The sequence below is a fragment of a genome, unplaced genomic scaffold (assembly GCF_019419815.1).
Source record: "Pyrus x bretschneideri cultivar Hongxiangsu unplaced genomic scaffold, Pyrus_bretschneideri_v1 Contig76, whole genome shotgun sequence".
In the NCBI taxonomy this organism is placed as follows: domain Eukaryota; kingdom Viridiplantae; phylum Streptophyta; class Magnoliopsida; order Rosales; family Rosaceae; genus Pyrus; species Pyrus x bretschneideri.
The window spans coordinates 1078660-1148987 of NW_025999816.1; the positions used below are offsets into that span (position 1 = coordinate 1078660).

General features: G+C 37.2%; 7 protein-coding genes across 15 annotated transcripts in view; 4 read left to right on the plus strand and 3 right to left on the minus strand.

Moving 5' to 3' along the window:
* LOC103955543 (alkylated DNA repair protein ALKBH8 homolog) overlaps positions 1-1989 on the minus strand; it is a 4762-nt gene extending 2773 nt beyond the window's left edge. The window contains exons 1-3 of one of the 2 annotated variants that reach the window (XM_009367439.3): positions 1526-1989; positions 846-947; positions 655-741 (exon numbers count right to left, since the gene is read on the minus strand). In XM_009367439.3, the coding sequence (XP_009365714.1) occupies positions 655-741; positions 846-947; positions 1526-1828 (492 nt within the window). In that variant the 5' untranslated portion in view covers positions 1829-1989. The remainder of the gene's footprint in view (positions 1-654; positions 742-845; positions 948-1525) is intronic. The other variant, XM_009367441.3, reaches the window with a different exon arrangement.
* A 5295-nt stretch (positions 1990-7284) lies between these two features.
* On the plus strand, positions 7285-9299 carry LOC103955545 (glutathione S-transferase F13). Its single transcript, XM_009367443.3, has 3 exons — positions 7285-7475; positions 7621-7669; positions 8602-9299. The coding sequence occupies exons 1-3, from the start codon at positions 7329-7331 to the stop codon at positions 9057-9059; spliced, it is 654 nt and encodes a 217-aa protein (XP_009365718.1). The 5' UTR covers positions 7285-7328; the 3' UTR covers positions 9060-9299.
* A 119-nt stretch (positions 9300-9418) lies between these two features.
* LOC103955546 (rop guanine nucleotide exchange factor 14) lies at positions 9419-16127 on the minus strand. Of its 2 annotated transcripts, none has more exons than XM_009367445.3 (8): positions 15871-16127; positions 14512-14642; positions 11497-11886; positions 11136-11290; positions 10976-11050; positions 10596-10865; positions 10089-10436; positions 9419-9856 (listed from the first exon to the last, which is right to left on the minus strand). In XM_009367445.3, exons 2-8 carry the CDS (start codon positions 14576-14578, stop codon positions 9500-9502), a joined length of 1662 nt encoding a protein of 553 aa, XP_009365720.1. In that variant the 5' UTR covers positions 14579-14642; positions 15871-16127; the 3' UTR covers positions 9419-9499. The 2 variants fall into 2 exon arrangements, with proteins under 2 accessions (XP_009365720.1, XP_048430875.1); XM_048574918.1 differs by having other exon boundaries at positions 9790-9910.
* A 3804-nt stretch (positions 16128-19931) lies between these two features.
* Positions 19932-29020, minus strand: LOC103955549 (lysine-specific demethylase JMJ25). The gene is made up of 13 exons (XM_009367447.3): positions 27763-29020; positions 27562-27677; positions 26989-27091; positions 26745-26883; positions 26205-26268; positions 25383-26106; positions 24064-24393; positions 23487-23921; positions 23105-23177; positions 22748-22833; positions 21933-22052; positions 21251-21303; positions 19932-20401 (listed from the first exon to the last, which is right to left on the minus strand). Exons 1-13 carry the CDS (start codon positions 28534-28536, stop codon positions 20287-20289), a joined length of 3132 nt encoding a protein of 1043 aa, XP_009365722.2. The 5' UTR covers positions 28537-29020; the 3' UTR covers positions 19932-20286.
* An 11873-nt stretch (positions 29021-40893) lies between these two features.
* LOC103955548 (beta-amylase 8) lies at positions 40894-48640 on the plus strand. Its single transcript, XM_018649498.2, has 9 exons — positions 40894-41468; positions 41561-41884; positions 42035-42238; positions 42793-42987; positions 43364-43528; positions 43843-44103; positions 46223-46432; positions 46763-46982; positions 48188-48640. Exons 1-9 carry the CDS (start codon positions 41022-41024, stop codon positions 48217-48219), a joined length of 2058 nt encoding a protein of 685 aa, XP_018505014.2. The 5' UTR covers positions 40894-41021; the 3' UTR covers positions 48220-48640.
* An 11185-nt stretch (positions 48641-59825) lies between these two features.
* On the plus strand, positions 59826-65454 carry LOC103955547 (pectin acetylesterase 8). Of its 6 annotated transcripts, none has more exons than XM_048574921.1 (14): positions 59826-60294; positions 61367-61487; positions 61597-61679; positions 61836-61965; positions 62146-62225; positions 62339-62425; positions 62503-62627; positions 62707-62767; positions 62890-62943; positions 63034-63111; positions 63228-63333; positions 63470-63615; positions 63712-63861; positions 65164-65454. In XM_048574921.1, exons 2-14 carry the CDS (start codon positions 61367-61369, stop codon positions 65257-65259), a joined length of 1317 nt encoding a protein of 438 aa, XP_048430878.1. In that variant the 5' UTR covers positions 59826-60294; the 3' UTR covers positions 65260-65454. The 6 variants fall into 6 exon arrangements, with proteins under 6 accessions (XP_048430878.1, XP_018505029.1, XP_018505028.1 ...); XM_018649513.2 differs by having other exon boundaries at positions 59827-60294; positions 61363-61487; XM_018649512.2 differs by lacking the exon at positions 65164-65454 and having other exon boundaries at positions 59830-60294; positions 61363-61487; positions 63712-64173.
* A 3307-nt stretch (positions 65455-68761) lies between these two features.
* LOC103955550 (probable E3 ubiquitin-protein ligase RHG1A) overlaps positions 68762-70328 on the plus strand; it is an 8089-nt gene continuing 6522 nt past the window's right edge. Inside the window, exons 1-2 of one of the 2 annotated variants that reach the window (XM_018649515.2) lie at positions 68762-68921; positions 69025-69342. In XM_018649515.2, the coding sequence (XP_018505031.1) occupies positions 69151-69342 (192 nt within the window). In that variant the 5' untranslated portion in view covers positions 68762-68921; positions 69025-69150. The other variant, XM_009367448.3, reaches the window with a different exon arrangement.

Consider the following 70328-nt stretch of genomic DNA (forward strand, 5'->3'; position numbering starts at 1 on the left):
AGAAACACTTGGAAAGTCCCTCACATTCCTAACTTAATTAGCAATCCAGTATTGCTTTAACCCTCTCATTAAAAATAAAAAGAAACAAAAAGTAGGAAAAACAACATAATATCTAGAAACTATTCCAACACAACTACAAATCATTTTATATTAGAATGGATGATAGAACCCAAACATCTTAAACTAAATTGTAAACAGGACAAGAAACCACTATCAATATAACTGGTTTCAAAAAAAAAAGGAGATTCAGTTGTTAACATTCCAATAGAATATCTTTATCATTGCTCTGTTTTAAACCAACTTCCAAATTCTTCCTCTGGTTTAACCAATTTCCCATTTCTAGCTCTGTTTCAACCAATTTCCAAGTTGTTACTCTGTTTCAAACTGATATGGAAAAACATATAATGGAATTTACAGAATTTTGACAAATTCACGAGAAGAAACATTCCCACTCCCATGTTTTAACATGTTGGCCAAACACCGGACCAAAATGTCAATATTTTCATCCATGGACTGATACGTCAAATGTAATGATTAAATTTCAAACGAGATATTGCTGTCCAACAAAATAATTGGATACTTTCACAATGGTGTAGTTTACGAACAAATAATCAAGTTTAGGAGGAGGCAAGCTGTGAAATATCTGAGGCTTACTTCATAACAAAATTCATAGCCATAATGCTGAACCCTTCTTTTCGAAAGATTATTCCAATGCCTTTCATCAACTGCTGCAAGTAACTCCTAAAGAAACAAAAATAACATACATATATAAGGTGTAATGCAGAAAACTATGTTGACACCTCACAAGTTTAAAAAGAAAGTGTATGTGGACAAAGAATGAACACCTCCTCTTCTTTAGCAGTGACAAAGTCATGAAACAAGTAAAGGCCAGGAATGTTTAAATCCGAAGCCAACAAAGATACGGGAACTGAATCATTTGCTCGGCCCTAAAAGGACATCAAATACATTAATGTGAGAAGAAATTGATGAATGATATACATATTCTGGGAAATCAATTTATGCATCAAAACTCAAAACAACAATTTGAGCAACCACGCAATGTAACGTTTTGTTCCTAAGTGGGAACCATGATATACAACATCACGGAAAAAACATTGAGGCTATGCTTGGGTAAGAGATTTCTAAGTCCCAAGAGATTGATGCCAAGGTAGTAAGGAAATGACTACAAATTGCTAGATAGAGGGAGCATTGCAATAGCCGATAGGCATGTAAGAGCGATTTGTCAACGACTCATTCCAAATAGTGATTTGCAAATCCCTCTCGCATGCCCTTGTAATGTTCATGAACGTCATTTCTAATCTCCGCTATCTAGCACTTCCTAGTTCATTCCTTACAAACTCGGCGGCCTCATTCCTTCCTAAAAGTAGCTAATTTATTCAATACAACCAATAAAAATACACACTATTCCTGCTACCCTAAAGATTCACCAGAACAATGACGAGCATCCAGTTTTACCAAATCAATTAAAACAACCCAACAAACAAAAACGAGTTGAATTCCAAACCTGCGAAGTGGGTTGAATCACAGAGTACCGAATGTGCAAGGAGCGCCCTCCAAGCTCAGGGCAAGGCCGACCGCCCAATGCATTCAAGGCGTTTTGGGCACAACCCTCTTCTGCAAAAGACACAACAACCCGAGCGCCGCTGTCGTCAGCCCCGTAGACTCCTTTGATTTCACCGAAGGCCGCAAACACCGCCGCTATGGTGTCGTAGGAGAGTCCCACTGCTGGCCCACAGTTGGCCACGTATAGGTTGGGGCTCGACTGCCCTTTTCCTCCCTTTGGACGCCCAAATCGTGTTAAACCCATGAATGGTGTTCGCGCCACGGCAACTGCAAAGTTACCTCCGGATGTTTATATGTCGTAGCCTTTTCCTTTTGAAAATTCTCTCTACCCCATTATTCTAATTAAAACTTAGGGCTAATTACCTTTTAAGTTTGAGATGATTTTCAAAATGTATCATTGAATTTTCTCATCCAAACTACGTATTAATAAATAAATAAAATTATCAATTAAAAAAGGATGAAAATATATTTTTATCCTTTATCACAATTAAAAAGTTAAGAACAGTAATGTAATATATACAACAAAATTTTACTTTTTTTTGTTTAAGGCTCACTCACAGGTGATTTTATTATCTTCAATTTAAGAAAAAATAAAAAACAAACATCTCTCCCACTCTCCTCATCCCCACATTCTCTTTCACTTCCTTTCTCTCTCCTTAAAAACAAAAGTCAAAAATTTTGCACATTTTATGTGTAGGCATATACTAATTTTAAATTATAAGGTTTTAAAATTAAAGTTACTGCATCTTCAATCGAAGATGTAATATGCTTGAAATTGCTACCTTACATATTTAGAGGGCTGAAAAACAATTCAATGACAGGGTGTAAAATATTTATTCACCGGAAGAGATATACAAAAATGAATATTTACATACTTTCGAAAGGAAAATAAAAATGAATATTTACATACTTTCGAAAGGAAAATAAAAAAACAAGACTGTAAATATAAAATCAAAAAAGAAAAGTAAAGTTTGGTACCTCATTTTACGATTCCAAAACGACCATTTGACTCATACATGTACTTTGGTTAAAGTATCTGGAGAAAAGTACGAAGTTGGGAGAAAAAGATGAAACAGTTGAAAGTTTTTGTTCAAAAAAAAAGGATTCGGGTTGTGTGGAGTATAAGTAGAAATATACTTTTAAGTTTTAAGCAATACTAGCATTTATGCTTGTGCTTACGCAAATGTAAAAGATATTTTTTAAATCATGATGTGTTATATGCAATTTACATATTTTTAATGTATTTATATGTGTGAATTGCTTTAATATTTTCTTTTTAAATGAAATCATTATATTGATTTTTTATTCTTTCAATTTTTTTTTATGCTAGTGGGTTAACAGGGGATGAAAGGGATCCTTGCCGGATTCTTTTTCTGAGGATACGAAAGATCTCGTAATCATGTCCGTTCATCGTACATCGTACGATCAATTTTCGTTAGGTACTATTTATATTTAATTTTAAATTTTAAATTTCAAATGATTTCCCCCCAAATGATATATATGATTGAATCTTTTCCCCCCAAATGATATTACCTGCTCTAAAAGGCTTTATAGCTAAAATGGTTCATGAGATTTTCATCACATGACTTTGGTTCTTGAGATTTAAAAACAATTGAAGTGGTTTCTAAGATTGTTCATCATCCATTATTTTGATCATTTCATTAAAAAATTCCGTTAAGTGGTCCCTAAGCTTTTTAATGGAAGAACCAAAATGATCGATAGTGGACAATCTCAGGAACCAAAGTTATATGTTATACCCTTAACTTAATGGAGTTTTTTAAAGGAATGACCAAATTAATGGATAGTGGATAATCTCAGGGACCACTTCTATTGATTTTAAATCTCAGAACCAAAGTTATGTGTTATGCAAATTTCATGGATCATTTTGACTAAAAAACCAATATAAAATAAGGGTTTGATTTGAGTGGGGTTGGCTTTTTGGCCTTTGTGTGGATGATGGCAGTGAGCTTCCACTGCAGTAGCAAAATGGAAGACTAAGTTCATCTCCAACCGAATGAGGATTAAAGGGCTCCCTTTAGCCTTATAGCCCTCTAAGAAATTAATATTTTAATGAACAATGTTAGGCCATATTTTTTACCATCTCCAACCAAGGGGTCAAATGGTCATAGGCCAAACATAGTTATGTGATAAAAAAAAACATCTCCAACCAAGAAGGCGAAAGGATCATGGGCCAAACATAATTTATTATTTTAATTGAATTAATATGGTTACTTAAATTAAACTACCTTATTAAAATAATGTTTTCGGACATATTAAAAATTACAACAAATTCAATTTAAATATTCAACTACTTCATTTTAAAAACTACAACATCTTAAATTTAAAAATTACAACTTAAATATTAAAGACAACAACAACTTCAATTTAAAGACTATAATCATCATCTTCATCCGCCATTATAGGAGTATAGTCGGATGTAAACAACTCTTGGGTCATAATTTCCCTCTTTTTCCTATCAAAATATGTCTTACTCATTAGAGTGTAATCTAAAGTGTTCCATTGCATGTTCCTATCATCCATCTCTTCTTGTATTTGTTTTACTCGTTCTTCGTGCATATGGTTCCTTTCTTCCACAAAAAAGACATTTTGCTCTACCATTAATCGCAATGAGGATGCAATTTCATGTTGAAAGGCGTAATCATCCTTTGCATTGCCCTCTTCCTTCAATTTTCTAGCCTTTTTTCGTCCCGTAGCCCTAGGTATGGAACCTTCACCCCGAGACGGATTTTCTACCCTTGTTTCTTGAATAGTAGGAGATCCATGTTCATCCCCATCTACATTTGAGGAAACATTTCCAAACACCGGTGTAGGTTCAACTCTTTTTTGAGGTGGATCTTCAAATAACACCCGTCCTTTACAAATTTCCCAACAACCGTGATAACTAAAGGGTTTCGAGTTGTCCTCCATATACAATTCCTCCACTTGGTGTACCTAGAAAATATGGTTACAAAAATTAAAGGAAATTAATTTATGAAATTGAATGTGATATAATTAAATATTTAAAATAATTTGTGAAAACACTTACTTCGTCGTAGTAATTGGCTCCACTTTCCTGTCTATTTCCTGCCTTTAACATTGCTTGATGTCATTTATTCAAACTTGGATGAAGATGTTTTTTTTTTCCATAAGAACAACTCTCTTGGTTTCGGGAATTCGATGGAGCGGTGCCTTACTGGAACTCATAGTACTTTTTGGGCGTACGAGTCCAAACACCTTCATTTGTTTGAGAACTCCCCCTCACACTATCTTCTGAGGCCCATCTATAAGCCCTGCAAAAAGCTTCATCTTCTTTTCGGGTCCAAGCCCTACCTTTTATTGCAGATATGGTCATTTGAAAATTATTGAAAAAAATTGAAGGAAATATTATTAGAAGAGATAAGAGAATAGAATGTCAAGAATTGAAATAAATGAAGTAAGATAGTATGGAATGATGAAAATTATGTGAGAAATGGTGTATGAATGGCTTAGGTATTTATAGGGGAAAAATTAGAATTTTTTATTAATTTTTTTTAAAAAAATTGTCCTGAAAAAAAATAAAAACAAATCAAATCCAACGGTAACGTGGCGTCATGCTGACGCCAGGTAGTCGTTGCTAAATAGGACAAAATTTAGGCAAACCCTGAGTTTGTTGGTTGGCTCCTTTGGGCCAGCCAATTAGCTTGATTTGGTGGTTTTAGCTTGGTAGGGCCCACGAGCCCATTGGCCTAGCCCTCGGTTGGAGACGATTTTTGTGTCATTTCGAGCTATTTTTAGCCCTATAGCCATTTGGCTGGGTCAGTTGGAGATGGCCTAACATATGAAAAACTAGTCATTCAGTATTACGGTTTGGTGGTATTTCTCTTCACTTGTAAGTGAGAGGTCTTAGGTTCAAATCTCATGGATGGCAAATTCGATCTCAAATTAGGTTGCTCATTGTATGGTTTAGTCGAACTTTTCCTCCTCTAGTGTAAAGTTTATTATTGTACTAAAAACAAAAATAAAACATACGAAAAACTAACAATGAAAGAATTAAAAATTGTCAAGGGTAAAACTGAATAAAGTTATTGCATGATTTTTTGTTAAAACTCAAAATTTTGAAGAGTTTATCATTAGTGCAGAAGCTTCCTCACTCGGCACAAATTGGATCAAGCAGTATGGATCTTTTCCAGGGGAAAAAGCGTTTTTCCGTTCAATTTAACAATCGAATTATTATTGGCACGCCAAAAACTCATCCAACATTAACGATTACATTGTGTGGTGGTTAAGATTTGAATCTGATATGAAACACATGCCTAAAGCATACATGCAAAAATTAGAAGGAAATCATTGAACTTTTTTAATTGAAAAGTCTTGCAGACAAAGACAAATGGCTTTATTGCGCTCCACCACCCACTCACTTCATTGTCTCATTTAAGGAGTGTTTCCAATTAAAATGACGCTTCCATGTGGTGCGGGTCCACTAATCTATATTCTAAATCAAATAATGAGATGTTGGACGCAAGGGTAAATATTTTTAAATTTTTAATCAACTGAGTTACAAATCACTTATTTTTTTTACAAGTACATTGAAATTCTTAATAAAAATGCAAATGTTATCTAGAATAGCACTTAAGATGCTTTTTGAAAGAAGCGCACCACAACAGGAGCTTCTTCGAGTGCACTTCAAGTGCTATTTTGAACTCATAAACACTTCTAACATTTTATACCAAACATGACCGGAAACATTTTGAACAAGTTAAAAGCAATTTTAATTATTTTATAAGCACTTTCAAACAGAATGTTTGATAAATCAGTCACTCTATTTGGTATATCTCCCTTTTTGCAAAGTCAAGAAATAAAATTTTTTAAAACAAAAAAACAAAGAAGGAAGATTCTTACTTTCCACGCTAAAACAAAGCCGAACGGTTCAAATTATGAGATTCTTACTTTCCACATGTTCCAAGCAGTCACAAGGCCATTTCTGAAGGGAAATCTGAGGCCGCGACGGAGATTCTCGCCTGGATGACGACGACTCGACTTTAGAAACCTTTTTTTTTTTTTTTTTTTCCCAAAAACTTATAAACCGTTTCGATTTCGACTGAGGAGAAATTCATCTTTACCGTAGACCGACCGAATTTTCCCTTTTTCGAGGGGTTTTCCGATCTCGAAGTCCCGCTGGTTTTCTTGCGTTTTCTGGGGTTTTGATTCCACTTCCCTCTGGTTTTCAAGGAATGGATTTTTTTGGGAAAAAACCATACAGAGAGAGAAGACATTAGATGGCCTGGAGTTAACAGTTTCTGGAACGGAGGAACAAGAGATGGGTTGCCACAAAATCCATATTTGAGATGGAGATGAGGCTTCTCGGTGCTCGGGAGGAAGAACCGAAGAAGAACAATTTTTTCCTTTTTTAATTAATAAAATATTTTTTTAATTAATTTTAATTGTTAAATAAAAATTTCCTAATTTATTAATAATTAATTTTTTTTTATTCCAGTTGACGAAATAGTGGGCTAAGCTTCTGCCACGTCATCATTTAGTAGCTAAATTTACAAAAAAAACTAATAGAGGTTTAACATTGCAATAAATTTATAAATTGAGGTATAAAATTGTGATATTTAAAATATGAAGTATGAGATTGTAGTTCGACATACAGTTGAATTAATTTTATATAATTTACCCTATATATAGTTAGAGCCTCCTTCTTAACTCTCATCTTCATATCTCCATTTTCTATTACACACAAGAAAGAGACAAACACAGAGAAAATGGGCGTGAAAGTGCATGGTCTTGCTCTCTCGACATGCACATCTCGTGTCTTAACCATTCTCCATGAAAAAGGCCTTGATTTTGAGCTGCTCCCTGTTAACCTTCTTGCAGGAGAACACAAGCAGCCCCATTTCCTCGCCAAAAATGTAACTAATTAATTACATGTTTAATTATCATATTCCTTATATTCTTCGTCAATTGATCGATCCGTGGATCGATCGAATCGATCTTTTAATCGTAACATATGTACAGATTTATATTTCTGATCACGTTTTCGTTACAATTCTGCAGCCCTTTGGACAGATTCCAGTGCTCGAAGATGGTGATCTCACTCTTTTTGGTAAATATTCTTCGTTGTTTTCTCTAACGTATATATCAATGGTTACCCCATAATTTTCTCTCCCTTAATTTCTCCTTCAGATCCGGTTTTCCATAATTTTCTCTCCCTTAATTTCTCCTTCAGATCCGGTTTTGCAAATATATATATATATATATATATATATATATGTATGCACATATATATATATATGCACCTCTCTTTTACAATTTTTTAATATAATTATTTTCAAACCTCACATTTCTCTGGCAATTGCATCGTATTTATGAATTTGATTAGCATCACGATTCCTCCTTCTCCAATATCGAATGTTTGATTTCCTATATTTATTTATTTTTTGGTTTTTCAATATACATCACTCATCGGGCAACGTCCATGGTGATTTTCTACCAGTTTTGAAATATTTTAATAAACAAAACGTTTCACAAATTAAGATCATCAAGTCTCCTGAAACCCATCCCTTGCTGATGTTTAATTATATTTATAATTATCAAATTTTAATTTTTTGAAGAAAATTTGAACTTACCTCTATATCATAATTTTTTAAATCTCACTATATATAAAAAAAATAAAATAAGGCATCTTAAATTATGTATGTGCATGTGTGAATTGAAAACAAGGCATCTTAAATTATGTAACAATGTTTGTTAAGCCCAAAATTAAAAGTTTCGTCAATTCTCCGTTAATTCTTAGCACATAAGCCTCAATTATGAGGCTAAACATATAAAGTTAGCCTCATCACATGTGCATTTGTTTTCAAATTTTGATATTTTTCATTGTTTTTAATTCACATAAATATTTACTAAAATGCTACTCCGTAAGTAATAATATTTAATGTTTTGGATTTAATCCGGAATTATTTGGTGCGTGTTTCGAACCATTTGTTACCTTTTTATGATACTCATTTGGAACATTTGTTTATAATTATATGGCAGAGTCAAGAGCTATCACTGCATATGTGGCTGAGAAATTCAAGGAAAATGGTGTTGATCTGATCAGGCACAACAACCTCAATGAGGCAGCTCTGGTCAAGGTCTGGACAGAAGTGGAGTCCCAGAGTTTCCATCCTGCAATCTCTCCCATTGTCTTCCAACATATCATCGTCCCCATGCGTGGACAGACACCGGATCAGGCCGTCATCGACGCCAACTTGGAGAAGCTCGCGAAAGTTCTGGACGTGTACGAGGCCAGGCTGAGTAGCACCAAGTACCTGGCTGGTGATTTCTACAGCCTTGCTGATCTCCACCACCTTCCCTACACTTACTACTTCATGAAGACTCCGTGGGCGTCGTTGGTGAATGAACGTCCTCACGTTAAGGCTTGGTGGGAGGACATTTCATCTAGGCCTGCTTTCAAGAAGGTGGCCGAGGCTATGACCTTGGGACAAAAGTAGTGTCCAGAGACGAAAATTGGGCATAAACAGAATTTTCCGTCATTATAAGGTGGACTTGAATCTCTCCGCTAGAATAAGTGCTTTCCATCATTAGAAGGCAGACTTGAATCTCTCTGCCAGAATAAGTGCTTTCCGTCGTTAGAAGGCATACTTGATTCTCTCTGCTATAAAAAGTGCATTAATAACTGTGATGGACCCATTGTTCTTGATTTTATGCCAAATTTCTAAAAGTTCGATTTTTTTTTACGTGATCTGCAATTTTAGTTAGTGTGTGTGTGGCCGGGCTAATTTTGTGCCAAATTTTTTCTACCGACTGGATGCACATAAGCAATGGTGTGTTATACTACTCAGAGAGTTGCTAAATTGAGATTTGTAGTACTGCATTAAATATAATAATAACCATTTACAATAAGAGTTTCTGCTGCTCCCATACATTTTCATCAAGGGGAGTTTGTAGGGGAAACACTTACACAAGCCTCTCTACCAACGCACCATACACGTGATCGGCTTGGTGTTGCAGTCACAGGGCTACCTTTTGCTACATTATATGAAAATTCTAAAACGATGCTACCCAAAGTAGAATCAGAATGCCGGGGAACCCCACTGTTGCCATCAATGAATGAGTAACTGTTTGAGTTACAGCTGATACTAGTCCCCGGAAAGTAACATGATTCTGTACATGAGTCGGGATTGTGCAAAGCATCTTCTTGCAAAACATCTCCTACTCTGGACAGTATGCTGAATGCCAAGTTTCCAAGTACTCGTGAATATGCTTCCAGAATTGAATGACCAATATCCTGTAAAGTAAAGGAAGGTGATCACCAAAATCTACATCCCACTTTTCCAAGTATCTGAACAAGTTTATCAACGTTCATATGGTAAATGTCAGTTTTCAAATCAAAGCTGTTTGTCTACTGAAACTCCACAAAATAAATATCAAGAAGCTTATATATAGTTTGAACTTTGAAGCAATAGGCAGATAAACTCAAGCTTTTCTTGGAATTGAACGGATATACTTACGAAGCTTACCTTGCCGTATTGGATTTTTGTAACATCTAGAAAAGTTTGGGGAAGGTTGGGGTATTTGGTCTTCAGCTGCTGTATAAGTACTTCGGCTTGATCCAATAGTGACTCCATCTTATCAATCTCAGATAAAGGGTCCTTAATGAAGGACCAAGATGTTCGAGCAGGAGATTTACTGCTCGCTTGTTCTGCGATTCTTTCTTTCCAAGAGAATACAGCAGCTTCCAGCCTGTTAATGACTTCAAGGGCATTGTGCTCGGATTTTAGATTGAGTGAATTGAGCATTTCCTCAGCTGAGTTTGTTTCAGCAGTCAAGACCTTGTTCAGTTCCTCGGTAAGGCTTGCTTTTCCAGACTAAATACATCAAAAGAAATATAATTAATTATCAATGATGTATTGAACATTTAGACGTATAATCATCAAGCACGTGATGAAGTTACAAGGATTTGATTTTAAATTGTCTATGTAATCAATGACTAAGAATGCTATGAAACAAAAAAAAGGCTGTATTACCTTCGGAAGTGCATCCCTGATAATGGTTGGCACAGGCATTTCAAGCAGCACACTTTCGTTGATAGATCTGGCAGCCTTGAATACTTGATGCACTATCCTTCCATGACTAAGCAATTTCCTTTTAGATGTATCAGAGAGCCCAGTAGCTGGTACTTGGGGTGTTGGTAGCCACCATCTCTTGCTCTGACATGTCATTTTGTTCCTCCCTTCTGCCCGGCTACCTCCTTCTGCATACCAAAACTCAGTATCGACCATTGCCTCAAGTGTGTCCTGATAAATTGAAGATTAATAAAGCGAACAAAAGTTCTTAGTTAAAGTGAAAAGCAAAAAGAACAAGTAAATTTTCCATGGTTATCGTTGGCAATGAAGAGACCACCCACAATAAGCATGGAGTCCAACTTCTTAAGTGCTGGAAGATTCATGTGTATGTCTGCACGGGCTTTTGGGGTCATAATCTGCAGCATTAAGAATCACACACCAATCTCATTACCGTGAATTACATTTGTATAGTCAATACAAACCAACTTAATTGAAACGTACCTCTAGTGTTCTACCATTTGCACCATTTTGCTTGGCAGGAACCAGCTCAACCATATAGTTTGTAGGTGTAAGAAACCAGTCCATTTCTCGTCGCCATTTGTTTTTCCTCTCTTCAGGTAGTGGTTCGAGTTTCCACAGTTCTCCAAAAATCGTTGCTGCAAGTGCATTTTTATATTGATATCAGTGTAATGAATGCAATGTCTAACAGTTACAAAATTAGTTTATGCTACTAGTTCCGAATCTTCTTATATGATCATACGAATAGTTGGCTGTTCATGAATAATGCCAATCTTACCGGCTACATGGTGTAGGCAATATGGTAACGTAATGTGCCATGGTGAGAAGCAAATTTAAAGCAAACCTGCTAGGTTTGTAATGGCATTTGACAGTGCAAGTGCAGTGCTGAGGCCCTTGTTCCCTCCGGTGACATCTTCACCCAATAACAGCTTTGCAAATTTTTCTTTCATTGCCTCGACATCTGAGTTCTGAAGCGGATAATCAGGTTTTTGGTTAACATAGAAATGCTGGGGTCTGTCCAAGTGATCCCATTCATCAAGACTTTGTTCATCCTTGTTCACCGTCATCCATTTTGACGAGATAGATCCAGAAGCATCCTTTCCTGAAGAACAGGTTGATGCATCATCGTCCAGTGAGTCAGTTATAAAGCCATCTCCTCTACTTGTTCTGCTTTCATTTTCAAAAGATTGACTGCTGAGAATGCAATTTTCAAGTCCATTGTATGTCATTATCCCTGAAACGCGCAAGTTTAATCTCGTCATTTCTACTTTTAGACAGATATCAGATGAAACATCCCATATAAACTTTAATCCTTGCAGCAAGGCTGCAATGTAATTGGACTGTTACCAAACTGTCACAGAGAACTTCAAGTTAAAACACACAAGATAATTTACACGCCGTGTCGAGGAAAAGACATAATCAGTCAAATCTGTTCTCCTATTATTGGCTCTGAACACTATAGTGACGGTGAACCCGTTCTGCCTAAGTCCCTCTTTAGCAGGAGAGAGAGTGAGATGTGAGCACTAAAAACAAGCAGTGGCATAGTGTTATTGTTTGATCCCATGATCATTGTTCATTTTTTTCCTACTAAAAATACAGATTTGAATTGAAAGCAGAAGCTTCCTCACTCGGCACAAATTGGATCAAGCAGTATGGATCTTTTCCAGGGGAAAAAGCGTTTTTTCCGTTCAATTTAACAATCCAATTATTATTGGCACGCCAAAAACTCATCCAACGTTAACGATTACATTGTGTGGTGGTTAAGATTTGAATCTGATATGAAACACATGCCTAAAGCATACATGCAAAAATTAGAAGGAAATCATTGAACTTTTTTAATTGAAAAGTCTTGCAGACAAAGACAATGGCTTTATTGCGCTCCACCACCCACTCACTTCATTGTCTCATTTAAGGAGTGTTTCCAATTAAAATGACGCTTCCATATGGTGCGGGTCCACTAATCTATATTCTAAATCAAATAATGAGATGTTGGACGCAAGAGTGAATACTTTCAAATTTTTAATCAACTAAGTTATAAGTTACTTGCTTTTTTTACAAGTACATTGAAATTCTTAATAAAAATGCAAGTGTTATCTAGAATAACACTTGAGGTGCTTTTTGAAAGAAGCGCACCACAACAGGAGCTTCTTCGAGTGCACTTCAAGTGCTATTTTGAACTCATAAACACTTCTAACATTTTATACCAAACATAACCGGAAACATTTTGGACAAGTTAAAAACAATTTTAATTATTTTATAAGCACTTTCAAACAGAATGTTTGATAAATCAGTCACTCTATTTGGTATATCTCCCTTTTTGCAAATTCAAGAAATAAAATTTTTTAAAACAAAAAAACAAAGAAGGAAGATTCTTACTTTCCACGCTAAAACAAAGCCGAACGGTTCAAATTATGAGATAGAGCCCCATGTGGTCTGGACGTAGAAAGGTGCGTGGACCCACAAGTCCGGCCCACTTACAATACCTATTGCCCTACAAATTCGGGCAATTTAGTGCCTAACTTTTATCTTTTATACCTACCAAACATCCTAGAATTCGATTTGGTTGATCTAGTGAAATTGCATTCGGTCTTCTCCGGCAAAAATGACGGACATGAAGCAAGTTCATCGTTAATGTGGCATCTTAATCTAATAAACCAATTTTACTTTTAAGTTTTTATATACGTAATATTGTATTATTAATTAAGATTCTAGGACGCTGAATGACAGTAATTTACTCTCCCTTTCTGGAACCAAACATTAAATCTTCCAATAGTACCATAAATTTTCTAGTCAGAACATATAAATGCAGACAGCAGAGGATGCATGGCAAGCAAAATGCACATTGGGACCCCTCCCCTCCCCTGGATTCAAACCTAGCCTTGCAATATGGTGAAAAAGAAAGAGAGATTATATTCACACACCCAATTTACTTCTCCCACATTTTTTAAATATTTTAATATTTTTTACACACTACTAACGCTTGATAAAAAATATTAAAAAATTAAAAATGTGTGGAAGAAGTAATTTGGGATGTGTGAATATAATCTTCCCAAAAAAAACAAGTACAAGTTTGCATTTCCCATCCCATAAAAGTACAATAAAATAAGGGTGGCGCTGTTCACATACTATCTTTCATACACTCCTCTGAATTTTCAGCAGTCGGATTGAATGAATTGAAAAAGATAATGGATAAAAATTGGCAAAGTGTGTATGAGATAAAAATAAGTGTGTAAATAGCACTACTTTAAAATGGGTGAGGATCCTCTCCAGATGCTCTCTATGAGGATCCTAACATCCTATCCGTTCATTGTACATCGTGCAGCCGACTTTTATTAGGTACTGTTTGTGTTTAATTTAAAAAAAAATTAAAATAATATTTAGTGCACGATATATAATGAACGGATAAAAATTTGAGAATCCTAGAAAGAGAATCCGGATAGGATTCAAATTCCCTCTAAAATAAAAGCTCTGGAGTGACCCTGCAGTCTGCACCAATGTGGTAGGTAGTGGGTGCATTTGATATGAAACCTGAAAACCCTAAAGTGGCCAAAATTGCGCAACTTTTTTGTCATATTCCACCTACTAAAGGTAACCATTCAACTTAAATCACCGAAAATTTTAAATAATTTGAAACTGAAATAGATTAGAATATCACTTCATCACTTTTTTTCACTAATCAATTATGTTACGACCATTCAACAAATTTGATTGTCCAAGATGATTTATGCGCCGCTAATGTAGCGACTTGACGAGTATTTGACAAACTCACACCATCCATTTCAAGTGAAGTTTGTACCGTGGAAACACGAGCGATCCAACTCATAGGAGAGAAGAAAAAAAAGGTTTGAAAAGCACTTACTCTCTTGGTCGTCAAAGTCGATGCTAATCTCCCGGTCGCGGGTGCAACAAGCAAGTCTTCGCCTCATCCTTGTTTATTTTTGCCCCTTTTGATCTTTTTGCTATTGGGGTATTGTACTCAAGCAATAAAACCTAAGGAACAATTAAGATTAAGAATACGTATTAGTGTAGATTATATTGTAAAAATCGAAATAAATAATGCATTTCTTAAAGGGAAAATGTTAATGATTGCCTTAGGGTCTTAATCTCACTTCACTAACATGCGCATGTATGACCAAGTGTATATTTTAATCACTTATCTAAGCTCGCTTAAGCAGTAGCTGCTTAGAGAAGATATTAAATATACAGATAAATACAAAAATAAAATAAAATAAAAACCCACTGTGCCTGCAAGCCATGTGCAAAAACACCATAAGTCCACACTCTACATCTACCAAGCTAATTAGCTAATGACAAGTTGCAAAAGTCAAGGCAGTGTGAAATTTTCGCCCTTTCCTGTTCACACTCGTTTTCTTCTCTTTCATATTTTTACTATAGACATCTATTTATTTTTTTTCATATGATATTTTACGTAGCGTTGTTATTGGCATTCTAACAAAATTATTACATACATTTTGTAAGTGTAATTTTTTTTGTAATATAGAAATTTGGATTGCACAATGAATTTTTAACGTGCCGATAACGGCACTCACTCTAAATTACTATATAATTTACAAAAAAAAAAAAAAAAAGAAGTTATCCATAATTGTACTTGTACGCACAAATTGCTCCTCTGAACCAACTTGATTCACGAACAAACTATAAATGTTTTTAAACTAAAATCTGCGTAAGAAGTCAACTGAACTAATTCACGTATGCGATACAAATATTTTTTTTTTTTTCAAAATTGTTTAGAAGCAAGGAAAGACGTGTGAGTGAGTATCCATGTCTTTGACTGTTGGCTCCACAAGTGCAATTATTTTCTCTGGTGATTCAAATGAAGCTTCGTTTTTGTGGGCAAACACTCAACTCAACAGCCCTTTTCAGGAACTTCAAAAGCAATTTAGGACCCAAAAAAAGGACCTTTACAAAGGAAGTGATTGTTGCGATGACTGCCAAATCTTAAAAAGATGCAGAAAGTGCTTTTGGAAAACGTCACTTTTCCACAAAACCTATGTAATATTTTATCGAACTGATTGAAAAGCTTAAGTTAGAATATACAGGGTTAGTCTGTTAGATCCCTGCATTTAAACAGAAATTACCAAATAATTAAATAAATAATCCGAAAACTATTGGACAAAGCTTCAACCTTTATCAACAATTCTTGATTATAATTGTTAAGACAGCACTTAAAAGCTTAAACAAATCATATGTTGCTTACCTTTTAATTTGCTAGTGCGAATCTATCTTCAAAAACATATCAGTTCCTCTTCCTGCTCAGCACCTGCCATTGCTGCAATCAACTGGAGCTATTATTCTAGAGAGAGAGAGAGAGAGACAGAGAGACAGAGAGAGAGAGGAGAGAAAGAAATGGGGATAGGAGGAGGAGGAGAGAATGTATGTAGGGGGTGTGGGTGTGGTGCGGCATTTAGTGGAGGGGAAAGGATGTTTTATGTTTAGAGAAAGAGGGAGAAGCAGAAGAACACAGCATAAGGAGGAGGACATGGATATCAAGGAGCTGCTTTGAGAGGCTCCTCTTCCTCCTCTTCATCTGAACCGTTCACGACATAACCAGTGGGACCCGCAATCATGCTTTGACGGTTGAGATTTGTATGGGGTAATTCGGCGAAGGTCCCACTTGACTTGATGCGAGTGGGTCCTACTCCTACGTGAAATTAGTGATGAGATCTTAGTGAGCAGCGCCGATTTGTAATTTCAAAATCATTCATCGGATCCATAAATTATGATTATTTTTTCTCTCTTTCTAAATCGAAGAGAAGCTTATTTGAAATTGGCATCACTTTTATGTCAAACGGAATAAGAATATAGTTTGCGCAATTTACCAACCTTAATACGAGTTAATTGAGTGAGAAGAATTTGTCGTTCGAGTAATTATAAAGTTATCGCTTTTTTTTACATCAAGATTATAAAGTTATCGGTTTTTTGGTTGATTATTTGAATCGAACCGAAAGGTGTAAGAATTGGACGGAGATGCTATTCGTGTTAAATATTTCTGAAGGATTTGAAATGTTTGTTTTCCTAATTTGTAGGTGGAAGAAATTGCAGAGTGCATTAAATAAAACACATTCATGTTAATGCCATCTACCCACCATTCTCTAGTCTCTCTTATCCTGCCCACATGCATAAACAGTATTTCTCTCAATAAATATCTCTTGTCCAATACTTTATTTGCCGGACAAGTACTACAGTTCAGTAATATTTTTTTTTCTTCATAAAATAAAAGGTTTTATGTTCGAATCAAATAGATGATGAGAACTTATTACATTTGTAATGAGTTTGATACTTAGTTAGTGACTGACTCATTGTGTGACCTAACATCACTCGTACACTTCCCAAAAATGAAAATTAAACAAAGCATGGATGTAAAATTTATTAAGTGTTAAAAATGTTTATAAATGTTATCGAGGTCTCTCCTCTTACAAAATCCTAAATCTACAAACTCCATAGTCGTCGGTTCCTTGAACCGACTTGGGGCTGGTGGCAAATCCCTCTCCCCATTTTTCTAGCCTCCCATATTTATCTTCTTATGGATTGTTGCTTATCTATTCTTCGTCTTAGTGTTTTTGTCAATAAGTACCTCCTCGGTGAGGTTTTTTTGTGAGTCTTTCTTTGTGAATATTTTAATTTTGTGTTGGTGTGTTATTGGCTCCTTTTGGGTCGTGGTATCTTCATGATGGTGTTGGGCACAAAATTCATGTTAGTATCAACACCAATTAGTTTCATTGTCAGTTCTCTTCATGGTTGGTGTTGCTCGTTATCAAAGAGTGTCATCATATTCCTCATATGCAAGGCTTTGTGTGTACAAGTTCTCAAATGCTAAATTATAAAGTGCTTGACCTTTTTTTTAGGAATGGATTTTCTCGGGCTTTAGTGTCATCTCAATCCTCTGAATTTGAATGTGGATGATTTTAAGACTTAGATGTGTTCCTTTACTTATTCTCGGACATAATTTCAAGACTTTAGATTGAGGATTTCTTAAATATTATCTCAAATGACCTATTTAATATTTGTATCAATTCTTAATATTATAATAAAACCACTATCGTTGCGTTTCAAAATAAGTTACAGAGTACGAGGTTGCATTCCCTTCAACATAACAAATAAAAATAATAAAAATAAGTGTGAAAAAATAATCAAGTATGAAAATTGAGTGGAACTCTCTCTCCGGCATGTTCTTTTGTTTTGTTGTGTTTTTGGGTTACAACTATGGGATGCTCAAAACCAAACTGCAAACGTTTGTGTGTGGCCCCCACTTTACCGAAGTAGAAAAATAGTGGCCACGAAAGGCGCCAGTGGGAAGGGGCTTTGTCTAATTCTCTCCTGTCACTTATGGAGCTGTCGATGCTCCTTCAAGTTTCATACCCATCATTGTTCCTTGGCTTTGTTTTTTTTCTCAAAAAATACTTGGCTTGTAAGGAATCATTACAAATCTTTACTCAAAACTCTTTGTTATCGATTTAGAGAACGTCATGCTTATGATCGAAACTAGTCATATTATAAATGACTCCATAAAGATCAAGATTTGTATAAAATCAATAACAATTATGATCGTTTAGTTAATCAATTATGATAAATAATGCGAAATACTACAACTGATTAACTAAACAATAACACAACGAACTCTAATAATAAACACGAAATTCTATAATCAACCACAAAAAATTTTAAATAAAAATTCTTACTTATCCTATAGTACCAGAATACTATTCCTTTTTCTTTTGTTGCATATCTTTATATATAAAGTCATGGGCTCAATGAACGCTGTTTTTTGGTGTCACAAGCTTCAACAAAAATAATGGAACAAAAATGTTCCTCAAACAAAAAACTTCAAAAGCAACCCAAAACAATGCATCAAATGTGGCAGGGGTATTTTCATCATTTTAACAGTGTTTTTTAATAATTAAATTTTTTTGTACAATTTTTTTTTTAATAATTAGTACCTCACAATAGGTTAGCAATAATATGATTCAATCAGTTGTTCATTAAATATTATTTTCTCTAATTTTAAACACATTCAAAATTTCTTAAGAGGCGTGTAATGCCGGTTATAAAAAATGTCACTCACACGCGGATAATAATGTAATTAAATTAGTTTTCAAATGATTGTTTTTTTTTTTTAACAAATGATATTATCTACACTAAAATGGATGGATGGACTTAGTCTCATAATGTGCTAGCAATAATGTGATTCAATTAGTTGTTTATTGAATATTATTTTCTCTATTCTTAATATAAATTCAATAAAGATCGATTTTATTATGTGGATTCAGCCGTTTTAATTGGTTTATAAGGGATTTCTTCTAGTATGATCTAAGATTATTCATTTACTTAAATATTTGACTTTCCTTTTGTCAATTTACACATATAAATACATTTAAAACGTGTAAATCACGCATAGCATGTCGTGATTCAAAAAATATCTTATACACGCGCGTGAACGCTTGCATGAAGGCTAGTTCGATGTAACTAGAGGTGTATGCTTCCAATTTGTCTCACTTTCCAATTTTGAAACCCGCGCCTTGTCCTTGTGCTTGTCTTTGCCTTCTGCTTTTTGCATCACGGCTCCAACAACACTCACATTCGTATTCTAATCTACTGCACAAATATAACAAGTGCTTGGAAAAATCCAATGCCTCCCACATGGAATTGGATCCACTCCTGATTTTAGTGTTTAGAGATTAAAGATCATCATATTTGTAACGCACAAATTAAATCTGATGGTCTCTATTAACTCATTTCGTTGCCCCATTACACACAAACAAATAACCCTGATTTCTTTTACACACCAATCGACGATCCAAATGTGTTGATCTTAAGCTCCAAACACTAAGGTCCAGAGCAAATCCAATTCCCCTGCCTCCCTCAGTCCACCCAATACCCTCTTTGTATTTCTTATCTTATTAATCTCATATTTCTCTACATATATAATTAGTCCTTAACAGAACGTGCGGCGCACGCAACTTCCTTGTTTTTGGTGCGTCTATGCTGGGATACGATGGTTTAACTTATCCTTGTCCCGGCAATCACTCTCCGGGCGCGGAGTTATTTTTTTCACCGACCTCAAATCCTAAGCGTGATACGGGCTGTCTTGAATTACCCTTTCCAAAAGAAGTATGTTTCTTCCCTTCTTATTCTTTATAAAAATGCAAGAGGTTGGTTAGGCACATTCTCTCCGGCATCTCTATTGTCCCCGATTCCACCCTCCCCATTAACGTTTGTTAAAAGAAAATTAAAAATAAATAAATAAAGAAGATTGATAAATGGGCAATGAACTTTTGAATGCAACCAAAAACCTCGTAGTTTCTGCACTTTACAAGGCCCACTCAAAATTGTTGCAACACAGATTCAAATACTAATGACATAACTGTGTTACACGAGTTGAATAACGTAGTGAATTGAGCATGGAACTGTGGATTTTTAGCAAAACAAAATAAACTCCAAACTCACTCCCGAGCAACAAACGAGTCGAATGTGAGCATGGAGTACAAAATACCACATTCCATCAGTCGATATGTAGCATAAAGTAGGATAATACTTCTTATGGTACAGACCTAGCAGCATACACAGCTCAACAGAACCATTCTACCAGTTAAGGAAGCTGTTTCAATGCTTGATTTCATCCCTTGATGACGGCTGAGGAACCTCCCTTACCTTTCACTGTCTTGGCTTTCTTTCGCCCTCGCTTTTGACCTTTCTTACCTTTCGGTGATGGACCAGTAGTTTTCTTGGACCTGGATATCAAACCATAAAGAACGTGTTGTCTCAACAGAATTCAAAGGTACTTGAATAGACAAAAATGAAATTTAAAACTCAATGTTCCAGCTGCTAGTATTACCACAGTGAATAAACTAATTACAATCTAATGTTTGTAGATAAGCTTTTACCAATTTCTTTGTGACAATATGTCCTCCAAATGAAATATTAAAGTTCATAGGATATGAAGAATAGAGAAACAACTTTCATATAACTTTATTGCTCATAGGATCTGCAGAGTAAGGAAATATTAGTGTGTTACTAGAACTTTCTTAAATTTCCGGTAACAGAACTTTATCACCTGCTTAACTTGTCCATCCACTGCTTTCGGTCTACATTTTACAAGCAGTGCAATATAATACACACACAAGGACTACCGTGACAAGGAAACCTTGCTCACTAGTCGTTGGATTTTGAACTGATATTCAACTCTTAGAAAAATAATTTTTCACTTTTAAACAATGGATATCAGGATTCAATCTTAGTATCTTACAGAATTCAACACGTTTAAAGGTGTGCTTGCATGCATGTGCATTCATGCTCATTGATGAGTACGGTGTGAGTGTGTTGAAGGCAGTTAAATTAAGAAACAACGTTTTTCGTTCAGAATAGTTGATCCTAAGATCAAGAAACCAAACGTATTTTGTCAAATGTAAGTAATATATGCAACCAATCTAATGGAAGTATGATCTGCAAGTTCATTGATCCGGATATTAAGGAATAGAAAGGAACAGCACAGTTCCAATCATGCATTGGCCCCTTAGACAAGTAGAGCCTGACCAGCATTCTGATCTAAAGGCATTGCATATGTATGCTAATCAACTAACCTCGCATTCGGATCCAAAGCATCCTCAACAGCATGAACAATCATTTTCTTGACCTGTTTTAGGAGTAGCAGAATAGTAAGTCCTTCGTAACAAAATGTATCACATATATGATACTCGTGGATATCACAATATCCTAGTAGCACTCTATACCGTTCAAGACGAAATGAATGCCTAATTAGGTCTCTAGATAATGTTCAAAACAAAAACAAACAAAAAAATTCAACACAGTGTCCAAACAAAATCTTAAATTAACACCAAAATTGACCAACTAAATGAATAGAAAATTTCACGTTTAGGCATAGTTTTGTACATTCATAAACACCCACCACCAAATTAGGCTTCTAAATAATATTCAAAACGAAAACATCAATATAGCATCCAAACAAAATCTTATATTAACACCAAAATCACCCAGGTCAATGAATAGATAAGTGCATAGTGTCAAGGACACTAATTTTAGTCGTAAATCTGAGCATATGAATAGAAAAGTACGTAGTGTAAAGGAAGAAGTTTCGTCGTAATTCTGAGCATTCGAATCAACCCACCAAATCACCAAAGAAACACATGCAACTCAAGAAATTGGAATGAAATTTCAGTTGGTCTGGTTAACAAAATCTACACTAAGAACATGTCAATGTAGCAAAAACGAAAGCCAATTTTTAAGACAAACAAGACTACATACCTCCAACTTGTCCTCTTTGGCCCTATGATTTGGTGGAAGTTTTCGGAATTCTTCTGTCATCTGGAAGCACTCACCAACATTTTCAGGTGAAACGAAATCCAATGCAACTTTGATGCATGACTGAAGAAATAAAAGGATGACTTGTAAGATTTATATACAATAGATGTATGTAAACTAGTCCATCATACAAACCAATTACATATTTCACAGATAAAGAAGAGTTTAATATTGATGATAAAATATTTCCTATCACAATGTGTCAGTGAAAATGATTAATAAGACTCTTGTAAGAAAGCCTATTGAAAAATACGAGACATAACTTTTCAACAGAAGGCTTAAGAAAGAGAGGCCATTATAAAAAATTAAAAAAATTAAAAATAAATTGAAATTTAGGAAGTGAAACAAAAACAATCAATAGCCCTTAATTTATGATCTAAGTCAATTAATCATGATAGAGCCAAAGTTAGCACCTTTCTTGACATTCCACATTGTCCATATATGCATGAAATACAAGGTGAAATCTCACATAAGCGTCACATATCATTGCTGGTATTTAACCATCACATAGCCATAGAATGGCTGTGTACTATTCATTGCAACAAAGAATGATATATTGATGGCATAAACAAAGGCCTTCCAAAGAGAAGTAACGTGTCTAAAATCCCAAACGTAAAAAAAATCTAAACAATCTAATATTTCATAGCATCAACAGAAAAAATCAAAACAGTATAACAAACAAAACAAACAGATAGAGCATCAACTACCCAAGAAAAAGTAAACCTGAATATACGATTTATGCTTGTAATATAAGTTACCTTCAAGTTTCTGACTTGATGCGGACAGCCTGCAGGAATAAAGACAGCGTCCCCAAGTTTTTGGACAAACGTCCACGGTTCAATTCCTAGTAGAGAGCATTTAAACATATCATACAAAACTTGAATACACAAACACAATAGATTTATAATAAGATCACTTGCAGAAAGAAAAATTTAAGCATGGGAGGTAAAAAAAGGCTAGTGCATGCCTGCGTGGAGGGTAATATTATTTGATTGGCCTTAACATTAGATTCTATTATTCAACTTATTAAAGTTGAAAGTGTACAAGAGTAAGTTTATCCTCTCTGGTTCACAAAGAGGGTTACCTTAGCATAGATAAGTATATTGTGAACTAACCGTATTCTTCCTTGAGCTTCTTTTTATGCTCCACGGTCAGATAAAAGGTTTGATCATGTATGGGATGAATAACCTACACCACCGAAAAAGACAATAAATGCTGTAGAACCCAAAAACAAAGGCTTTGAAAGGCTAAAGATTCTAAAAAACATAAAAATAAAATAAACTAAACGCAATTTGTCTGCAATGCACCTAAAACCGTTTTAACTTAAAGACAACATCCTGTGAATTGTGGGCATACAAAAGACTGCAACATAATGTCATAATTGATAATTTGAAACAAAAATATTGATCATGTAAAAGCCCAAACCATGATTATCCCAGCTTCACCTTCAAGGGATAGAAGAATTTCTTGATTAATAACTGTTGCTAAGCAATTTACCTGCGGCAACGGACAACAGTGTGTATGCCTGAATTCCTTAAAGTGCTTCCTGAGATATTCTTGCAGCTTAGGAACATCCTGTCTCCGGAAAATGTCCCACAAAGCACCTCCCTCAGCTTCAATTGACCCTTCCAACTTATTCACACTGTTTCGCGAATCCTCACAATTTTCACCACCTTCATCATGATCCATTTTTTCATCCACACTCTGAGACCCCTTTGAAATATCTCCATCCTGCCGAACAGTTGGTTCATCCGACTCCTGAACTGATGTACCACTATCTGGATTGTTACTCTCCACATTGTCAACCCGAGTCTGACAATTCCCAAAAAGTTCCCTTTGGTCTTGCTCAAAATGCTTTTTCTTCAACTCTTCTATAGTGGCAAGCTGATTAGGATTAAGAGTCACTTCAGTGGTATGTGTCAAAACATTGACCTGAAACAGATTATTAGTGGGAAAAATATGATTAAAACTATAAGGTGAACAAAAGAAAAGCAATAAAGTATCAAAGATCCAAAAATTGAACTATGACAAACAAATGAAGCACAGTAGTAGAATCCAAGATAAGGAAACATACTGCATCCGACATATCACAATGAAGTTTCGTAACAGAATCTCCACGTCCAAGCTCCTGTGCAACACCATAAGCTATATATGTCTTAGGCCCCATGTCTGGCTTTACATATTTATCAGGCAATTTGGTAGCAATGTTCAAATAACCATTTCTAGGATGAGTATATTCCTTGAATGGCAAACAATTTATAAACTCAGCACCATGACGAGGAAGGCGCTTCTCAAATAAAGTAGACGGCGGCCAATCTTTCAGTTTCAGAATCTGGGGCCACTTTTTCCAGTCAAACCGACCTTGCGAATACCCAGTAAAAAATTGGTGTATATTGATATCCGCCTGCATTCCATCACAAGTTCATAACACTTATCAAACTCAAATCAATAACCATAAAACATTTCAGTTTTTTGAACAAAGTAATGGCAATAATTGGTGGACAAAAGTGGAGAAAACTAATGAGCAACAAACAATGTGCAAATCCTTTTGGCTCTTAAAAAGAAACAGTTTGAGAAGGCTCAATAAACCAGTGGCATATCCCCTTTAACATCGATCTAAGGAAGGTTTGTGATTCTAACAACTTGCAAAAACAGGGTTTTTACCTTTAAAATATATTATATTTCTCCACAGCTAAATTAACAAATTCCTCTGTTTAAAATGCAATGGAGGAAGAAAACTCATTCAACTCCTATGTTTGATGACACTTGAAACGCAATAAAGAATATGGATCCAGATTCGAGGTCAACTTTACGAGATGGTAATTAGTTGAATCAATACATATAAAAAGTAACACCACATCAGGCACCGTTTTAAAAACTGATTAAGAAGATCTGAATGGAAGTTTTTCTGAAGAATTATAACTAAAGGAACACATTTAGATCCCCTGCCTAATCATTTAGTTAATTAGCATTTTCATTTAGGGAAGACACCATTTTTAATCTCCATTTCTCACAATTTCAGATGATATTTATTTCATACATGGTTTGTTTTGTTGGGTAGATAAGTTTATAAATGAGTTGTTTCACATCAAACGGAGAACATTAAATTCATTTGAGAAGAGAACAAGATTTTCTGAGACCATGCTAGAATGGTGTTCATAATTTTCAAACCATCTGACCAACACTAGTTCCTGTTCAGCATGTATAAGTAACGAAAAATACTTGAAGGTTGAAACTCATGAACCATAGGCAACGCAAAACGTATTCTAAGAAATTGTGGTAGACTTTAGACCCTTGACCAGTAAGATGTCTATCCTTGCTCGTTCAGGCAGGAAATAAGTAATGAAAAAATCCCCATAAAATTTATACTTTTAAAGTCAAAGAACAACTAACCTCACACCAATCCAAGCAGTCGATAGTCTTGACATCCAAATGTTGACCATGCTTTATATGTTGCATTTGACGACAAGCCCGCCACATGACGAATGGCTCCCAGCTTAAGCCTAAAGTAGTTTCGAGCACATTGCTCACAATTACAGGCTCACCCTTAACCCAATGGCACTGGAAATGCTTCAGATCCTCATGCTGGATATCTACAGCCCTTGGACAGTACAAGTAGTTATCATCCGAAGCATCTCTAGAAGCCGCTTTCCTTATTTTAGTGCTTGAGTTAACATCATCAACAGATTTGAGACATGAACACATCCCTGCAGCAGTTTCACTTGCATTCATAAGTTTGTAAGTTTCATCTATCTCTTCTGCTTTCTTTACCAACTCCATAAGGTGATTTTCGGGAAACACACGTCTCAATTCTAATATACCATCACCACAACCACCCATGTCCTTCGGAGGACAAGGAATACTTCCATTGTCATTTGGTTTCCACTCAAATGTTGATCCAACAGAAGACTTGGGGCAAGCTTCCAAAGGCAGTTTCACTTTTCCCTCCCCCCCATGCAAATAGTCTAGGCCTCGACTCACATATTCCATAATCACTTCTTCCCCACCTCCCTTCAAGCGTCCATCTCGAATCTCCCCACAACAGATAAGGCAGAGGTCATATGAACATCCAGGACAGCTTCTGTGAAAGTCAAAGATAGAAGTTTTGCAGTTGTTGCTGACAAAGGAAAAATAAACAACAAAGTTACTATCAAATGAGCGAAAAAACTACAGAATATATGCAACACAGTAATATGTTCCTGGTAAAGAATCTACCAAAACACACGCTCATCAGGATCTACATCTGATTTTTCTGTCTTTAGCTCCAAAGGGGATATCCCTGTCCCAAAGAACATCCAAGATCAAATTAAAACAATAATAGAAGTTCCATTAATATTGTGTGGTAGGTCTCAGATGGGATGAGTGAGACAGTGATTACTTCTAATCGCAGGCATCAATGAGAAACAATCCCAGCCAAGGACAGCAATAACATCCAATATCCCTGATTTCATAAATGATTGCAAACCATTGAGAGTAATAAGTCTCTCTTTTGAATGTGTGGCAACATTATCTGCAGAATACCTCTCTTGGCCCAATAAAAGATACAACTTTTGTATCCATGTGAGCTCATCTTCTAACCAGCCACCCACCCCACAAAAAAACACACACACACGCGCGCGCACAACAGATTGTATTCATGTATGCACACATATTTTAACGACTACAATGTAAGTTTAAACTATTCACCTTAAAATCATAACAAAAGATGATTAGAAACAAGAGTTATTCCTCTAATAAGCACCAGAAAGAAAATACCTTGTCTTGTAGCCTCCATCTCCATCTCCGTCACTTGTTCAGCATTAAGTCTTTTCAAAAATGGAAGCAAAGTATGGATCAAATACTTAGAGTGCTCAACTTTCTCCTCCTTGGTAACTTCAAATTCAGGGTAAACATCCTGCATTAAAAACCAAAACATTTTATAAAAACTGCACTTGTGTATGGAACAGAACAACTGAAAAAGCCAAAATTCAGGAGCTTTGCACAAGGAGAGGTGGCTGACCTTCTCAGACTGATAATCTAAGCGCAAGCATGCTTTGCAATTGCAATTTTTTTGGCATACGGGACAAGATTCAGCAATGGCATCCTCTGATGTACAAGGGTACCTATACAACACAAAAAACACAATAAATAGTAAGAAAAAACTAATGCAAAGAGAAAGTTAGCATTTCAGTTCAAAATAATTAGAGATTTACAACCAGACATACCCATAAACCTCTAATTCCAGATCCAATCCAAATGCACCCCAGGTTTCATCCATTAAAATACAATTTTAAAACCCATGTTAACAGATCCTCATGTTTATTACAGAAAAATAAATATATTAACAGAAAAGTTTATTCTGAAACTCGCCTTATATAACTATTTTTGCAATGAACACATTATTCAATCACCATTCAGTTAAGATGTAAACTATAACCCCTTTGTCCTTTAGAAATCAAATCAAACATCATTGACTGCATTCTACTCATACAAACTCCAAAAGGCGGTGACTAGTCCGACAAAACGAACTCAGACAACCCAGCATCTTTAGTAAATCAGAAATAATACAAATATAGAGCAGATAAATGCATACCAGTTCTGTATGCAAGGAATACAAAATCGCTTCCTCTTACACTCTTTGCAGCGAACTACCCGGCCTTTGTCATTCCTCTGACATTGATGGCACATCAACGACACCTCCTCAACAAACTGATAAAATCCAGAACAACAATTACATTATAAACCACAACAGTGACAACAAATGATATAAACATAGAATGTACAAATTTCTTACTTTCTTGGACTGCTTATTTACTTTTCTTTCTTCCTGGTTTGGAGGATCCTTGACGCCCCTACTTGAATAATCTGCTCTCTTGCTTCTTCGCAAACCTTCTTTCCCCGTATCGGTGTCATCAGAATGCCCCACTTGTTCATCTTCTGCATCCTCCCTATCCCCATTATCACGTTTTTGTGGGGCCCTATTTCCATTGTCTCCTCTGCGCTCCGATTTCAACTCATCAACTACACCATTCTCTTCCAAACCAACAGTTCTTCCCCTTCCCTCTACAAATCTCAACTTTTTCCGACCTCTCCTGCCACGCTTCTTCACAGAAGCACCGCCATTGTGTCTGAATTCGTCCCCGCTTTCTTGTTCATCTTTCTCCAAATACTCCACCCCCATATTTCTGCTTCTCTTGCTTCGACGTTGTTCTCCATTCTGATTCAATTCGACTCCTTTAGCTTCTTCCCCGTGTGTTCCATTATGATTTCCCAAAACCCCCTCCTCCTCCGCCTCCCCTTCCTCCTTGGCGGCAAAAGCACCTCCGTCGCCGCATTCCGCGGCCTTCTCAGCCTCCAAATCAGTCTTCCTTTTCCTACCGCGCTTCTTCTTCTCAGTTACAGCAGCAACCCCTTCCACTTCCCTTTTCAACCCTTCACTCTGATTCTCCAAACCCACCTCCTCCGCCTCTAAAGCACCATCCTTTTCGACACTGGTGGTGGACCCATGATTTTCCGGCACTCTTCTTGGTCTTCCTCTCCCTCTGCCTCTCCCTCTTCCCCTCGCCATCACAGACAAATCCTCAACTCTCTCTCTCTCTCTCTCTCTACTCTGGCTCTGGAAGGAAAGCACAAAGTGTGTTGTTTGCTTGTGGGAGAACTCAAAGAAACCTATTTATGGGAACCTAAAATGTCTCCCGGTTATTAAGGTGTTATGGGGGGAAAGAGACAGAGAGTGGAAAGTACCGATACGATGGGTCGGTCAGTGCCCCAGTTTAAACTTCAAAACAAAACAGTGGGTGGGAGAGGAGAGAGAGAGAGGGAGAGGGAGGGCGGGGGAATTTTGAAAAAATGGCGCCACAGCTAAAATCCCATGAGGGATATTTTAACCTGTGATTTGAGTGCGGTAATTATTTTGGGAGGGAAGATGATATGGCCATGGAAACGCAGTCCAATGCCCTAACACTGTCGTCAAACCTAGTCACCGCCCTACGGGAACTGTAGTGCAGACCTAGAAAAGTACACTCTTGGAAAATACAGAGAGACGTGAGTTTTAAATTTGCTTATTATTTTTTTTTATTTTGCTTCTTATATTCAGTTTGCTCCAGTGCCCTGATTACATACAAATTATGTCATATTTCCTTTCAAAAGAATTTGTTATTTTATTTGTAAGGCCACATGATGGTATTTACTAAATCATAAGTTAATTGGCAAGTAATTTGTAATTCAGATTGTTAAGAATATTCGTTCATGCATTCAAAATTTTGTATTCAAATCTCACTTTTCATGATTTAAATAGTTTTATCATAATAAATTTAATTACAAAAGAATATTCTTCATAATATTAAAAATATGTTGTAAGACTAAATTATAAAAGTGAGAGAGAGAGAGTATAAGAATAAATGATAAAATTAAAGAATAAATGAATAAAAATTCAAAGGAGTAGTGAATATAAAGTATTCATCACATAATTTTAGGATTTGTAACGCCTAGGTCATCACAAACTAACTTAGAATTAGCATTTGAGCTTGAGAATATGTGAGAATCACGTCATGCATCCAAAATTACAGGTGGTGAATTACAAATTCATCACACTTTAGGGGACAGGCCTTGTGACAAAGAAATTCGACACAAATAATCATTATGTGATGAATTTTTAGCATTCTATGACGCTTTTTTTTTTTTGTAGTCATTGTATGTGTTTCACATTCATGAGTTATACTTAACTCAAAAATAAAAATTATTATGATAACACTCAAAATTTTTGGTTCACTATAAAAATTTAATACCTCTATAATTAGTATCATACTCAATTTTGTAGTTTATCGAGAAAGGCCTTATAAACCACAAGATAAACATATTTGGCCGATAGGCACACAAAACTAAACAATAGCAAATGGAAAGAGATGATGTAAATATTCAATACACAATTTTTCTCTTGCTATTCTCGATTAATTGAACCAAATTAAACACTTCTGTTTTTATTACAAATGATAGATTTTATTAGATTAGATGTTAGATTAGTCATCGATAGGATTCGAACTCACACTGTCATGCAAAAACTCAACTCCTTTCCACCACTATGGTAAATGGTCACTTGCTACCAAATTAAACACTTTAAATTCTTTAGATTTCACTTATTAGGAATTATGATTTGGAACTCACAATCTTTAACTAATCAATCAATCAATAAAGAGTAATGCTATAAAGACTAAATTTGAAGACTAAAATTGCAAACTAAATGATGTGTCACCAATAGAAATAAGCACGTCTATCAACGCTTAAGTAATAAATCAATCGTCAACTTCCATGTTCTTTAATCTCCAAAATTTAGTCTCTAAATTAAGTGTTCCTAGCATTACTCATCAATAAAAGGTCCACTAAAGGACTCTCTAATGATTAAGTCAATATAAATGTCTAGAATTCAAATAGTAGACTTGAGAGTGCATGTATCCCATACCTTTGGTGATAACCCTAAAAGGTGTATTTATGCTTATACTATAAGAGAATAGTCTTTGTAAGGATAGTAATCTATGAATAATTGAAGGAATCCTAGAGGTTGCGTTTGGTACGCGGGACGGGACGGAACAGAGTGGGACGAGGCGTTCCGTCCCGCGTTTGGTGCGCCTAAAATGAGTGGAACGGGGTGTTCCATGGAACAGATTTTGGATGATTTTCTGTTCCACACCCCTACCCTGGAACGGGTTGTTCCACGCCTGTGGGACAGAAATTTCCAAAATTTAAGACAAAAATGCCCCTTGTCTTTTTCAAAATTTACATCAAAAATCATATAACAAACCCTAAAAACTATCCCTCTTCTTCTCAGCCGTCGTGTTCCTCCCTCTGCATCTTCCCTTTCCTCCTCATCTTCTTCCCTGTAGCCTCTTCACCTCTGCATCTTCCGTGTAGCAGCTCTGCGAACCTTCCTCCTCATCCTCTTCCGTAGCATCTTCAGCTCTGCATCTCGATTCCAGGTTCGATCTGTTTTCGTGTAGCTCTCGGTCTCTCTTTCTTCGATTGTTCAAATGTTTTTTATTTGTTCTCTGTTTATGTATTTGTTCTCTGTTTGTGTTTGATATTTTGTATCAACTAGAGTGCAGCAAAATACTATTTTTTTTTTGGCGATTCTCATCTGGGTCTGGTACATTTTTTTCTTGGGTTTCTGTTTCCGCTTTCAATCTGTCTTTCTGTTCTCAAATTCAATTTAGGAAATTAGGCATCTTGCAAAATCTCAAACTTTTTGGGGAATGTCATAAAAACAATGATATTGGAAAAATACAGAGGCTGCTTTGTGCTCCTGTGATTCCGAGTCGACCAAATACATTGGGGAGCCTGCACCCCGAAATCTACGCACCTCTGTCAAAGTTTCAAATGTGAGTTTACTGATTCATTTTGTTTTTGTGAATGAATGTTTTCATTCATATCTTCTTTTCTCAGCTTTAGTTATGATACTTAATCAATTAGGAAATATAACACTAAATAAATTGGACTTCCATAATTTTGGTTTTAACTATGCAATTGAGGGTTCTCCTGTTTAGGGTTTGTTGTCAAATAGTCGTCTGGTATGTTAGGTCGTGATACTGTTAGTTTGGACCATTCTTTCCAACAAGAATTAATTGGATCAAAGGTTCAAAATTGATAGCCTAGAAAGATAGCCTGCTGGTGAACACTTTCCTGTAATCCAGGTATGTATTACTCTGCCAAGTAATCCTAGACTATCTTGCGAAGCATGAAAACAATGTGCAAAGAGGCTAGTATCCAAGAAAGGATGGACTTGAATAGGTGATTACTTAAATCGGTCCTTTTATAGTTTCTAGCTGTAATGTCTGCTATAACATTGAGTATTATCAAATTAAGTTGTGCCATGTAATCAAGACAAGGTGGGAAATGGCAACCATATATGTGAATGGTTGGTTGATAAATTTCTCTGTGACTGAAATTTGGGTGAATTTCTTGGATCAGTTACTAGAACTTCAGTCAATGAACGGTCAATTTGGTCAATTTGGTGTTTCTTGGATGCCTTTGTGTTCTTGATTGTTGAGTTGTATGGTTCTGATTTTGTTTCTTGAGTAAATACATATCAATCTGTAATTTGTATTTTGTGAAATGGGAAAAAATGTGGACTGCATCCACTCTTCTACCTTAGCCTGCACCAACAACATAAAACATATGGCATTGTATCACATATACAGCATGAGTACGATGATCATCTAATAAATTACGTTCTGCAGCTTATGAAAGAACAAAGTTACAATAAAACCAACTTCGCAACTAAAAATGTAGTGGTTTGCATCTGACCTGGACATAGAAAATCAATGGACTAATCCATGTGTTGACTGTGTTGAAGGGCACAAATTTTTTTGACATGTTTGGGTTTGATCTCATGTGGATTATTCGAAAAACAAAATGGTATTGCTCTGACAGATTGTTGGTTGCTTACAGGTCTGAAGACTAATATTACGAATCGTGATTCTAAAGTGTTTATGGAGAGCCTTTGAGGTTTTAGTATTTGTGGTTTTAGTATGGGGAACTTTATCAACTTCTAAGTGTTTTCATTATTACTTTAGCAAGACATTATTTGTTTTTTAAGTCAGGACGAATGTCTGATTTCGGATATTTCATGTTTAAGTTATGCATATTTCATTTTCTTTGTTTAAGTTCTAAATGTTTAAACTCTAAAATGTTTACGATATGCATGATCATTAAACTTATATATTTTTCAACATTTGTCATGTGCTCTTATGTGGTTCGAGACCTAGTTAGAATCCCAACCTGCATCCATTTGATTCGAGACCTAGTTAAAACTTCTTTTCTCTTTCTTTCAATTTGTTAATACACTCTATCAAGGCCTTAATCTGCTCACCATGTTCCTCCCAATTATCATGGAGGCAACCCAAATAATGCATTAGATGATCAATTTCCTCCCTTCCTCTGTTAAATTTTCTTCTACTCCATTTCATCAAATTTTCACTAGAAGAGTTTAATTCTCGTTGCCATTTCTCCAACCATCCACACCTACTTTGAATACTCCAGCTCTCTTCAACAATTTGTTAACTTTTGTGTATATATCTATTAAATTTGGACCAAGAAAAACAAATAATGGATAATAGTGTTCAAATTTGAACAACTTAAAAAAAATAAAAAAAAATAAAAAAAGAGTCATGTCCCGTTCCGCCCATAAAATTGTACCAAACAACACTGGAACATGGGTATTTTAGTCATTTTAATCTTTTGGTTCCGTTCCGTCCATGTGCTACCAAACGCAGGACGGAACAACCTTCTTGTTCCGTCCTGCGCATACCAAACATAACACAGAACATCTGTTCCGTCCCGTCCCGTCCCGTCCCATCCCGTCCCGTCCCGTCCCGTCCCGTCCCGTCTGCGTACCAAACGCTACCAGAGGGAACATAGGGAGAGATTTATTTTTGACACGCCGGACCTTGATATTCACCAAACATCAGGGTAGGCATGTGCTGGCCGACACCCGAAAGTGACGAAGCCATATTAGGATGCATGAGAACTAGAAACAATTAACCGACATAAATAAAACTTGTAAATTTAATTATAATGAATATGCAATTGAGGGACGTATTCAGAGCATACAACTAATCTGAGACACTAAAAATGAATAATATAAAATTGAATGAACAAAGAGATGGGTCCTACACCGAAAGGACTCGAAGATGCCGATGCGGGAGTGCCTTGACGCCGAGATTGTACACCTAGAATCTAAGTCCTGAGGGGATGCAAAACAAATCATGAGTGGACCAAGTTGATATATAAGTAATACTAAAACAATTAATCTTTAACGTATTAACCCCCAGGTTTATAAAACTTGTATAGCATCATAAGTAAAAGGTTTTTCCAAAAACCCTAGCATGCCATAAAACCTTTCATAAAACATATATCGTATATAATGTGCTTAGTAGTAGTAGTACAGGGTATATATATAAACAAATATCTTCATTCGCCCGAAGGCACTACATCTCCCAGCTGAAGCCAATATAAATGTATCATTCGCCCATAGGCAGGACCATTAACCCGTAGGCAGTAACATACGCCCGTAGGCATGACATTCGCCCGTAGGTAGATCGTATAAAAAACCACTAAGTAAGTACATAAAAAAATTAACATAATATTTCTAATATATATATATATCTATCTTAATTGGAGTTCAGTAACTAAAACGTCATATCGTAAAGCCATGTGTCACAAGTATGTATATAGTCATCAACCATATATAACACAATGAACATAAAGTCGATAAATCATGATAATTCATAAAGCATGAAACCAATTTACTCATAAAACGTAGACATAAAATCATGCTTTTCATGTATGCATTTCTAATAGTAAAATATGCAATTTCGAATGGATCCACTCACAGATACTCCGTCGTCAAAAAGTCATGCGAAATGGGAAGAACGGAAACGCCACTAACAAATGCACATAAGCACATAAAGGGTACCAATTAATAAAACTCTATTCAAACGATTGAATTTGGGAAAATGGAGCACGAATTTGGAATCAAGACGCCGAAATTAGTCTATGAAGGTTTCCGGTCGAAACACGAAAAAGTCAACCTAAAGTCAACGTTGACGGGTCAACGATCAAAGTCAAAGGTCAACGGTCAGGTCAAAGTAAACGAATTGGGTCAAAGTTAATGGGTATGGGTCCTGGATTTGGGGTTTAGGCTTAATAGGTTTGGGCTTGGGCTGGGAAATTGGGTCATAATTATAGGCTTGGGCTTAGTAACTTGGCCCAAAGGGTCTGGGTTGGGCCACGTGCAAGATTGGATCTTGGATTTGGGCTTCAGGCCAAGGTTTGGCCAGTTTACAGGCATAAATTTAAATGCTCATAACTTCATCGATACTCAACCAAATCGAGTGATTCAAAAACCAAAGTTGTAGTACTCAACGAGATGAAGAAAATGGTACCTTACACTATGGCTAACTCGTCGTGGATTGGCCAGAAAACGCCTCGAAAGTGGCGGTGCTCACCGGAAACTAGGTAAACTTTAAGCGTTCATAACTTCTTCAATACTCAACAAAATCAAGTGATTCAAAAACGAAAATCATACTTCTCAACGAGACGAAGATAATGGTACCTTTCTCAATGGCTAACTCACCGTGGTTTGGTTGAAAAATGGCCTAAAAGGTCACGGCACGACTTGGTTTCGATCCCAACGATCCAGAAGGAAGTTCAAGGTTAGTTTGGGTGTTCTAGGCTCACAAGGACGAGATGAAGCTCATGGTGCTTTTGGTTTGGGCGGCAGTGGGAGCGTTGTCATTGTGGTTGCTTGTAGTAAGGGTCGGTTTTTGTAGAGAGAATGAGAGGGCTGAGAAGTGAGGGAGTTGTGAGAGAGAGTTATAAAATTGGAAAAAAAAGGGAGGAAGTCATGGGGTAGGAAGGGATAAGGGGATCAAAATTGTCACATCCCAGACCGGCTCAGCCGTAGCACGATATTGTCTACTTTGGGCTTACCATTCTCTCACAGTTTTGTTTATGGGAACTCACGAGCAACTTCCCAGTGGGTCACCCATCCTAGGATTGCTTTCGCTCGAACTCACTTAAGACCAACAAAGAGGGGGTGATGTGCCTTATATGTACATGGTCCGCTTCCTAGAGCATGAGGTCTTTTAGGGACTCAATGGCTTCGAGTTCCATCGGAACTCCGAACTCCGAAGTTAAGCGAGTTCAGGCGAGAGTATTCCCAGGATGGATAACCCACTAGGAAGTTCTTGTGTGAGTTCCCAAAAACAAAATCGTAAGGGCGTAACCGGGACTCAAAGCGGACAATATCGTGCTATGGCGGAGTCGAGCCCAGGATATGACAAAATGGTATTAGAGCCACTCTGCCATTTAGTAGATGTGCCGGCGAGGATGCCGGGCTCCCTGTAAGTGGGGTGGATTATGAGATCCCACGTTGACCAACGGAGAGGGCGTGATGTGCCTTATATGTACATGCTCCCCTCCCTATAACACGAGGCTTTTTGGGAGCTCACTGGCTTCGGAGTTCATCGAAACTCCTTAGTTAAGCGAGTTTGGGTTAGAGCAATCTCAGGATGGGTGGTGACCCACTGGGAAGTTGCTTGTGAGTTCTCATAAATAAAATCGTGAGGGAATGGTAAGCCCAAAACAGACAATATCGTGCTACAACGGAGCCGGTCTGGGATGTGACAAAAATCCCCAAGTGGGTCCCATAAGGCACACAAAATAAGGCCCATAAAGCAACCATTTTAAAAATATCTTCCAACTCAGGTGAAATACCAAATTACCCTCTGTTCCAAAATTCGTAAAATTATTTTGGGACGGGTTGTTACAATTTTCCTCCTAGAATAATGATTGCATGAGACACATGCTAATCTTATCATAACAGGGATTCCCAAGATATTCGAGGATGCATACCTAATCAAGGTTTGATTAGGTTTCCCTTTCTTGGATGACAAGCAAGTCTTCCTTGAAGAGACAAATCTCCATTACCAATTTGGAGCCTATCAAAATGCCTTGCTCCAACAGCCCAATCCAGAAGACGTAACTCATATCACATAAGTTACTCCGGAATACAATGGCCTTTCGGGTTGTCTTGTGCACCACGTGTCAGGAAACTAAAAAATCATGGTCACAAAGACATCAATTTGCATCCACATAAACGTTACTAAGACCTCAATTTGCATCCACATAAACAATACTTGGACGTGTAATATTGTGACAATCTTGTTTACCTAGACTCGATCCCACTTCGGTGACCCAAAACCTTTAGCAACATAGCCCATAAAACTCAAATTCACTCCATATATCGGGGTTGGGTACAATTTGGTTGTGTTGTCTTCAGCTGAAATTAGGGTGTTGGACGTTTTGACATTTCAAAATGAAGAAAGAGAAAGCGAAGACATATTAGGTTTAGGTTAGAGAAGGGTGAAGCGTGAAGGACATTGAATTTTTCGACCATCATTTTTTTCCTTGTTCAGTTGAAATGGTTATGTTAGGAAAGGAAGAAGGGAGATGGGTGAAGACAATACAAAAAAGGAGATAAGAGACAATCAAGTTTATATATGTTAACCTATAAGTGCGAAATTTTATGTTTGAATTACGAGAAAATGACGTTCGAAAAGCATTAGGTTCTCACCTTAAAAATATAGCATCCCCCTGTGTGAGAGATGCACATGTCTTTTCATTTGCAAATATGGTATCTTGACCGACTAAAATCAAAGATCGGAACCGTTCAATTTAGCAACTTTCATTTGGGGATAACCCTTACAAAAAATTAGTAAAATTAGAGATCATTTAATCATCCAAAAACATCAAATAAATGGACGGTTTATCATGAATGTGTTACTTGGTACCTACACCGTCAATTTGTTGTATACATTTGTATGACTAATGATCTCCGATTACAAAAAAGGAATGCAAGTATGTTATTCTCAATGTGGAATGATCTCCGATTACAAATGATTTTCTGTATGAGTGACCTTCAAATGAGATTAAAAAATTGAATGATTTTGATTACCAAATATTTACGATTAAGGTATGTTATTCTCAATGTGGAATGAGCTCATCCCCAAAGAGGAATGCAAGTATTATCCTATTGCAAAAACGCTAATTATTTCTACAACCATATTTCGAAAGTGAAATTCACTTATTTTTGCAAAAAAAAAAAAAAAAAAAAAAGATCACATTATTAAAGGCCCGTTTGAAAAGCATTTTTAAATAACTGAAAACACTTTTTAAGTAAATATTTTGGAGTTCAAAAGTACTTAGAGTGCTTCATGCAATAAACACAAATTTAATGATTCTTACAAAAATACTTTAAGTGACTTTTGAAGTTAACTCTTAGTAAAAATATAAATTAATTTTAGAAAAAGGGTAAATTACACTTTCATACCTCAGGTTTGGGCTCTATTTCAATTCCTTACAACATCCTTAAAACACATAACTTTCATACCTTAAGTACTATTTTATTTCAAAATAATACCTCCATTACATTTTTCATCCATTGATCCGTTAAATGCTGATGTGGCTGCCACATATATGCCACGTGGCTGCCAAATGTCTGCCACATGGCAAAAATAATAAATTTTAAATTTTTTTAAAAAAAACCTGATTTTTTACAAAAAAAAAAAAATGAACGACCCACATGTGACATCCCACATCGTCTAGGGGAGTGATCCTTATATGTATATTCCCATCCCTACTTAGCACATGGCCTTTTGGGAGCTCACTGGCTTCGGGTTCCATGGGAACTCCGAAGTTAAGCGAGTTTGCGCGAGAGCAATCCCATGATGGGTGACTTACTGGGAAGTTGCTCGTGAGTTTCCAAAAACAAAACCGTGAGGGAATAGTAAGCCCAAAGCAGACAATATTGTGCTACGGTGGTGGAATGGGGCGGGGAAGTGATCCGTCCCGGGCCAGGATGTGACAATTTGTTATCAGAGCCTAACCCTGGCCGTGGTGTGCCGACAAGGACGTCGGGCCCCTAAGGGGGGTGGATTGCGACATCCCACATCACCTAGGGGAGTGATCCTTATATGTATATTCGCATCCCTACTTAGCACGAGGTATTTTGGAAGCTCACTGGCTTCGGGTTCCATGGGAACTCCGAAGTTAAGCGAGTTCACGCGAGAGCAATCCCATGATGGGTGACCCACTGGAAAGTTGCTCATGAGTTCCCAAAAACAAAACCGTGAGGGAATGATAAGCCCAAAGCGGACAATATCGTGCTATGGCAGTGGGTTACCCAACATGGGATTGTTCTCGCATGAACTTGCTTAACTTCGGAGTTCCCATGGAACCTGAAGGCAGTGAGCTTCCAAAAGTAATTGTCACATCCCGGCTCGGGGCGGATCATTTCCCGGGCCCACTCCACCATCGTAGCACGATATTGTCCGCTTTGGGCTTACCATTCCTTCACGGTTTTGTTTTGGGAACTCACGAGCAACTTCCCAGTGGGCCACCCATCATGGGATTGCTCTCGCGCAAACTCGTTTAACTTCGGAGTTCCTATGGAATCCGAAGCCAGTGAGCTTCCAAAAGGCCTCGTGCTAAGTAGGGATGGGAATATACATATAAGGATCACTCCCCTGGGTAATGTGGGATGTCACACACATCTGCAAGAAGAAGAAGAAGAAGAAGAAGAGGGAGGAAGAAACAAAAAATTGAAACTATGTGACCTACATCTGCAAGAAGAAGAAGAAGAAGAAGAATAGGGAGGAAGGGAGGAAGGAAGGAAGGAAAAAAAAAAGAAAATTGAAACTATCCCTCCTCCCCCAGCGACCCACATCTGCAAGAAGAAGAAGAAGAGGGAGGAAGAAGGGTAATTTTTTTTTTGAGCGACCTGCATCTGCAGTAGGAAGAAGAAGAGGAAAATGAGGGAGGAAGAAAAGGAAAAAAAAAACCAACCGCCCTCCGCTAGGAGCCTCCTCTCGCGACCCTCCCCCGGGCGTCCCCTCCTCGCATCCCCCTTCCTCGGCGCCGCGACCTTCCTCCCGTCCCACCCCCTCGGGCGCCGTGACCTTCCTCCCGTCCCACTCACCCCCCCACCCCCCCCAAAAGATATAAAATTCCTACCAAAATAACTGGACGTTCCAACCAATAAAAACCCTAATGAACCTAAAAAAAGAATAAAGGCCCAACAGAAATTACTTGTTTTTCGAGACCCCGCTATAAGTTCTACCCATATACGTTCTGATCGCCAACTCATACTCTAACTAGACCTAGTTGCATTTTATTGGAATTGGGAGAATAACAAAAATAATTTTTTTTTTTTTACTTTTTTTTGTTTCCGAAGTAACTCTCATCAACCAGCACTATTATGATGTGAACCTTTAGGGATAATTCATCGAATTTCTTAGATCCAAACTAAAATAATAACATCCCTTTCATATGATTTCCTAATACATATAGATATATTGACTTTACATTTCAGAAATTCTCCCCGATCCCGATCTATTTGAAAATAGTTATAATTCATTTATCATGTTTACACATACATAAGAGCTTATGCCCGAAGGAAGCCGCATATTATACCATATTTTACTAAATAGATATCCGTGTTATGATCCAAGTAAGTTTTGAAAATGCTAATACTTTGAGTTTGAGATGATTTTTGAACTCATTTTATGGTAGATGGGATTTTCGGGGGTGGGTGATGAGGGATTTTTGGGAGGAGTGGCTCGGGTGGGATTTTGGGGTTTTTTTCTTTCTTTCTTCTCCTTCCTCTTCTTCTTCTTCTTCTTGCAGATGTGGGACCTTGGGTTTTCATTTTTTTTTTTTGTAAAAATTCAGGTTTAAAAAAAAAAAAAAAATTATTATTTTTGCCCACGTGGCAGACATTTGGCAGCCACGTGTCATATATGTGGCAGCCACGTCAGCATTTAACGGATCAATGGATGAAAAATGTAATGGAGGTATTATTTTGAAATAAAATAGTATTTTAGGTATGAAAGTGAAATATTTTAAAGATGTTGTAAGGAATTAAAATAGAACCCAAACCTGAAGTATGAAAATGTACTTTATCCTTACAAAAATAACTTAAGCCTGGTTTGGTACTGAGGTGATTTTGAAAAAAGCTGGTATAAAAAAAAGCTGGGAGTTGTTTTTGCGTTTGGTAAACATTCAACTTCAGTTTTTTTTCACAGTTTTGGGTGGAAAAAAGCCAAAAACAAGAAGTTGCAAAACCCAAGTTCGAAAAATCGATTTTTTTTTCACATATGTTTTATATAAAAGTTTATCAAACATTATAATACTGTTTTTTTTTTCAAAAGAACTTTTACAAAAAAGTTTACCAAACACTCTACTGCTTTATTTCACAGCTGCTTATTCTCATAGCACAACAAAAACAATTTTTTTTTAAAGCACATCAATATCAAACCAGCCCTTAGAAGCAGTTCAAGTAGCACAAACACATGGAAGCACTTCGAGTGAAAAGAGAGTTAATTCTGATAAAAGCACATACGAAGAAGCTGTATCAGCGACTGAGCTGCGAACATAACTTTTAGCGTTGAGAAGTGCACATTCAAATTATATGCCCTTTTCCGGCCTTCACTTCTCAAAAACATGAACGACGACGACAGTCTCCACCACGATCTGGATCCACAAAGTGACCACAGCTCCGATTACCTCCCTCACCCCCACCCCCACCATTCGTCCCATCCTATCCAACCCCAACAATCCCACCCTCAGCCCCAGCCCCAGCCCCGCCGTCCCCGTGGCTTCGCCGCCACTGCGGCTGGCTCAGCGGGTCCCACCAGTCCCTCCTCCACCCCCACCACTAACAAGGGCAAGAGGGAGAGGGAGAAGGAGAAGGAGCGCACCAAGCTTCGAGAACGCCTCCGTCGATCCATCACTAGCCGGATGCTCGCCGGCCTCCGCCAGTACGGTAACTTTCCGCTGCCTGCGCGTGCGGACATGAACGATGTGCTCGCAGCCCTCGCACGTGAGGCTGGCTGGGTCGTCGAGCCCGATGGCACCACTTACCGCCACGCTCCTCCTCCCTCCCAAATGGTCCGTACATCCCATTTCTAAGTAATTCATTCTTTTATTTTCGGAATTAGGGTCAATTTAAAGGACTCAAAGTTTGTAGAAAATGGTGACAGGCAGCGGCGTACCAGAGCCCCATGGGGATGAGGTCGGTGGAGAGCCCAGTTTCATCAGGAGTAAAAGCAACGAACCCATCATCAATGGCGAGAATTGATGAGAGCTTGTCACCGGCATCCCTTGATTCTGTAGTAATTGCAGAGAGAGACACCACAGCCACAGCCACGGCCACGGTCACTGCCGCCACCAACAAATCCGTTGAATGCTTGGAAATGGAGGCTGGTGATCAGCTCATGCATCACCTTTCCAATTCCATCAGTTCCGGGGACCATGGCATTCCCACCACTGCCTTGGCTTATGTTCCTCTCTATGCTGCCCTTGCCGTGAGCCAAATTTTCAGTCTTTTTTTCGCGTTGCATTTTGTTTTCGTTGCTTATTGTCTGATTCTAAGAGAAACCCATGTTCCCTGTATTTTCATATTTTGGTAAAATTTGGTTTTTTAAGTGATACAATTCTTGGGGCTTGTTTTGCAGACTGGGTTCATCAACAGTTACTGTCAGTTGGTTGATCCTGAAGGATTGAGACAGGAGCTAGCTCATGTGCAATCTCTGAATATAGATGGCGTTGTTGTGGATTGTTGGTGGGGGATTGTCGAAGGCTGGAGCCCCCAGAAATATGTCTGGTCTGGTTACAGAGCTCTTTTTAACATTGTCCGGGAGTTCAAGCTCAAATTGCAGGTACCTCTCCCTGACTTATGTTACCCATTCTTATAGCCTATACCGTTGGAGCTAGGTTTTGCCTACGTGGCTCATTAAAATGGGTTTGCCTACTCCATTGGAATTTGGAGATGCTCTAAGGACATATGTAGAACTATAGTATCTGCTAGATTATGAGTTCAAGACATTTCAAATTAGTAAGCTTAGGAAAGCACAATTTTATGAATAAAAAACGATTGAATTAAGCTTAATGAAGCTATGGGAAGACCTACGAAAATATTTTTTATTTTCAGTGCCTTTCCTTATGAACTTATTTATTGCTGTCTCAAGTTTTCTTGAACACATTGAGTGGTTGAAAATACATCGCTACTTGTACCATTTAGTTTTATGTCTTCCTACGCAATCTACTGTGGTGTCAAACAAGGGAGACTGTATTTTGTTAAGATGCATTATTGTTACTTTCTAATCTTGTAACTTAAGAGTTTTTTTTTTTTTTTTTTTTTAACACTTCATATGCTATATTAGAGCATCTGACATTCTGTTGACGAGTAGTTTCTGAAATCATTCTTTTGAAGGTTGTAATGGCATTTCATGAGTATGGAAGAAGTGACTCTGGTGACGCCCTCATCCCTCTTCCACAATGGATCTTAGAAATTGGTAAGAAAAACCCAGACATATTCTTTACAGATCGAGAAGGAAGGAGGAACACTGAATGTCTATCTCTGGGGATTGATAAAGAAAGAGTTCTACAAGGAAGAACTGGTGTCGAGGTATGTAAATATGTACAGAATGTTGAGCTGCCTTTTAGCTTGGAACATTAAACTATTCCATCCACATTTTGTTTTGATTTACTTCATCATATATTATGTCCTCCACTGTGTGCCTCTGTACCATTTCTTCTTTTATGGTGAATTGATATATGTGTGTGTGTATATATATATATTTTTTTTTTATCCCTGTTCTGTCTGGCCTTGTTTTAAGTTGAAATTTCTTTACCTTTTGTCTGTGTTGTTCAATTGTCTCTCTCTTTATATATATATATATATATATTTTTTTTTTTTTTTTATCCCTGTTCTGTCTGGCCTTGTTTTAAGTTGAAACTTCTTTACCTTTTGTCTGTGTTGTTCAATTGGTTTCTTTATGCAGGTCTATTTTGATTTTATGAGAAGTTTTCGTACTGAGTTTGACGACTTGTTTGCTGAGGGTCTCATTTCTGCTGTGGAAATTGGACTTGGAGCATCTGGGGAGCTCAAGTATCCTTCCTTTTCAGAAAGGATGGGGTGGAGGTATCCTGGTATCGGTGAGTTTCAGGTATCCGTTAAATCTAAACCATCCCATCCATTTGTCTCTTTTCTTGGAGGAGCTAATTGTATATCCATTTAGAGTCTTTCTGTCCCCATATTCTTCAGGTTAAAATAGATGAGATAAAGAAATAATTATTTGAAAGTACTCTCTCTTTTCTCGAACTATTTCCCTCTTTGCATATATTGTAGTGGCGATGTTTTTAGATAGTTTGTGGCATTTATTTACCATTGGTTCTTGAAGAAGATTGCTCCTTCATGCTCCTTCAAATTGTAGACTCGCATTGCAATTGTGTTGAATAACATTTGATCTCTTCTTTGCAGTGTTATGATAAATATTTACAAGAGAGTCTGCAGAGAGCTGCTAAATTGCGTGGGCACTCATTCTGGGCCAGGGGACCTGAGAATGCTGGGGAATACAATTCTCGGCCACATGAAACTGGCTTTTTCTGTGAACGTGGTGATTATGATAGTTATTATGGACGCTTTTTCCTTCATTGGTATGCACAGTCATTAATTGATCACGCGGATAGTGTACTGTCTCTTGCAAGCCTTGCCTTTGATGAAACCAAATTAATTGTCAAGGTATGTATCTGGTCTATGCCCCACCCTTTACTGTCTGTGCTAGATGGTGTTATGTTCTCTTCACTTCTCGTCTTTCTAAATTTCATTTTTCTTCTGGTTTTACTCCTCTGATTAGCAATATTATACTAACAGTGCATTTAGATCAAAAGGAAAAATAGGCAGGACCATTGTGGTTCCTTTGTTTTAGTGTTTAATAGGGCGGAGTTGATTGTCTATAAAGGAATTTGCACTCCATTATGACCCCAATTTTGTGTTAGAACTTATCAGTGGAAAGGAAGGGTTGATAGAATGTAAAAATCTGTTGTAAATTTTCTAATTTCTAATTCCACGATCAACTTCCGAGAGAGAAGTAAATAAGTTGGATAACATATTGATCACTACAAGAAACTTTGATTCCTTCTGTTTCTGTATAACATCCAGTGAAATGAAGTAATCCTTCTGTGACACCATCTATGTTCCAAAGAAAATCCATAATTTTGTTATACATTCATGGGACAATGAATTTATCTTCCTCTTCCTTTGAATGTGCTTATGACCAGCACAGGACACTGAAACCAAAAAAACAAAGAGTGATATGTAAACGATAGAACTTGAAAGGCTGAAATTTTACCTTTAAACTATATTTTATGATGTTGTGGAAAGTCGGGTTTTTAACTGTTGGATAAGGATAATCTTTCACTTTCAGTTTCATCGCAAGCACGCATGTGTGGAAGTCTTTGAACATTTGGTTCATGATTCCTTAAAAAACTCTCTGGTTTCTGTCTGTCTACATGATGTTAGGTATAAAATGCAGATTATGCATGATTAGGATTTGTTAAATCATTCCTTTAGTCTTATAAGGGTGCGTTTGTTTGGGCTCACCAACTCTCCTTGGACTGGACTAGCTATTATTGTAGTCCCATGTTTGTTAGGCTGAAGGATTAGGTTTAATAGGATTAAGTCTGACTCTCTCACTAAAAGTTCTTAGCCAGACCCCCCAAATATCCTAGGACTGCTAAGACCCCCGCGCTGCTTCGTTTGGCTCGTCCAAACCTTGTGCCTCGTTCGAACTTACAAGATCTCAATCCTCGGAAATAAGGATTTTTTGTCATCTGGGTCGGTGATTTGGGGTCTTCCATCATCTGGGTCTTTTGGCATCTCAGATCTCGCACACACACACATCGCTCTCTCTCTCTGTCTCAGAAACGCCCTTAATTTTCTCACTTACCAACCACCCTGCTTCTGCTGATTCTTCCCCCGCCAGTCTCGTTCAGTCGCTGGAATTCAATTTCCGACTCTGTCGTTTTCAGCGGACCATGATCTGAATCCGATATTGCAGACAAGGTGAGCAATTATTTGGAATTGGGGATTTTGAAAGTTGTTTGGTTGGTGAGAAAATTGAGAGAAGGAAACAAAAGAAAATGGAATGGCAATTAGTAAGAACTGGGGAATTGCATCAAAGGAAATGGGATTTTGAAAGGTGTATTTTTTTGCAAACGGATTCCATGAAAGCAACAGATGTTCAGGCCAAGCTTGATGAAGGAAACAATCAAGAGGCAGAGAGGATTGATGTTACGGATGTTAAAAAAAGGGAAGTTGAGAGGCAGAGAAGATGGAGCATTCTAGAAAAAGGGTTTCTAGAAGGAAAAAAAAGAAAGGAATAATTAATTATAAAAAATTCTAGATATGCATTAAAATAATATAATTTTAGAGTTTGTTAGTTATGCTGCTTGTTAGTCCGACACTGCACCAAATGCTTCACTAAATCAGTCTAGCTTAGTCTAGTCTAAGCGAGTCTAGCTTAGTCTCGAAAGTTAGTCTAGTCCGAAATAGTCCGGTGCAACAAACGCACCCTAAATGGTTTACAGATTTGTCATGTTCAGTGTAGTCCTACACTAGCGTCCCACCTAGAAATGGCCATAAAGATTAGTTACATTGAGAAATCCCAGCATCAAACCTGGAAGTAGTATAGTGATTGGTTGTATTTAAATTGTCTGATGTTCATTAACATTGTTATTACGTATAATCATGTGTACCTAGAACTGAATCAAGGGGTGCATGGTTGTGATGTTTTTCTTAAAGTGCTCTATGGTGAACTTGTTACATAATGAAAAATTAATTAAAATATGCCAATGGGTAGGTTCCTTCAGTTTTTTGGTGGTATAAGACTACTAGCCATGCAGCGGAGCTAACTTCTGGGTACTATAACCCAACAAACCAGGATGGGTACTCTCCCGTTCTTGAAGTTCTGAAGAAACATTTAGCGACGGTGAAGTTTGTTTGCTCAGGTCCGCATATTTCTATTCAGGATAATGAAGCACTGGCTGATCCGGAAGGTTTGAGTTGGCAGGTAAAGGCCCTTGCTGATATCCCTTCTCTTTGGGCTCTTTAACTGTTATAGTGTGAACCACAAAACGTATGTTTTTAGATGTAACGTCTAATTGAATCGTAAGAATATGAGAATCTCCTTCATAAATTATTGGAAACCAACCTGTCGAATTCACATTTTACTTGATCTTCAGTTTCTAAGTATTACCCCTAGAGTTTCCTGGTGTTTGAAAAATTGAAAGGCACATATTAAGTATTAAAGTAGGCAGTTTTTCAATATAATGTTTGATTATGTGGATATGTATGTCTGTAATCAATTTGTGTGATGCTAGATTCTCATTTGTTTCTACAGGTTTTAAATTTAGCCTGGGATCGAGGATTGACTGTAGCTGGGGAAAATGCACTTTCATGTTATGATAGAGAAGGGTGCATGAGAATAGTTGAGATGGTGAAGCCAAGAAATGATCCTGATCACCACCACTTTTCATTTTTCGTATACCAGCAGCCATCTCCTCTAGTTCAAGGCACAATTTGCTTTCCTGAGTTGGATTTTTTCATTAAGTGCATGCATGGTAAGTATTCTCACACAGCAATGAGAGATTTGGTCAGAAAAATTCAATTTGGTGGTGTTTCTTGATAAATTTGATGGGTGTTCATGTTTTCTGATAAGTTTTTTTGAACGGTGATGTTTGAACCACTAGAAAATGCCTTTCATACTTTCTTGCGGCCCTAAAAGAATAATGTCAAAAGTGAGTGGGTTAAGTCAAGATAACTACCCAACCTTTAGGGGTGATTCCAAATTGGTGCCTAAATCCTAATCTTTTAAAACACTCCAAATGACTGCCTAACGTTTTGAATTAACTGATGACATGGACAAATATTAAAGCCTGTTTAACTCTCAAGTCATCTATGGAGCTTTGAATCTCCAAATCGACGCATTTTAGCCAAGCAAATTTACGGTTTAACTTCGTTAAAAGGGGTTGACTTGAGGAATTAGAGCTCCAAAGAAAGCACTTAGTGAAAATCAACTGTATCATCTGTCCACCTCATCATTTAAGGCTAGTAACGTCATCACTTAATGTTGGTAAAGTCATCACTTATTGCCGGTGATCCAACATGTCTAATTTTCAAAACGTTAGGTAGTTATTTGGAATGTTTTAAAAGGTTGAGACTAATTTGGAATCACCCCAAAAGGTTGGGTAGTTATCCATACTTAACTCAATGCATCATTATTAACAAAATACTGCGCTGACAACATGAATTTGAAATGTGCTGTAGGAACACCATGTAATGGTTTTTTTTTGGTTTCTTGCCAATTAGACTGCACTGAAATTGCCCATTTTCTAGTGTGGACAATTCTAAATTCTAAGAAGCATTTTTCTTTGATTTGTAATGACTCGCATTGGTAACTTTGTGACCTACAAACATTGTTACATAATTTTCTGTGATTGCCAAAGATACAGAAAGGAAAAGGCGTGATTGCCCCTAAAATGCATCACATATTACGCTTTTGGCTTGATTTACGATAATCTTCTTGTTGAGCAATTATATGGATGATTGGACACACTTCATCATAGTGCTCTTCCTAGCTATAGCTTTTCCCTGATCATGTTTGAGTTTACCTTTAGCGGCAGTTGCTAATATCTGTATTTCCCTATTTTTGGGTAAATCTGTGTATCTGGTTTTTAACCCTTATGTTAGCTTGTAATGGTGTATAAATTTCATAAAGAAAAGATCAGCGTTAATCTTACAACGATTTTGCAATTGTGTTTTTCAGGTGAGAGAGCTGAAGATCTAGTATCGTGTTAAAGGGTAGAATTCAGTATTCCATGGGCGGATTGTTAGAACACCTGGATGGACTTCTCAACTGCTGATGGCTCATATCTTCCAAGGTGAAATGAAATAGTGAACATGATGGTTTCGGGGGTAAAAGCACCAGCAGAGGGTTCAAGAGTCTCATAAATATGTCCTTAGGTTTGATATAATTGTGGACCGGACCAAAGAAAGATGTAACAACATAAACTTCATTGTGTGGTGTCGTCCAACTCGTGTGTCGAATGATGCCGGTGCAGTTTCAGATTAGAAAATGAAAAGGGTAGTTGGTATATAGTTCAAAGTCAGATGTAATGAATGATATGTTTGTAATTCCTTTCGCTGCATATTAGTATGAAAAGAAAGATCGGCGGCGATGCGTTTACTCCAAATTAATGGAATGGAATTGTCTTTTGAACTATCGTCCTAACATTTCTCCTGTATTTCACTTCTTATTCGCCTAAAAGTGCAGTTGTAAATGGTCACTACTGGGAGGCAACTCTTTCCCTTCTTGATTTAGCTTCATTCATCTAGCAGTATTCTATACATACATACAATACAGTTCGAACGACTACGGCCATTTGCAACTGTAATCGAGGTTCTATGTTCGGTTGTACCGGAGATTCTACGTTCGATGCATGCACCTGAGGTTCTGTGCTCGGTTCAGGTACAAAATCACTTTGTATCAAAAAGTATAAAACGAAAGGAACCCAAGAAGAAAGGCCTAACAAGGAAGCCAGCAAAGGCATGGCAGGCCGAAATAAAGCCTAGTCCCCAATAAAGCATCCAAAAAGCCCAAGGCTAAGTAAAATTACCCCACTAAAGAAGTAGGGTTGGGATTTTTTAGAAGTACTTTTAAAATTAATAAAATCGTTTATGGATTTTAAAAGCACTTGAAGTGTATTTTGGAAGAAGTACCAGTAATGTATTTCTTACAGGAAGCACTTTGAGCTTTCTTTCAGAACTCACTTGTATTTTTACTGAGAATCGGTTTTAAAAGCATTTTCATCAAAACACTTTTAAGTCATTTTAAAAACATTTTCAAACCACGTCTAACACATGATATACGATTGTACAAAGCTTTTAGGTACGAATATAACTTCACATCGTTCGATCTCCACCTCACATATAAACAGTGGTACACTATACATTAAAGGACGACAACAATGACACCATATACAAAAGTTGAAAGCGGTCGGGGAGATTCAATAAGGCTGACATTTTCGTGCCACTTTACACCCCAGAGTCTACCATGCAATAAGGAAATTTAATGTGACTTTTGCCCTCGTTAAACACACTTTCAAAAGTTCAATACCTTTGATTCTTTGAAGGATCAAAGTAAAAAAGTTCCGAGAAAAATATAAAATTAACCCAAATATATTTATTTAAAAGTCAGTTGTATCCCATATTAATTAATATGCCCTTTTCTTAGTCCTAGGGTATGTTTGGACGAGGATTTACAAGACCTAAGGAATCGATGTCAAGTTATGAAGAAATGGATCACAAAAATGTGACATAGAGGGAATTTGAGAAACCCTCTATGAGCAATGCAAAAGCTTGTGTAAGTGCTTTGTAGATGACACCCCCAAGTAGGGTTTTGCAAATCCCTCCTACATGCTTTTGCAATGCTTGGGATCTCACTGTTAAATGTTCTAGTTTTTTAGATACAAACAGAGCGGGAAGCACACAAAAAAAAAAAAAATTTATTCAGTGAGGCGTTTCATTGAACATTTAGTGAGCTATTGTTGTCAGCAACACTATGTTGGGTATATGTCAATAAATATCGACATATGCCGAAGCAATCTAATGGGTGATATCAAGAGAATATGTCAAGTGCTGTCAACGCAACCTGTCAAGATATGCTATCATGCATTACCTCAAACACTTGTTGATCACAAAAAAAACTTGTACCAAACATTCAAAAAATACTCAAAAAACCTTCACATATATATTTTTTAAACTCAATGTAGTCTTGAGACCACGTTGATCCAATATACATCCGCCCACGCCTAGAGGTGCATTACTAACTATTAAACTTTGATACGACATCATTTAGTCTTGTTTTTTCATGTCATGGATTTTGAGATAACAACGTGTAGCAAATTCTGGTTCACATGATATGTTGGTGGCAATGGCATATTGGCATTAGTCCAAGCTTATCCATACTTTACTTACGTGCTTATCACAAATTCCTTATAATTATGATGATCATATGACTCGTAACGTTGCATCTTTGGTTAATACTGGAGTAATGTGTCTAGGTCCATTGATTAATTTGAGACTGTGATGGCGCATAAGCAGATATGGTCTGGTTGGTATTTCGATGTTTCTTATGTCCGTTAGCTCTGTTTGATATCTCCGAAATTCAGAAGAAAATGATTTCCACACCTTATTTACTCGCCCTACAAACTGTGCTTATGGTGAAAGTAAGTGTGTATAAACATTTCTCTATGTATAATAGTTTGCGGGAAAATTAAATATAAGCCAATTGTGGTTGGAAAAGTATTTTAGATCCATATTCCACACGGCACGTCCTGAATTCGATTATTGGCGCTGGTTAATCACACAACGAGTGGCCAGGAGAGGCTACAATGCCTCTGTGAATTTTTTTGACCTGCAGAAAGATGAGTTGCCGTGACAAAGATACCAACTAGTCCCCTTTTGAGAAAAAAATTTAATTATTTTCCCCTATTATATATCAAGACATGCATGAGCTTTATGTTGATGAAAATGCCTCCCCATTGGAGCCAATAATTCAAATGTCTTTGTCCGACCACAAAACTCAAAATTGGCCACCGTGCTGCTGTGCGTCCGCATTCAATTCCATCCAAAACAGCAAAGATGAGACTTACATGACCAGCCAACTATGATTGGTGTCTCTAAACTTTCGTTTTCATATCCCTAGTGGATATGTTAAATTCTTTCTCATCACTAATTTAAGTTGAATCTTATCCCACCAATAATTCGAAAGTAATGGCTGACTAGCTACTTGTTTGTTTCTTTGCTCATGCTTCAATTATACGATTGAGGGTTCGATGGTTTTGCTAATCTAGGGTATCGTTAGTGAATGTTGTATTTGATTACGTAATTTAATTTCCTCAACTATAGTTTTTGGAACTGTTATTTGCTATGTATGGTTATAGAATCCGTAAATTTGAACTACATGGTAATAAATCTGAACTACTATTAATAAAACTATCTTTGTCAACTAAAAGAGGGTGAAAAGACAATTTAGTCTTTTACCACAATATAAAATCATGGGTAATAAAATAAATTCATACAAAAATAAATTTCACAGTTTTTTTTAAGGTCTCATCCATAGACGACCCTAAAGGAATTAGATACGCTCCGGACTTTAGTGTCCAGAGCATGAGGATCAACTAATTTGGGCCGCACAAATTGAATCCAACAGTTTCCATTAACTCATTTTCCTGGCCCATCACACATAAACCAACAACTTTGATTTTTTTTACACACCAATCATCGGCCTAAATGGATTGATCTTTAACTCCGAACACTAAGGTCTGGAGCGGATCCAATTCTGACCCTAAACATCATCTGATTTAAAAAAAATTAAAATTGAGAGGTGTTATTCCCACCCAATGTCTTATCTTTCCACCCACCTTTTTATGAATTTTTTAATTACAAATTTTTCCATTTGTAAAATGACTAATAAGGACCTTAGTTACCTCCTTTTGCATTACTTTTTTTTTTATTTATAAAAAAGAAAAAAGAAAAGTTTAGGCATGATAACTCTCGCACTATGTTTAGAAAATTTGTCTCCCTTAAATCCTAACTCATCATTCCCATCTCCTTTCATTTAGAGAAAGCAAAATCATTCAGAGAAAGTAAAAAGAATGAACTTAGAAGATGACGTTTCTATGGAAGAAGTAGATGATTATGTTTCCGTTGAAGAGGTAAAAGATAATTTTATGTGGGTCATCTTGATTTGTCGACATCGTACAATTGAAGCATAGCTCTGTGACTTTTTATTTGAATTTGCATTAGGTTAGGGTGCAATTTGTTTCATGTTATCCTAGGAGAATTCCTGGAATTCGTTTTCATTAGGTTAGGGTAAATTTGTTTACAGAAGCCAATTCCCATATAGAGCGAAGGGTCCAGCGAGGCAATAGCGAGGGCAGGGGACACCAGCGGCGTCACAATCTTGCTAGCGTTGCTGCATTGTGGTGACGACCGCTCGTCGTCTCTCTGTTGCTGCTTCTGCTGTTCCTTTTTGCTAACATCTCGCCGTTTCTCTACAGGGTGGTTCTACTGCTGCTGTATTCGAGCGGCGGCGTGTAGGGTGTAGGCGCAAGTGGGGCTGGGGCTGGGGCCGATGCTCTTGTACAAAGGAGGCGTGGGGGCTGGGGCCGATGCCTTGTTATCGTTCTAAGGGGGTTGTTCTTGCTGCTGGGCTCTAGCGAGGATCAGACAGCTGGGATCGAAGGAAGTGAAGATTCCAGAGACATGGTTTTGGGGAGATCGAGAAGGGAGAAAGGGTTTAGGATGAGATTACATGTAGAAGAACAACAACATTGGGGGTTAGGGTTTGTGGGTTAATTTCGTTTTTGGTAATTTAGAGTGAGAAACACAGAGGGGAGAGGAGAGAGAAGAAGAAGGGCATGGAGGAGGAGGTGGGACCAAAAGCTCCAAACCACTGTTCACATATCACTTTGAACAAATTAACCAATAACTTACAAAACTAGAATGAACCCAAAAAGTAAAAATGTGCGACAAAGTAAGAGAATCTCCAACGTATGTGGCAACAATGGAAAATGCATATGAAAAAGAAAACAAAAGGGGAAAAACAAAGAATGAAAACCCAGAATTCTTCATTCCCACCCCAATTGGAATTTGGAAAGGAAACGGTATTTTTTTTTCTGGCTTTTAGAAGGGAGTAATATTATTTGTTTATATTTTTTTTAAGAGAAATTTATCTCTAATTATATATAGGCTTATTTTAGGAATAATAGTGGGTGGGAAAATAATATTTTAATATTTTAACTTTTTATAATGGGTGTAAATATAACGTGGGTGGAGAAATAAGACAACGAGGTGAGTCTAGCAGCTTTCAAAAAATTTCTCCCACCAATTCCACATTTCTCTTTTTGTCCCTCTAGTAAATGAATCAATGATTCCAACTCTCCCAATTAGATGTTATTTTAACGGGTTATGTCGTGTCAAACTTGCTATTGTAATGAGTTCTTAACATGTGACCTAATAACAACCCTGATTCGTCAACGGGTTGTGTCGGGTTAACGAATCATACAAAAATTATCATACTTAATATCTAAATCTGACAAACGATATATTATTAGGTTATTAACAGGTGACATGATAACGACCTAACTCGATAACGATTTCTTAACGAATGACTCAACAATGACTCGACTTGTTAACAAGTTAACTCGAAACCAATTATTTTCGTGTCAAGTTAACAAATGATTAGTACTAAGCAACGTGTGAAGTCCTAGATTTAACATGGATCTCATACCAATTACCAAATGCTAAGTTCGAATGTTTGCTACTAGGAGTATGATTCTCTTCCCTCTTTTTTTCCTTCCCCTTCCCTCCCCTCATATTTGAACGGTCACGGTTAAACTACGTTAACATCTTATATTAATTTTTTATGGTAAGAAAAAGACAAAATAAGAGAATGTGAAAGAGGAGGATGGAAGATGATGGAAAGAGAAGATGAGATAATCTTAATCCCTACTACTGAACTAAATAAATATAATCTCACAAATAAAAAACGCGCTACAAAATAGAAGACATGGTACAAGTTATAAGTCCACCACTTGTTTACTAATATTGATTTAATTAAACTTATTTTATTTAAGGGTTGAAATTATATAATATAAGGTCTGATTGGATTGGGTGACAGACAGCTTTGGAAGTAAGCAGCCATGAAAAGTGCAAGTTAAGGAAGCAGCAGCAGCAGCAGCAGAAGACCCACTGATTCATCATGTAAGATTGTGCATTGTGAACAAAAACCCCAACGATTTGGATTCTTTACCCACTAATCACCGCCAATCACGTGCTATCTTCAAATTTCATCAACTCACTAGGTCCCCTCCCGCCCTAACGATTCACCGGTCTATTAATAGTTAGAACCACCCATGGAATTCATTTTGATTATGGTATTCATGAATAACGATAATTTGATTTATATCAACGATTAAAACGTTTTTAAATTTAATGAAATATTCTAATGATGATCTTTAGATGATCATAAAGAGAATAAATAATTTTGATTTTAATTTTTTTTTACAGTAAAATGATGTTACATCTTCATGTAAGTATGAATATTGAAGCAGTACTCTTTGTTTTTCTTTCTTTAATAAGAAGCATGAGGCTTTGATTGGTATGTTGTATTGAATTGACTAAACTGTGTCATATTAGTATTGATTGTACTATATTGAATATTGTCAAGCTTTTGGGTTATGATTCTGACAATCATAATTCCAATTGTTATTTTGATGCAGCAAGATATATAACAAGGGAAATCGAACGAAATTCTCAAGCTAGAATCCACTAGCAAGCCTTAGAGTCCACTAGGAAAATAGAGAGAAAACTCATGTTTATTAAATAATAGTCGAAACATTATAAACCCTTAGAGTCACTTTTGAGATATAGCATTAGCATATAATCTATTAACACATAAATTATCAATTCTCCAATTAAGTAGAGGCAATAGGATGAAATTAATAATCATTCATCAAAACATACTTCATTACTTAAAAGCCGCCATTCTTGCTTGTTTCACAAAATGCACCATAGAAATTGACTTTTAAGCCAACCAGGTTTTGAAGAGCTTAGCCACACCCGCTATTAAACTTGGTAAATACCAAAAATATATATGACAATATTTAGGAATTTCTTATATATACATTAATCTCCAAAGTGGAGTATATATAGGAGTTACAATTCATATTACATATGCATTTCATCAATGTGGGACAACATACTACTATTTACACTTTAATTAATATATAATTCGTAACACTCCCCCTCAAGATGGAGCAAAGATGTCATGCATGCCCAACTTGTCAAGCGAGTTGGAAAACACACTATTAGACACAATCTTAGTAAGTATATCAGCGAGTTGATCTTCAGATCCCACAAACAGAAACATAATAATCCCAGAACCCAATTTTTCCTTGATGAAATGTCGATCAATCTCCACATGTTTTGTTCGATCATGTTGCACTGGATTATGAGCAATCTCAATAGCATCCTTGTTATCACAATGAAGTTTCATAGCACCCTTGGGTTTAAATCCGAGATCTCTCAACAATTTTTTCAACCACAACAACTCAAATACACCATGAGACATACCACGAAACTCAGCTTTAGCACTTGACCTAGCCACCACTTTTTGTTTCCTGCTTCTCCAAGTAACTAGATTACCACCCATAAACGTAAAGTATCCAGATGTAGATCGCCGATTAGTGATAGAACCTGCCCAATCTACATCTATATACCCTTCGACATTCAAATGACCATTCTTGGAGAAAACCAAGCATCTGCCAGAAGCCATCTTTTAGTACCTCTAAATACGGATTACTGCATCCATATGAGCTTCATTAGGTGAGTGCATAAACTGACTTATCACACTAACTGCATAAGCAATGTTAGAGTGAGTGTGAAACAAATAAATTAATCTCCCCTAAGCATATGATACCGTTCTTTATGAGTAGGAACTTGATCCGGAAATAAGCCCAGACGATGATTCTGCTTAATCGGAGTATCAATAGGTTTGCAATCTAACATACCTGTTTCAGCTAACAAATTAAGAACATACTTCCGTTCTGACAGAAAAATACCATGCTTGGATCATGTAACCTTGATTCCAAGAAAATACTTCAATTCACCCAATTCTTTCATCTCAAATTCAGTAGCTAGGTACTTTTGAAGGCGTTGTATCTTCTTTTGATCATCACCAGTTACTATCATGTCATCAACATAAATAATCAATGCATTTAGCTTACCATTTTGTCGCTTTAGAAACAAAGTATGATTTGAATGACTCTGGACATACCCAAACTTCTTCATTGAACTTGTAAACCTCCCAAATCACGCTCTAGGAGATTGTTTCAAACCATACAAAGCCTTTCACAACCTGCATGCAACACATTTTCCAGGAGATGGTCCGATACCAGGTGAAAGATCCATATAAACTTCCTCATTGAGATCATCATGAAGGAAATCATTCTTAACATCAAACTGCAACAAAGGCCAATCTTGGTTTGCTGATAAGGACAGAAGAACACGCACAATATTAAGTTTGGCAACAAGAGCAAAAGTCTCATGATAGTCCATGTATAACCCTTAGCAACTAATATGACTTTATACCGGTCAATAGAACCATCTGCTTTGTGCTTAATAGTGAACACCCATCTACATCCTATAACTTTCTTCCCGTTTGGTAAAGGAACCAAATCCCAAGTAGAATTCTTTTCTAAGGCTTCCATCTCAACTCTCATGGCATTAACCCACTTAGGGTTAGACAAAGCATCGTGTAATTTTGTTGGGATTGATACATTAGATAGCTGACATATATAAGATGCATATAGTTGGGACAAACGATGAGTAGACACATAATTGTTCATGGGCTATTTGGCTTTGGCATGTATATCAGGCTTATATTGTACTTTAGGTTTTCCATGATTAGCTCGTGGAGGCAACCGATAAGTAGAAGAATCATTAGAATTTACCTCATGTATGTCACTATCTTGTACCAAAGTGTTAGAAGAACCATCACTGGACGAACCATCATTAGGCAACTCGTTAGACATACCAGAAGCATGCAACCGGTCATCAATAGGTAATTCATTAGACATACTAACATGCAACTAGTTGGGCACATTTGATCTGTCGTCAGTAGAAATAATTTTGGGAATGACAGGTGACCGATCACTATCTATAGCCGACTGATCAGTATCACACAACATAATAAGTTCTATCCCCAACTCTGCTTGTAACACATCATCCGTACCATATCTTCAAATTTGCACTTTACTCCCTCTCTCCCCTTGAAGTGGAGAGTCGGAAGAGGGCTTCACAAAATATGAAACTTCATCGTGGAAGGTGACATCCATGGTAATATAAGTTTTCTGAGTCAGAGGATGATAACACTTATAGCCGTTCTGATTGTTAGCATACCCAATAAATACACATCGAAGAGCATATGCATCAAGTTTACTCCGCTGATAAGAGTAGAAATGCATATACGCAATACACCCAAACACCTTCGGACGAAGTTTTGATACAGAAACAAGAGAAACATATTTTTGTAGCACATCAAGAGGTGTCTGAAAATCAAGAACCTTACTTGGAACACGATTTATCAAATACACAGCAGCCAAAACAGCATGACCCCACAAATGATTAGGAGCACATTTATCTAACATCAAGGAGCAAACAACCTCCATTATTTGACGATTCTTCCGTTCGGACACACTATTTTGTTGGGGTGTAAACGGAGTAGTCGTCTGGTGAATAATACCCTGATCATGAAAAAAACATGCCAAAGTGTGATTCATAGATTCTCTTCCGTTATCAGACCTAAGGACTTTAACTTTGGTCTAAAATTGAGTAGACACCATTGCACAAAATTCTTGAAGAAGCAAAGGAACATCACTCTTATTCTTTATCAAGAACACACAAGTTAATCGAGTACAATCATCAATAAAAGTAATAAACCAATGGAATCCATTAGAAGTAACCTTCGCCGGACCCCACACATCAGAATGTATTAAATCAAATGGCAAAGTATCTTTAGAATCACTTATGGGAAAAGAAGCACGATGACTCTTAGCCATGACATATGTTTCACACTTGAACTCTGAATCACTAAAAGTGTGAAACAAAAAAGGAAATAGATGCTTCATATAACTGAATGATGGATGTATTAATCGTCGATGTCACAACCAAATTTGATGTTTGTCATCCACTTTAGCACTTAAAACTTGATGATTATTTGAACCCGAAACAACAATATCCTCCATAGTTAAGATGTACCAACCTCCTATTCTTTTACCACGACCAATTATTTTCTGAGTTTGAATGTCTTGAAAATAACAATACGTAGGGTAGAAGTGAGCATAACAATATAAGGTATCAAGTAGTTTTCCTACCGACAAAAGATTGCACTTAACATCAGGAACAAGTAAAGCATGGACTAGTGATAAGGTCAGAGTAAGAGAGATAGTGCCTTCACCCTTCACAGGGGAAGGTGTTCCATTTGCACTAGTAATATACAGATCACAAACATAGTCACATAACTCATCAAACACTCTAGGGTCACTAGTCACATGATCAGTGGCCCCAATATCAATTATCCAATTATTTATTCCACCAAGATGTATAACAACACTATGATTATACTGAGCCATTGAACTAAATCATGAACAATAAATGCACAAAAGATACACAATGGAATGAAAACAATTTATCAGAACACTATATCAGATCATTGTTCACAATACTGTAGCAGATAATTGTTTTACGGCACTATAGCAGATTACTGTACGAACACTGTAGTAGACCACCGTTCATGACACTGTAGCAAGGGTTGTACTGTAGTGCGGCACTATTCACTTTCTTCCTTTTTTTTATTTTTTTATTTTTTCCAACGAAGGAAATTACGACAAAGGTGGGACACAAAATTAAAGCACACAAGTCATCAAGAGCGAACTGCTTTGGTGCCATATTAAACTAAACATGGTAAATACCAAAAATATATATGACAATATTTGGGAATTTCTTATATATACATTAATCTCCAAAGTAGAGTATATATAGGAGTTACAATTGGTTTTACATATGCACTTCATCAATGTGAGACAACATACTACTATTTACACTTTAATTAATATATAACTCGCAACACCCACACCATGTAGAATTAAGATTGAGAATGTTGCTACGAATCTTGGTCATGCCAGAATCCAACTCAAGGAGAAAAAAAATGTGCGATTAACACGTAATGTAATGTTGATAATGTGTTACAAAAGTAAACTCAAACTACAACGACAATTGATAATAGTTAGTGTGCTCAAGAAACTTGATTATTTGACATGTGGTTTAATATCCTAATGGATAGAATGTTATCTTCTATCAGTGCATGTAGGATTTGAAACACTGTATCAATGGTTGTAGTGGCGATCTTAAATTTTTCTTTTAATTTAGGAAAAAGCCTAACTATAATTGCTTCCTTAAAAAGTCACCAAATATGATGAATTAGGTACTCAAAAAGAAAAAAAAGCGTAAAAAAGCCGATTTACAGGTTTGAATTAATGTTTTGCCTCATGAAAGCTTTATATGCCTGGCAGTCTGGCTCAATATGCAGGCATACGGATAGTACACCATATGTAATTATATAAGCAGATGAAAGTTTTATTTTTTAAGTGACCCTCCACTTGTATAATGATATGTGATGTATTATTTTATATTCAAGACGCGTTGACAAATCTCTTCTTTAGTGGAAGTTGTTGTCCTGTCTTTTCGTTTTCTTTCGAACGAAGATTATAACCTCACCAACCGCCCTAAACTTCCATTTTCTTGTCATTCACTAAGAAACAAGTAGAGGGTTCTTCTCATAAGAAACAGGTAGAGGATCCTCCGCCCTATATACACTATATCTGCCTCAAATAAAACACAGCGTAATACGATAAGGTTCGTTGCGGCAGCAGATGTAAGCAGTCGCCAGTGGAGGCTTTCCTTGTCATCTGGGTCGGGTCATACTCGATGAGGAAAGGCCCAAACCCGAGTCCACATCCAATCATTAACCCTTTTCTTTGGGGAATGGTTGGGAGGGAACGAAAATAAGTGTCGGCTCTCGGGTTCGCTGCTCCAAAAACTCAATAGAAAAACTCTCTCTCTGTGTGCATATATATACAAAAACTTTGCAAACGAACTCTCATCACTCTCTCCATCCTTTTCCTTTGGCTACCATTGCATCACTCCTCCAACCCATCAATTTCGATCTTTCGTTGCGACTTTCGAGTTTCGACATCCATTTACTGAAACTGATCAACTGGGAGGTTTTCTTTCTTTATTTCATTTCAGGTACATTATGCCGTTTCTGGTTTTGCCATAATAATAAGCTATTTTGTTTCTGTTGTAAACAACATTTTTTTTTTTTTCATAAATTTGGATCCACTTTTTCCTTGTTTGTATGCTTAACAACATCAACAACCCACATTATATATTTATATATGTCTCTGTGTGTGTATATATATTCATTAATGTCAGTCAGCACATTGGCATTGCCGTCTTTATTTTTTCAGTTAGCACTCTCCTTTTTAAGAGAGTGTTTAAGTGAGCTATTAATAATTCTTCTGTGTGTATATTAAAATATATGTATATTTCTTTGTGTGGTTGAAGTTGAACTGGGATTTTCCACTGAACCAAGGCCAAGGGTGAGTTGGGTACTTTGAAGTAATATCAAAGATGGGGGTTTTTTTTTTTTTTTGTTGGGTTAGATTGGATTGCAATGCTTCCATTTGGGTTTCTGTTTTTTTCTGAGAAAAATCCATTTGTTTATGGCAGCCAATAGATTTCTGAATGATTTTGTTAGCATTTAGATTTAGAAATGTTTGCATATAGAATATGATTGATAAGTCTGTTTTTATTATTTTTCTTTAATATAATTTATTATTATTTTGGTAACTTTACCTTTTCTTAGTGTATAATGTTGGCTTGATGTAAAAGGAGCTGCCTAATTTTGAAAAGAACCAACTTTATGGCCTTGAAATCTTGATACCTTGCAAAAGTTGGAAAAAGCTCTTTGTTGCTAATGCTTATCCTTGACCATTAAGCAATACGAAAGCTGAGAATTAAACTGGTTTGGATCATTCGAGGAGGATCGGTTCTAGTTAGATATTCTGGGATTTTTTTATTTTTTGTTATGGTGGAAAACCTGCAAACTAGATTCCCTTCCTTTTACCTACGTATGTATGTATGTATGCATGCATGTTGTAGACACGATACATCGATGATTGTCCCAGTAGATGTAGATTCTTGATTGATTTTGTCAATTGGTTATGCCTCTAAATGAATTTCTCTGTTGTCGTAGGTGTTTCCTTTTTTCCTTCGGTTTTGTTTTTGGTATATTGATTTCTTTACTTCGTATAGGCAGATGGCTGGTGCAAGATTAGGCCAATGGTTGTTTGTTCTAGTATGTGCAGTCATGCTGCTGAAAGCAGCCGGATTACCTGTGGGAATAACTTACGTTCATAGTGCGGTTGCCAAAGGAGCCGGTGAGAAACTCTTGTGCAAATATGCTGATAAGAGTAATTTCCTTTTTTTCGAGTTTCATTTTCATAACAAATATTTGATTTAGGATTTGGAATTTGACATGTTGTGCAGTTTGCTTGGATGGGAGTCCCCCAGCTTACCACCTTGATAAGGGATATGGTTCAGGAATTAACAATTGGTTGGTTGACATTGAGGTTTGTCCTTTTCTCTCAGCTCCCAGTACAGTTTCTTTCACAAGATAAGAGGAACAAAAAGAAGAAGGTATATCGACAGTTTTCATGAAATCTGTGTATTTGATAGTTTGTGAATTTCTGATGCCGTAATTCTTCTTCCTTATGTTTTGTTCTTAGGGAGGAGGATGGTGTAACAATATCACAACTTGTCTTGTCCGTAAAAACAACCGTTTAGGTTCATCTAAGAAAATGCTCAAGGAGATTGCATTTTCAGGGATTCTGAACGGCAGGCATATGTTTAATCCGGGTTTGATATCTATTTTCGCTAATCAAGATTTAGTACTTCTTGCCATTGTTTAAACAATTTTCTTTTTTTTACGATGAAAAGCTTAGTAGTGTGGTTGATCGATATAGCTTTCATTCTTCTTTTGTCTGTTGAGTTCCTTGCTTTTTACCAGTAGAACTAAAAGTCCATATTCCATGCCAGACTTTTACAACTGGAATAGAGTCAAAGTTAGGTATTGCGACGGGGCATCATTCACTGGTGATGTTGCAGCTGTAAACCTAGTAAGTTACCTTCCAAGTAGCAGTCCGAGTTTGCAGACACCATTTGTCCTGAATCTGGGCCTCTCATTTCATTTCTGATTGTGGGATTATCAATGAAATAACAATTTGAGCAGGCCACCGGTCTTTTCTTCAGAGGAGCAAGGATTTTTCGTGCCGTCATTGAAGATCTATTAGCAAAAGGAATGGGGAAGGCTAAAAATGTATGACCCCTTAACTGTCAACCATTTCAGCTCTGTTGTCATCAGCTCTGATGACTTGCTAGCACATTTTACTGCAGGCTATGCTCTCTGGTTGTTCTGCTGGTGGATTGGCGTCCATTCTTCACTGTGACAACTTCCATGCCCTCTTACCTGTTGGAGCTAAAGTGAAATGTGTTTCAGACGCTGGTTACTTCATTAATGCGTAAGCTCACGCTTAGTACCTTGTATTCTGATTCCCAAACTACACGAGAGTCGCTTATCCACCTGGTAATGAATTGCAGGAAGGATGTTTCTGGAGCACGACACGTTGAACAGTTTTTTAGTCAAGTGGTTGCAACACATGTATTCCCTTTCTCCTTCTCTCTATAGAAGACGCGAAAAGAGAGTTTCCCTTATTTGTCAGCCCTTCCTAATGTGATTCAAATATTAATCCACGTTGCTTCTCATTGTCAATCTTTGTGTAGGGTTCGGCGAAGAATTTGCCTCCATCTTGCACTTCAAAATTGAGTCCAGGTTTGGTAAGTATTTGATATTTGTAAAGATTTTCAATTGCAACTATATCCTTTTCATTTGTAAATTCTAATGATACTTTTGAAACAATAATCTAGTGCTTTTTCCCGCAATATTTTGCCTCACAAATCCGGACGCCAATGTTCTATGTAAATGCAGCCTACGATTCATGGCAGGTTAGCTTATTCTTTCTTTTACGAACTCTGCTAAGTTGCTTCCTTTATATTTCAGTTCATCGTCTATTTTTCCTTTAGATTTCCTCTTATTACTTGATCTGATTGTGTCCATCCAGATAAAGAACATATTGGCACCTGGAGTTGCCGATCCCCATGGGACTTGGCAGAACTGCAAGCTTGACATAACACATTGTAAACCCACTCAACTCAAAACCATGCAAGGTACGTAATTATAAACGCCAGAAAACTAAGCCAGTATCGACGGACAGGCCAATAGCTAGGCCATCCGGCCTTCAGAAGTTTTCAAGCCGAAACAGAAATTAGTTGATCCTGGTTGAATACTTTGTCTCGTTTTCAGATTTCAGGGCGCAGTTTTTAAGTGCAATTGGTGGTGTGAGCGGCTCTCGATCAAAAGGAATGTTCATAGACTCTTGCTATGCACACTGCCAAACTGAACTGCAGGAGACATGGTTAATGCCCGACTCTCCGGTACTGAACAAGACGGTAAACATCAAACACAGCTTTCATTCATGCATCTTCCACGACTTACTGCTATACATTAATTCAAATTTGTTGTTAAAACTGTATTTTCATCTGCAGACGATTGCAAAGGCAGTTGGAGACTGGTTCTATGACCGAACTCCCTTTCAAAAGATTGATTGTCCTTACCCTTGCAATCCCACTTGCCATAACCGTAACTTTGATCCAAATCACCAACAACACAGTAATTTCGCCAAAATGTCGAGAAAGGTATATCAAACGTAGGAAATAGATTTATCAATTTGTGAGACACATATATATATATTCATTTTTACTAGCTAGATTTATAGGTCAAGTTAATTATGTCGAATATGAAAGAAAAGAAAATTGTCATTGATCAAGTAGTACGAAAATAACGGCAAGGCCACCACGGCACAGAAGCTTGTGTGCCGGGTGTGTCTTCCCTCATTGTTTATGTAATTGGTCATTAAATCTCGATTGTATCCACGTTCTTCCACCTTTGATTCAGTATCAGAAGACAATTTATAGGGCAATTCAATGAAATACGACTTATGAGTGTAACTTTTGCGGGACCGTAAGCAAGGTCATTTCTTTTAATTTTGGGCTTGAAAATCGTTCAAGGCCAGCCGCCAAAAGTAGGGTCTGTCACCTCTTCTCTGCAGCGTCTTTAGCCTTTGTTCCCCTCTTCTCTGCTTTATGTTTGTTTCCTTGGTTGCTGCCTTCTGGTAGGCCTCCCTGTGTTTTTGGCTCCGGCCTTGGTTACGAACCTTTCCAGTTTCTCCAAAAAAAGTAGGGTCTCTCACCTACCGCCATTTCTGAGTGCGGACGACCTTTTCCGGACCTTGCTTGCCGAGCAAATTCGGACCGTTGGATCTGATTTCAACGGCTGAAAACAATTCAATCAAAGCAAGCTTCGTGTCACAATAAAACTGAATTCCGGGTCCTAAAAAGTAAAAACCCATATAATTCACGGGTAAACTTGAGAAATTTTGGGAAATCCCTCTTGTTCCTCTCTCGTCTCAGTCTCTCGTCTCTCTCTAACTCTTAACTCTCTGCTCTGCATGACTGCATCTCACCCTCGCAGTCACAAGTGGAGATCTCACAAAAACCCATATAATTCACGGGTAAACTTGAGAAATTTTGGGAAATCCCTCGTGTTCCTCTCGCTTCTCACTCTCTCGTCTCTCTCTAACTCTTAACTCTCTGCTCTGCATGACTGCATCTCACCCTCGCAGTCACAAGTGGAGATCTCACATTTAATTGACGCCGCCGTCTCCTTCACCGACGGAAGCTAAGTCCAGCGTCATCCTCTCCTCAAATTGAATCCAAGATTTGAAATTGTAGTTGTTTTTAGGATTCGGGTATTGGGTTTTGGTGGGTTTTGATGAATTTGGCATCAATTCGATGGGTTTTTGGGCAGATTAAATTGGTTTATGGGGGTTTTTGTTATTAATACCAGATTAAATTTAGTTGATATTAAGGGTAGGATTGAATTCCGTGGACAGGAAAGGATTGAATTAATTTTGAACTGGCTGCTGTTGTTAATTGCAGAAGGAATTTCCATGGCTGCTCCTGATTTTCGTGCACCTCCTTGGCTTTCCAATTTTCCATGGCTGCTGCTGGTCGTCGTTCGATTTTGGTGTATGAGCATAAATTGGTAGTTAATTGTAGTGTATGAGCATGAATTGATTGTTTCCATTGAATGGAATGCTGGTCTTAGAATTTAGCCTCCACCTCCTCCTTGTCGGCCACGGTCGAGTAGCAGGTCACAACTCTTTCTCTCTCAACTTTGGTCTCTCGTTGTAACCATGAACCCTAATAGAAAAAGGCAATTTTAGATAACAATTAGCGAGCTTAATTATTAGTTCATTGAACAAAAGAAAATAAATCGGAACAAGATCCAGTCCTATGGAGGTTGCTTAGAAAAACTGAACAACAACGAGTGAGGATAGAAGGTCGACGGCGGTTGTTGCCATCGTGCTCAGTGGAGCTTCTTTGTCTGTTTCTTAAAGTTACATTTTAGGGTAAAATAGGAAGTTTAAGAGGCAAACTTTTAAGTTGAGATAATATTTGAGTTCAAATAAAAGAATCCGAATCCTTGTCGCAAATAAAAGTTCTTGTTTTTTTGATCAATTTGCTGCTCTAAGGTTTTTTTCTTAAAAAAGAAGACAACTGGTGGTAAATTACGGTTATCCATCTTTTCCAAGGGAATGAAAGATTCATAGAGGAATTTCAGCCTCCCCTATCCACAAGTCTGGCTTCCACACCAGCAGCTGGTTTCGAACCCAAGACCTCTAGTTTTTAATTTTAAGGAAGCCTCGTAATCTGCCATTACCACTGGGTCATCAATTTGTGGTTAAAATTCATAAGTTTTTAGTTCTTTTACACTTTAAACATGTTTTTTAACCATGGCACTGTCGTGTCGCACAATCATTGGACCTTAATTTTTTGTGAGCCATATGGCTTTTGATGTGATTAATTGGGAGTGTTTGACGGCTGAGTATGTCTATTTTACCATCATCATCATCACCATCATCAATACTGCTTAGTTTTCTAAAATCAGTTCAGAAGTCCTACGAATTTGTTGCCCGAATATGTGGGATTTGCTTTCTGCGGGTCTTGTGGTTATTTGGACGGGATATGCTAAAGCTTTTTCGAGTTGTGGATAAGGCCACCCCACTTATTTTATTTTATTTTTTTAACAAACGAGGCTTAGCTTTACAATGGGCTACCAATAATGTGGTTCAAATTCGTTTTTGGCAATAATCAAACCTAATACCTTTTACTTACTAGTGAAGATGAATATCACTAGCCCATAGTACTAAGAATACCAAATTCTTCTTTGGTCACACCATTTTAGTTTCTAGCATTGTTTATTCTTTAAAGATGGTTCTCTATCTTGTTTTTTTCAATCTTTAAAAACACGGCAAATAAATTATGGCCCAAAGAAGGCGCTTGCCGGCATATAGAAGAGCAAGAGACTCTATGAGAAAGTTTGTGTTTTACATAAAGAGAGACCTAATATTTCATTGGCTATTAACATCTATTAAGGTCCCCCGACCCCTCTCCATTTGATACTTTGTAACTATTTATAGCTTCTCAGTCGACCTATCCCCCATTTTTAGGCGAATCACGTAATCTTTTAGAGCAGTTCCACTGGGGGTGGGATAGGCCGGCACACAACCAAAAAAATGGCCCGACACCTAGCCCAGGCTGGTTTCCATGCCAGCCCAAAATTGATAGACCTTGGGACTGGCCCGTATAACGCCATTTTGACGCTAGCTCTTCCCACAACCTTCAACCTCCAACAGGAGGACTCGAACACCGGGAGTGGATTGCCCGACGGCATGAGGGGTGGATTAAGAAGAAACGTCCTTGGCAGTGTGGAAGAAAGTGGCAGAGCAAAGAATAGAAGCAATAAACGTAAAGATCCCCAAACCAACCATCGTTGAAACTCTGGCCACCGCCAAATCCAATAAGCTCTGAATGCTCAATCCCATCATCCACATCATTTCTTTCAAAGTTTAACACCTGATTGGCAAATTGGAAAATCTGAATTGGGTTTTTATTTTTATTTTTTTTTCAAATTTCAGCTTGTGATAGGATTGTGTTGCTCCAACTCCATTTACAAAAGCTGAGGAGGTAAGGATGCAGCAAAGGAACAAAAAGAGATGGATGAAAGAAATGCAACAAAATTACAAAGAAATTTTCCTGGGATCGAGAAGGGGAACTTCCACTTTTTTGGGATGGTGTGCTTTGCAATTTTATAATAAAAAATAATAATATTTTAATAAAATTGACTAGGCTATTTTTTGTTAGGGGTGAAGATGTATTTGGCATATTACTGTTCATTAGGGTTTATCACTGTTCACTGAGTGGATAAATGCGCTGGGTGCTGGCGTATTTGTGTTAGGGGTGGAACTGCTCTTAGTGTTAAATTTCTCGTTTACAACGATCATGTAACAGTATTTGACCATCATAATCCTTTGATAACCATAACAGTTTTTAGCATCAGCATTAGCAAAGTTTGCGTAGGGTGTCACATGGGCATGAGCAGTGTTTAGTGGTAATATGGTGGTGTTTGAGAATGAATGATTACCTGTAAAAAGATAATGCTAGAGCGACCAAATTTGCAAACCAAATGATGTGTCACTAATTAGAGATAAGTATGTTAACTGACACTTAATTAATTGGACATCATATGGTTTGCATATTTAGTTTGAAAATTTTGGTCCCCCAGCATTACCCCCTGTAAGAATGAGTTTTCAGTTCCTTTTATAAAGGGTAATGTCAAGGATACCAAATTTCTAAACCAAATTTTGTGAATCAAATTATGTGGATGTTGATGATTGAACTATTACCTAAGTGTTGATTAATGTGTTTATTTCCTATTTGTGACACATCACTTGGTTTGCAAATTTGATTTCAAAATTTGGTATCCTAGGTTAGAGTGAAAAAATTCGGTTCCTCCAATCCTCTAACAAGTAAACCTTATAACCATGTTGAGAAGCTTTAGACATTATCTTCGCTCACCATCAATAAGGGAGGAGGGGGACCTGTAAGAAAACATTCCGACCTCAAGTCAGTCTTTATTCAAAATGGCTGTAGTACATTGTAAAACGATCTGATACTTTCCTCCTCCCTCCTCCCTCCTCCATGCTGGTGGAGTTGTTGGCCTTTTGTAGGCATTCAAGCTTTGGGCTCAAAGTCCCGCTTTCCTTATATTTCTCCATGTTCCACATTCGTGGATGTATTTGATCATGCTCATTTACTTAAGCCCCACTCCCCATGTTTAGCATGCTAGTTGCTTGTATAATGGAAGTGTAATTTTTAGCTCCAACACCTTTGATCATGCTCATTTACTTTAGCCCAACTTTGTTGAGTTGGTCAATGTGGGATTGAAGTTTAATGTGATGTTGGCACTTGTCTCGTCATGAACATAAGAAGGACTATAAATTTTAGGAGATCAAATTGGTGCACGTGTCTTTTGTTCCTTCTATTTCTTGATTTTCACGTTTGAGTTTTAGATGGACGGTTTTTGAGTTGTGCAAAATATAATAAAAAGAAGTCGGGCTCGACCCAAGGCCCAAGGCCCAAGGACGAAGAAGGGGTGAAAACCAATTTTGAATCCCGCAAAAAGAGGCAGAGGGAACGCCACTCTCTCTGCTTTCATGTCGTCCTCTCAAAAAGACGAGTCAGTCGTCAGTCACTCACGCCAAAAAAAAGCCAGAAACCTCCATTTCCACATCTGCCATCTCTCTCTCTCTCTCTCTCTCTCTCTCTCTCTCTCTCCCCTCCCCTGCAAGAAAGTATAACTTCTTCTTCTCTCTCTCTCTCTAAATTTATCGCTTTTTGTTATATAGATAAAAAGGTGAAAATGTTATTGAAAACCCAATCTTCTCCTCCCCGCAGCTTCCCCCGCTCCATGATTCCAGATCTCAAATGCGTGGTTCATGATGTAATTTGAATCACATTTGGAGGGTCAAGTCTTAAGGGCATTGGACTAGTGGACCCGCCTGGCCGGACGGAGGGAAGAAGATGGGATCGAGTGGCAGCAAAGCGACGTCGTCGTCGTCGGCGGTATTATCTTCCTCGACGTCGTCGATTGGTGGAAATGGCCGGAGCCGGAGGTGTCGATCCAAATCCAAATGCCGCAGACTGTTCAAATCGTATTCTTGTTTGGGACTCGGAACCAAATCTCGATCTCACGACAGCGATGATGAACACCAGGTCCCTCCTCTTTGTTTTTCTATTTAAATTTGATTCCTGTTTTACCCCTGCATTTGAAATTTTATTTAATTTTCTTTGAGTTTGAGCATCAATGTCTGAATTTTCATTGGGATTTTGGAGCACAATCTTTAATTTTACTTCTATTTTATTAGCAACAGAAGACAAAATTTTTTTTTTTTTTTTTTTGTTCTTGGTTTGTAAAATGCTGCCTGAAAGTACTAGTTTTTGAACTATTATTTTTAATTATATACATGTTAATTAAATAAAGCTTTAGTTGTACTTTTGGTTCTGGACCGGTGTCAAGGTTTGTATAAGAGTATTAAAATGGTGGAAAAGAAGATTGGAGAGTTGCGTTTCGCTTTAAGAAATGTATTCCACTGTTATTGTTAAACCATTTTTGGTTTTGTTTTGGTATAAAGTCAAAATATGGAAGTAAAAGGAGGGTTTTGTTTTTTTTTTTTTTTTGTAATTTAGCCTTGTTATGTTGCCTCAGCTCTTGTGAAGTTGAATTAACTTTTCCCATGTAGAAAGTTCCTTCCAAAATCAATAATGTAGCAATCTTGTCCAAGGCTGCGTTGTGAAAGGTGGCTACCCTTTTTAGCAACGTTCCATTCTTTTAGTAAGAAAACACATCTACTCTCGGATGTATTTAGGTCTCATGATGGAGTGGTTCTCTCATGTAACCAATATACCATGTGTCAATCGTCTAGGGTAGTGCATATGTTTGAACACTTGGCAATGATTTATTGGACGGTGACGCTAGTAGGACTACATGTTTGCATGAGAGATTCTCTCCTCGTGATGAGAATCTGTATAGAACCTAGCAGTCCTTTCTATTCCAACCTGGGTCATCCTTCCTCCCCACCACCGTCCCTGTAAACAACCTGTGTAAGAACTTACAGTCATCTCCTTAACCTCACCTGTTATAAACAATCTGAGAACAGTTGTTATAGGTTGTACTCAACCTCAGGAATCAAGACATTTGA

What these genes read in the sequence shown, in the direction of transcription:
- LOC103955547 (XM_048574921.1), top strand. Translation starts at nt 61,367, where the DNA reads ATGGCTGGTGCAAGATTAGGCCAATGGTTGTTTGTTCTAGTATGTGCA. An exon ending in TGCGGTTGCCAAAGGAGCCG is followed by an intron (nt 61,488 to 61,596) that starts GTGAGAAACTCT and finishes CATGTTGTGCAG; the next exon opens with TTTGCTTGGATGGGAGTCCC. An exon ending in GTCAAGTGGTTGCAACACAT is followed by an intron (nt 62,768 to 62,889) that starts GTATTCCCTTTC and finishes ATCTTTGTGTAG; the next exon opens with GGTTCGGCGAAGAATTTGCC.
- LOC103955546 (XM_009367445.3), bottom strand. Translation starts at nt 14,578, where the DNA reads ATGAGGCGAAGACTTGCTTGTTGCACCCGCGACCGGGAGATTAGCATC. An exon ending in AGTTGGACTCCATGCTTATT is followed by an intron (nt 10,866 to 10,975) that starts GTGGGTGGTCTC and finishes TCAATTTATCAG; the next exon opens with GACACACTTGAGGCAATGGT. An exon ending in TCAGGGATGCACTTCCGAAG is followed by an intron (nt 10,437 to 10,595) that starts GTAATACAGCCT and finishes TGATGTATTTAG; the next exon opens with TCTGGAAAAGCAAGCCTTAC.
- LOC103955549 (XM_009367447.3), bottom strand. Translation starts at nt 28,536, where the DNA reads ATGGCGAGGGGAAGAGGGAGAGGCAGAGGGAGAGGAAGACCAAGAAGA. An exon ending in CCTGATGAGCGTGTGTTTTG is followed by an intron (nt 26,107 to 26,204) that starts GTAGATTCTTTA and finishes TTCCTTTGTCAG; the next exon opens with CAACAACTGCAAAACTTCTA. An exon ending in ATCAAGTCAGAAACTTGAAG is followed by an intron (nt 22,053 to 22,747) that starts GTAACTTATATT and finishes TTATTTCTTCAG; the next exon opens with TCATGCATCAAAGTTGCATT.
- LOC103955548 (XM_018649498.2), top strand. Translation starts at nt 41,022, where the DNA reads ATGAACGACGACGACAGTCTCCACCACGATCTGGATCCACAAAGTGAC. An exon ending in CTCTCTATGCTGCCCTTGCC is followed by an intron (nt 41,885 to 42,034) that starts GTGAGCCAAATT and finishes CTTGTTTTGCAG; the next exon opens with ACTGGGTTCATCAACAGTTA. An exon ending in CTGGTATCGGTGAGTTTCAG is followed by an intron (nt 43,529 to 43,842) that starts GTATCCGTTAAA and finishes TCTTCTTTGCAG; the next exon opens with TGTTATGATAAATATTTACA.
- LOC103955545 (XM_009367443.3), top strand. Translation starts at nt 7,329, where the DNA reads ATGGGCGTGAAAGTGCATGGTCTTGCTCTCTCGACATGCACATCTCGT. An exon ending in CCCATTTCCTCGCCAAAAAT is followed by an intron (nt 7,476 to 7,620) that starts GTAACTAATTAA and finishes ACAATTCTGCAG; the next exon opens with CCCTTTGGACAGATTCCAGT. An exon ending in TGGTGATCTCACTCTTTTTG is followed by an intron (nt 7,670 to 8,601) that starts GTAAATATTCTT and finishes ATTATATGGCAG; the next exon opens with AGTCAAGAGCTATCACTGCA.